The sequence below is a fragment of the Achroia grisella genome, unplaced genomic scaffold, assembly GCF_030625045.1.
Source record: "Achroia grisella isolate CSIRO2021 unplaced genomic scaffold, CSIRO_AGI_Agris_v1 utg3288, whole genome shotgun sequence".
Taxonomy (NCBI): domain Eukaryota; kingdom Metazoa; phylum Arthropoda; class Insecta; order Lepidoptera; family Pyralidae; genus Achroia; species Achroia grisella.
The window spans coordinates 169,357-241,445 of NW_026712800.1; the positions used below are offsets into that span (position 1 = coordinate 169,357).

General features: G+C 30.5%; 3 protein-coding genes across 3 annotated transcripts in view; 2 read left to right on the plus strand and 1 right to left on the minus strand.

Annotated features, from left to right (window-relative positions):
- The first annotated feature begins 22,941 nt into the window (after positions 1-22,941).
- Positions 22,942-34,782, plus strand: LOC131843752 (facilitated trehalose transporter Tret1-like). Its single transcript, XM_059192482.1, is given in 14 exon segments — positions 22,942-23,017; positions 23,779-23,934; positions 24,492-24,690; positions 24,782-24,972; positions 25,610-25,989; positions 26,088-26,199; positions 26,533-26,793; positions 27,946-28,038; positions 30,378-30,510; positions 31,348-31,563; positions 32,973-33,163; positions 33,483-33,868; positions 34,076-34,187; positions 34,511-34,782. Coding segments are annotated over 14 exon segments (2,745 nt in total). The 5' UTR covers positions 22,942-22,974.
- A 5,478-nt stretch (positions 34,783-40,260) lies between these two features.
- Positions 40,261-41,322, minus strand: LOC131843750 (uncharacterized). The gene has a single exon (XM_059192479.1). It carries the CDS (start codon positions 41,184-41,186, stop codon positions 40,410-40,412), a length of 777 nt encoding a protein of 258 aa, XP_059048462.1. The 5' UTR covers positions 41,187-41,322; the 3' UTR covers positions 40,261-40,409.
- A 29,120-nt stretch (positions 41,323-70,442) lies between these two features.
- LOC131843749 (lysyl oxidase homolog 2) overlaps positions 70,443-72,089 on the plus strand; it is a 12,841-nt gene continuing 11,194 nt past the window's right edge. Inside the window, exons 1-2 of the mRNA XM_059192478.1 lie at positions 70,443-70,614; positions 71,114-71,254. Of these exons, the coding sequence (XP_059048461.1) occupies positions 70,443-70,614; positions 71,114-71,254 (313 nt within the window). The remainder of the gene's footprint in view (positions 70,615-71,113; positions 71,255-72,089) is intronic.

Below are 72,089 nucleotides of genomic sequence, written 5' to 3' on the forward strand. Positions count from 1 at the left end.
GGGTATTATATATATAAACCTTCTTCAAGAACCACACTATCTATTTAAAAAAACTGCTTCAAAATCCGTTGCGTAGTTTTAAAGATTTACATACATAGATTTACATTTAGAATACATAGGGACATACAGTGACATGTTTCATACTATGTAATGATGATGATGTACTTACAAAAAAACGTATTTTAGTGTTTATTATCTTCTAGTACCCTAACACAAGCTCTGCTTAGCTTGATGCATGTTAGTGCTATGTGGATTGTCCAGTATTATTATTACTATATCCTTATTTTTCCGAAATCTGTTAAAACAGTATGGTTACTACACTGTGATTTATTATTACAACTCTCACGATATTCCCAGTTTGATTTACAGCGACATCGATGCGAAATTCTTCCATTTATTAAGTGCCACCTGTCACGAGAGTTTTTGATTAAATCGTTTTGTGAATGAACAAAAGCTCATTTCGCTACGATTCGGATTAGGTTTTACGCTATATTTTATATCTATTCTTATACACACACAGGGCCGGATTAAGGCAAAATACGCACCTGATTAGGGGCCCCATACGTGCCCAATAGAATGTCAATATCTATATTTCATTATTGATTTGTTTCGACGTATGTTATGACTTCATGAAATACTTCAAACAACAATACCATCTACTATCATATAGTAGAATGGATAATATACAATACGAGTATTTTAAATATTATAATAGCTGAAATTCCCAGTATTTTTTAAATTTATAAATACAAACTAGATTCGTCTTTTCAATATTGTTATTTTTTTAATCAAGTAGAGGCCCAGAATAGCCTCGGAATCCCTACAATTTTAATCCGGCCCTGTAAACACATATCACATTTGAACGTGCATTGTTATACTCTTGTTCTATTTGCTTGTTTTCATTAATTTATCAATCCAGCTGACAGGTGTAAAATCGTATTTTTAACCGATTTCAAAAAGAAATTTCACAATTTTTAAATATGAAATTTTGTTATTTGTCTGTATGTTTGTTACTTTTCACGACTGAACAACTGATCTTAATGTTTGATCTCAATTTTATCAATAATAAAATTAATAGGTTTTTAATATTAATAATTTTATGATAATTTCACTGTATGTAAAGGTAATCACAGATATATTTTACACTGACAGTGAGGCTCAATTTTTATCACAAAATGCAGAGGAAATCACTGGTAATAGCTAGTATATATTTATATCTGTAATGTTTACAAGGTACATGTAAATTTCAAAAGGAATTACATCAGTCGATATGTCTACTATGTATATTCGACTAAAATCGACTCGATGGATACTCGACAGTACATATAAACATCGTAATGATTCAATTCAGATTTTATTATATTTCACATTATACAGGGCTGTACCTTTCTCCATTGAGATCTGCGTGGGTCGGAATGTATCTGTATCATGAATCCCAAGAGATCCATCCATGTGAATATCATCAAGTAACAGAAATAATGTTATTTTCCCAATATAGGACATGTTCATGTGTAAATTGCTTTGGTAATGTTACGGTTTAATTGAACATTTATTTCAGTACTACTTAAGCCTGCGACTTTGTATAACTTTTAACATATTGAAATTTTTGTACCTAAACACTAGCGCCATCTGCCCTTCTCTATACCAACTTACTCTGTTCCGTTTTTAATGGATAATGTGCTCCGTGCTCTTTTTCTTACTACGACACATGTTACATCTTTCTTTAATAAGTTCTATTAGTGTATTGTTCTTTTCTGTTATAAAATACATCTTTATCTTTACACGTTTGTGAGTATGGATCGACGTTTGTTATTCTTTACGCAAAAACTACTGAACAGATTTTGATGAAACAGTAATTAATATAGCTTATACAACAGAATAAATAAAAAATATATCAGCTATAAATTTCACGCGGGTGAAATGAAACATAATATTAAGGTGAGCTCACCACCAAACATTAGTGAAGTTCGCATTCAAATTCCTTAAGCTGTTTCTTAGATTAACACACACACAAACAGTAAATAAATATTACGGGCACTATTACGTTGATAGTTGATCTTATATACCTTCTATATACATATATTGATGAGTTACTATTGCTTTTTTATATCAGTAGATATATACGATCGGAAGGGAACACCATAACTAGGACATAATTATCGAAGTTACGATACTGTCATTTCTAATAAGCAATATGTATCGTAATATTATGTTATCTGTGGTAATATATTCATCCATTTTTATATTTTGTAGAAGTTGAACAGATCGGCTTTGAGAGAAAACGAAGTGCAAAGAATGATATTACAAAAACAAAAGCTATAAAGAAACAGACCGTAAATTTTTAAAATACAATAAAAATACATAAATGTACTATCAAAAAAGTTGCCTTCGGCAACAAAAGTGATGATAAATAGATCATATTTTATAACTATCCGTACAGTCCATTTCGGCTAGCTACTTTAGTTGAGAAGAACTGTCAAAAAGCTCAACTGGTAAATTTATTTTAGTTTATATTTACCAAATACAACACTCATAGCCAGTACTCCTATATAGAAAACTGGTTATTACGTGTAACTTCGTCTATTTTTTTAAGACAATATATAGACAAGCTACTAAATATTTTGGCTTAAATAAGTCCATCGTGATACAATCAGCCTTCACGCAAAATTTCATTAAAATCAGTTCAACGAAAAAACAAACAGACAGACATACTTTCAAATTTTTAATATTAGTATGGATAATACAAAAAATAAACAAATTCTTCGATATAGGAGTCGTTTATTAAATTTTTCATTTTCTATCTAAGATCTTAAAATATTTGTTACATGAATAAGAGTCAGGATTATTATCGGCAAAGAAAAATGGCTATCTCCAACCTAAAGACTGTTTATTTTGTCGGCAAAAGGGTGTGGTAATATCGCTCGGAAAGCTTTGAAAATGATATGTTTTTACTCGACTGTCAAATAAAGGAGGGTAATATTTATTGGGTAACGCGATTTCAACGACTCCATAGTTTCATGTAAAGTACCTTTCGAATAGATTTGTTTTGTATCGATATTCCTTTTATTCTTCCCTAATCTACTCGTACTCGTTTATCTTCAAGATGTTTCAGCCAATTTCAATAGCGAGGATATTAATAAATGAAACTTATATTTGTAAATTAGTAATACAACTAGAAGCTCTGTACTGTACCAAAATAAATATTATTATTAAACAACCTTTCATGTATTTTTTTAATAATTTCTATCAAATAAAAGGGATTATCTGAAAGATTATTTTATTAATTTAACTAGTTTCTTAACAGTTGAATGAATAAATTTCTCCATAACGTTTGTGCGTGTTATTATGTAGTGTGTGGAACAAACACACAAATCACTAAATGTAGGTCATTTATAAATGTTTACTCTATTCCCCAAACCAATTAATTATGAGAATATCAGTAATGATTAATAGATTACATTGTTGCTATAACGTAATACTAAAGAAATTCAATTTATATTTATATAAAAGTAGAATCATATTTCTAATAAGATTACAGTTTTACATGAAAAACATTAAGGATATCATTCAGTCAATTTTTTGGTCTAAAACGTTTAAAATAATAAGTAAAGTATACTCTTTAATGTACCATAACTAGCTGCCAGACCTGCCTTCGCACAGGTTATGTGTGTTATATACATATTTAAAACCAAATTATGAATTACTCTATTTATTGCTGATAACTGCACTAAAATCCTTTGCATAGTTTAAAAGGTCTAAGCTTCACTATATACTATCTAAAGATAAAACACTAGCCGATTCCGCACTACCCACGTGAAATACGCTTACATCACTTGGATGTGAATTTTAATATCGGTCAAGTATTTTAGGGTAGTATAAAATGGCATAATTATAATCATTTCTGGTTTGAGGTTACCTGGTTCTTATTCAGATGCTCTTTCTGCAGCTCACAAACACGTACCAAGGTTTAAGTTGGATAAGCGAATAATAAAACACACACCTATAGACTTCAGAACACTGAATTTTAGAACATACCTAAATGTACGTACTTAAGATTAGGGATCACTCCAGTGCATCGTTTCTACTTTAATTCTCTTTCTGCAGCTCATAAATACCTACCTACCTACAATTTCCAAGTAGAATAAATGCAAACGAAGACATACAAATATTCTATGTTGCATGTAATGTAATACTATTACAATGCAAAATTTAATTTCAAGGAGATACTCGTAATGAGCAACAAGTTTAGGTTTATAAATAATGTTATGCAACAGACAGTACTCGAAAAAACACACAACAGGAACTAATATAAAAGGACAATGCGGAATTACAAACAAAAATATTTTATTTTACGTTTTATTTATAGTGCTTTAACTCATATATTACAAATTTTAGGAAATCATCTTATATTATTATATCTGAACTTATAACATTAAAGTATAATGTTTTTAATATAATTGGAATAGCAAACATGTAGACTATCCACCTAATAGTAAGCGGTAATCCTCGTTTATATACCTAAACAGCACAACTTCCGTTGTTCTGTCACTTTATCATATGATACTCGTGATACTCATCTCCCTAAACCTGTTTGTCGAACTGACAGTAAGACTGAGCCAAAACTTTGTTGAATTGAACTCGGCCAAATATTGGTATAGTTACAAACATTTGTATAGCTACAAAAATTTTACAGGTCCAAAAGTTTTTACAGGTCTATTTAATACAGTATTGTATGAAACATATGAAATGTTGAACACTTTTTATTCAAAGCGCATCAATCTATTTCAAAGTACCAGTCAGTAAATTCAGCGTAAACGCTTTTTAAAGCAACGAAGTATCTTTTTCATTTTATTTCCTCCAAAATCCAAGCCGTCGAATTGATGGCCATTCTACTTGAGTTACGACTATGGCCATTGTGGTTCGCTTTGTATTAAATAATAATTTATGGAAATACTCTATCTATGCAATGTTGGCGGTGGTCGGCTTGAGTTTTAATTTCCCTGAATCTTTGACCTAATTAGTAAAATATGATGCTTAGTATTATTTTTTGTTTGACTTGATATGATTATATTTGTATAAAAACAATTTAACATTAGAACATTTCATCATCATCATCAGCCCACTGCAGTCCTCTCCCAAGGCATGCCACTGGGCACAATCTTCAGCACTCCTAATAACGATATTTTTTATTTTGTGATGCCAAAAAAGACTTCATATTTTACTAACGTGAACATATATGATTAATTATTTATTTAGGTACCTTTCCCAATTACAATTACCTTATCCTTTGTTTCGAATTTAGACTAAAATATTGATTATTATAGTATATTACAGTATATTGGGTTTGCTGTATAGCCTAATACTTATCTGTGGTAATATGTAACATTGTTAGAAGTTTCTTACAGTTACTTTGATAACCACCTACGAGTTATATACATATATAATTATTACTCGTTTCTGCTCATGTTTATATGTGATGGTTCCAACTCTTCGTAATCTGATATTTTATCTCAATTTCTCTCTCACTAAAAATAATGGAAATTAACACAATTTTTAAAAAAAATCTACAATTTGCTCAATAAAAACAGTATAAAAATTTGATATCAAACGCGTGAAATTTGGTATGCAACCACATAGGAGGAAATCCTATCGATACGAGTAATAAAATGTTAATTATTACAATAAACATATCGAGTCTGCTTTCATGAAATATTCATGTAATATTCGTACAAAAATAATGCCTACAATATAAGGAACTAACATTTAGTAGTTAATCGTAAAAGTATTATATTTTTTTTAACTACGCTTGTTGTATAAGAATATTTGTCTGAATTAAATATAATATTTTTTTTATAACATTGATAACCTTTTGCGTGTTCGGTTTTCAATTCTTTATGAGTAGGTAGTTGTTGACCTATCTTGTTACGGCTACCGGGTCATTGATTACATAAGCATAGATAGGTATACAAATAACAGCAAGTAAGTATATCCTGGGATCAGAGGAAGGTCGTCATTGACAGTGACATATAGGCAAATAAACAAGAACGGACACCGTGATAGATTGATAGTGTTTTATAACATGTCCACCTACAATATCCCAGAGTAATCAGTAATATCCTACTAATAGATGTTACAGGCTAGATTCGAAAGAAATACACATTTGAATCATATACTACAGTAACCGACAATACCGGAGATGCCTTGTATAGTGGTCAAACTAATATGTCGCGGGAAAATTTATAGAGTACCTGAATAGACTTGTGGCTGAAATCGAAACTTCACTCGAACAAGTTTTGGTTTGAGGAAGAAAGAATATTGTTCAATTCAACCCAACAAAAGTCTCAATTTATCGTATCTCCTCAGTTTCAAGAAACTCATTTTACATATGAAGCCAAAACTCGAGATCCTTGGCGTAGATATATCTAGATATATTGGAGGACAAGATTAAAACAGCCTCTTATAAGTTAGATGTACTCAATAGAGTGAGATGGTATTTCACGGCAGCCCATCGCTTGCAATTATTCAAGGAACGGATCTGGCCGATAAACAGTAACTGATCTCGGGACAAGAGTATCACAATATCGGCTGCTGAATTCTACGATCGCACTACTCGCCAGAAACTAAAATATCACCCTAATAATGTGGCGGTCCGCACCGGCGTTTTTCCAGAAACTCTTTGCCATGCATGTCCATATCGTGGAATCAATTTCCAGCTATGGTATTTTCGAACTGATATGATATTGAAACTTTCAAGCATAGTACTTCTAAAAAGACCGGCAATGTACTTGAAATTCCTCTAATGTTACGGATGGTTATGGGCGACGATAATCATTCAGAATCAGGTGAGCCGCAAGCTCGTTTGTCTTCTACTTTGATAAAGTTCTGCTTTTTTATCCATATAGTAAGTGCCATGCTTGAAAAAAATTCGTGTTCATAAAAGAGCGACGGCGAGCGCAGCGTAATTAGCGTCATCTTTCACACTTTTCTTATATTATATGCCTCTATATATAAAAAACACACTGAAATTTAAAAGTCTAGCACTTTTATAATAACTATATTATAAAAGTGCTAGACTTTTAAATTATATAGCCAGTAAAATACTAATTTTACTGGCTCAACGTTATATTATTTAATATTTTATATATAATAAAAAAGTTCATTGGTTTTATTAAATTTCATTAATATATTTTTAATATTTTTTTTACAATAGGGTTTCAATATGTAATCATTTTATTCACAGTCAACTCGGTTTTCTTTTCTTTTCTTGATGCACGAAGACGACTTTGTATAAAGTCTGCCATAGTCATTATAAAAATCAATCTTTCACTTGATCACTTAACATATTCAGCAGTAATTTAGTATTATAATGTACTAATAAATTTAGCATGTTACAAATAAATCAATCATTATGTCGTGTCATTATGTGTTACTGAATCTATTTTTAGTAATTCCATAAGTAGGTATCTCTAGCTGATTAATGATCGAGCTGCCAGAATTAGGTAAATTAAAAGACTGTAAGGGTAACATTTTTATACTTCAAAAATATTTACTTCTATACATCACTCTCTTCCTGGCCCTATTCAAAGAAAATAATATTTTGTTATTGTTCATTATAATGAGAATGAAACTGAATTATTGAACATCAATTTGTAAATTTTTTTTTTATATGGAAAGTTTTTGCTTATGTTGAAAATAGGAAATAAAAATTATACAGACAATATCACGGGTAGCAATAGTAATAATAAGAATAATAACCCTAGACAATCCATATAGCGCCATCTAGCCTCAAACTAATCAGAGCTACTATCAGATCAATACAAACAAACATATTCGTGAATGCAAATATTTGCATTGTGTGAGGAATAGAACCCGCGGACATCGGATTTAAGGCGGTGTGCTAAACCATCGAGGGCGTCACTCAAACTATATAAAATGATATTCAAAATAATTTTATTAAGTACGTAGATACTGACATTTTTTTCTTTCGGCAAATGAAATACTTTTTTCAGCAACCCATATTACGGCTGAGTATCTACAGAAAATGCTAGCAGTTTTCCCGGTTGCACACTGAAACGAGATCTCAGTGCAAAATAGCTTAATAGCCACCCCTTGATGCCCGTTGCCTCAATAAAACGAGCGGTAATGTTTTTTTTTTATATATATAGAAGTTAAATTGTATTCACTTACACAGATCTGCTAAAAATATTAAACGAAAATGGATACTTACTGTACTAACGTTATATATTTATAACGTTGTAACTTCTTATTAGAAGTATGTCTGTTTTTGTTTAACTTTAACACGGATGAACAGGTTTTAGACAGGAAAAATAGATTGTATCAAATGCGAATGTAGACACTTTTATTTTAAAAGAGCAAACAATGTCACGGGTTACAGATAATCTCATTCAATCTCTTTATTTATTGCTACAATAGTAATATTAAGAAATTACTACTTACATATTATCAAATGGACTTTTGCTTGTTTCAATCCAGTCACGCATTCCAATTACATAAAAAAGTGAAATCTCATACACACAAATCTACCAAAATCTACTAAAGGACATATGATACTATTTAATAAAGTAACATATTCTTTTACCGTCACAGTACATCACGAAATATGAAAACTTTTCTTAGAACTTCACGATTCACGAACAATCCGTATTTGTTATTCAACCTATAAAAAACTCTTTTATTGAATATAAAATACGTCATTTCTTCATAAAAAAAACTATTCCAAGTCTCCGTTACGTAAAGTCAAATATAGTATTACCAAGTATGGTAATCTCTGTCGAAATAAAATATATTTTACTTTCAAATCAGATGTTTTCTGGTTACAGAGACAAAAATTGTGAAAAAAATCTTATAAATGAAGATCATTGATAAAAATTCTCCGAAGACAATGGCTGTATAGGCCGAGTCCTTTTGCCTTGAAACGGGAAAAACCGAGCCAAAAAAAAATTATATTCATTATTTGAATTAGAAACGTAGTTGATTAAGGTCAAATGATGTCACTTATTGAGGAAGTTTTTAGATATTTGCTAAATAATAATACATGTAAAATAATTTATAATTTATAAAGTGTATAACATCGTCTCTAATTTCAGGCGACTTGTTAAAACTAATGGAAATGTGCTGTTATAGTTCGAAGGAATAATTTCTTTCTAATAAAAAGAAAACTATTTTTAAAGCAACGTTGTTGTGTATATTATTTTACATGAAATCATCTACCATCCAAATACTATTTTTTTTTAAGTAAAATAGTATAGACGTTTCGTATTAGAACTATTCACAAAATTAACTATTTCATCAGTAAAGCCAGTGATTTTCTCAGTTAAACTTTGTTATATATGTACAACTTATAAGTATGCTATGAAAACAACTTCCTAATTTCTTCAACCTGAAACCTTAACACACAGACAGAAAGGTACCTCGTTACAGTGTTGTTCTATGTAATTATAATGTAGATAAAGTTTACCACGTAAACACCTCTATATATATATATATATATATATATATATATATATATATATAAATAATATATATATATAAATAATATGTATATTAATATATAATATATAATACTATATATGGATAGTCGTATACATGTATGTAGATGTTCTGCAAATGTTTAGAAATATTTACTGAAATGGTTAGGTTACCGCCAATTTAATAAGGAAATCGTTTCCTAGAATCGTAGTAAAACCCCAGACACATTGTAGTAGTATGACTACTATTATCTTATTTATGCGACCGGAATAGCAAATAACATGATGGCATAGTGGTAAGTGACATCACTCATATAAAATTTAACTCTTCTCTATATATCTTAATCATATTATAAACACGAAAGTTTGTAATTATGGATGTTTGTTACTCTTTCACTTCAGAACTACTGAACGGATTTTGATGAAATTTTAAATAATATAGCTTATACACCACCAAACCACCAAAATTCATTCTCGTAGATCCTTTCGGCCTTTTACCCACGTCATCATTTCTTATTACTATCCCCACCCGTCCAGTTTGGCAAGCTATTTCATCTGAGAAGAACTGGTAACACACTCAAATGCTATACTTTTTTTATTAGCTAAGTGTTCGGTGTTTTAACTTGCAGATGGTAAGCATATATCATTAGCGCTATTAAATAAAAGAATAAAGTTTGTTTGAATAAAATTGGTTCCTTTTTTGGTACAAATAAACATGTTTCCATTACTGCAATTGCATTTATAATATTTTAGGTTAATTTCTTTTTAAAACATGACATAATTGAATAGACTTTTTAATATGCATTTTGGTATTGCTAGTGTTAAAAAAATTTCGTGTGTACATTCCTTTACTAACCCGATCCTCGTGTTTATTGTTCGAAGGCTAATATCATATAAGTGTACAGTATATATCGTAATTACATCGTGTCAAATACCGCTTTCATGTTTACTATATCGATTTAATACAAGTATGAAGAAACAATTACAAAGTTTACTCACGGTATATTATCAAAATCGCTCGTAAAGTTTGTGGTTCAAGTTAAACAATAGATCGGCCCTGACCGTTTAATGAGTACAAAGAGATACTTTTTAAATATTTTCTACTAATATTATAACTATAAAGGTTTATTTGCTTAGGTTATTGTATACGTAGTACTTACTAGCTGAAACGCGCAACTTCGTCTATGTCACACTTTCCTCGTTTTAGCAACATTTTTCATTGCAGCTCGGCTTCTATTGAACAGAGCGTAATGTTACATACATATATTATATATTAACATTCCTCAAATGGACTATGTGAGTCTAATAGAATTTTCCTAAATCGATTTAGTAGATCCAGAAATGCTTAAACGGCTAGACTTGAATAATTTAAATCCTAGATCAAAATATAAAATACTTTTATCCGATTGTACGGGAGAAGCACGATAACTATTAAGTAGATTCCAGTTATATATATTTTATTATAAATTTTCAATGGAAAATTTTTAATTTAATAGGCACTTAATTATAAATTTCGAACAAGAAACATATATATAGTTTTATAGTCAGCCATAATGATGTTTACAACGAAAGACAACTATACTAGGTACTAAACTACATGCTCCAAATTATATTATTTTATTCATTGTAATCTGTTTTTCTAATAAATAAATACTCAACGATATCAATGACACTTTTGGCAATTTTTTCCCAAATTCATATACCATAGATAAAATTCTGACAAACTCTACACGTGTTATATGTATTACTGAGCACAAAATTAAATTTGGTTGGAAAATTTTATGAAATCTTTCGCACCAAAAGCCGCCTAGATTGGAATAGCCGTCATGTGAAATAATCTCTTAAAGGTGTTCGAGTATGATAATTTTCAGAGTAATTTATTATGTACTGATATTAACTGCTTTCTTAGAAAAACTGTGCCGAAGTTTTGTGTATAACTTTATTTATTTACTAATATTATCTTGTTAATTTTGGCTGTGAAACGTTGTCCAACAAATACGACTATCCAATCATTTGGGCCAAATATATTTATTAAAAAATAATAAATGGTATCTATTATTTTTATTATTATCTGGTATTCTATTATAATTCATAATATTAAAAAATTACATTATAATATCTAAACATTAATAATTTTATGACTAACAAGCTTTTGCCCGCGGCTTCGCTCGCATTAATGTATCCCCTTAGGGGTGGATATTATCTTTCTTAGGGGATGGCTACGTCATAGTAGCTTTATGCATGCAAAGTCTCAGCCCGATCGGTTTAAAATTGACAAAATTTCATACAAATTTTCATCCCCTATTTTATCCCCTTAGGGGTAGAATTAATCAAAATCCTTTCTTAGCGAATGCCTAAGTCATAACATCTACCTGAATGCCAAATTTCAGCCCGATCCGTCCAGTGGTTTGGGCTGTGCGTTGATAGATCACTATGTCAGTCAGTCACCTTTGAGTTATATATATTTAGATAGATAATTATTATTGTTCAGAATTTTTAATGTAATTGATTTAAGCTTGTATTACTCAATGCATGTGTACAAACATGCAATTTTATAAATATTTATAACACAAATAATATCTGTAAACATATTTTGACGTTATTTTGATTATTATTAATGGATATCTTCTCTATAAAAGGAATCGTTTGAACATGACTAGACTAGCATTTTCAAGGCGAATGCCTTGCGCTTACTACCAGCGTAAAACTGGGGAAAACAACGGAAAATGTGTTGTCTTTGGAACATCTATTTTTGAGGAAACACAATAAACATATACACCTATATCGCTAGGCTACATTATATTGCAGCATATACGCAATACATACCATCAGGAAAACATTATAGTTATTGTTCCCTAATTATTATAATAAACATTGTTAACGTAATGTTAAAAAAACGTCTGAACGCTTGTGTTATTGATTTTAAATTAAAACCTCGTTTTATTATTTCAGATAAGTTATTAGCGGTGACAGCAATGGCAAGCAATGCTATTGCTACTACCGCTACATGTGTCATATATACCTAGGTAGGTATTAGTGGAAACCGTGGAATCACAATGTTACAGTACAGATTACCATGTTTGAAATTGTACATTTAACCTAAACCTTATGCATATTTAATATCCATAACCACAAAATATTCAATATCACTGGAATACGTAATTGCAGTATTATTAAATCAAATTATTTACAAGTCGACGTCAATTTTAGGCATTTCGGTTTATTCTGTCTGGTAGCTACCCCAGAAAATAGGGTTCCATTAATTTGAATGCTGTTCAAACAATTCTGTTCAGCAATTTGAGTGTAAAAGATACGAAGTTTGGAAAGGGCTTATTATTTTGGGTTCAGGTAGAATGATTCTATTAATATGTAAAAATAATTATACCTGTATTCGGGCCACGAAAAAACCTACTTTAACTTTAACCATAGGTTAACAATTTGTACATAGACAAGTAGAATGGAAATAAACCGATTACATCTTGAACAAATTCTATTCAGTTTTAAGGGACGCAAAAATACCCTTGAATGTAGAACCCCATGGAATACCATAATCAATCAAACCAGCTTGTTTTTCAATTTATGACGTTCGAAAAACACTTCGTTGACGTGATAAATTACAAAAAAAACATTGTATTTTACCACATATTTATTATAGGTATCTTAGTGTAGTATAGAATAGAATTTTCATTATTAAAATTAACTTACATTGAAGCACTTTTGAATAGTAATCTACCGCTCATTCGGAAAACTGTCTCATCACAACAACATAATTGAGATATGAGATTTATTATATATCCTATTGTGCTCTCGCATTAATGTTATATATGACATTAATTTAGATAACATATTTCCTCTCAGTTGGTAGTAATTGAATAAAACCTTCATTGCAAAAATGATAAAACCTCTCGTATAAAATTTTTGTTGGCATGTTAAAAGCTACGACAATGGGCTTTATTTGATGATGCTACAATAGGAATCCGACGTGGCGAGGCCAGTACCTATCCAGTGACGTCACAATACAGTATCGTTATTTTTGTAAGCCTGGAGTGTCGTTAGGTATCTATTGTGATATTTTATATTCTTTTCTTCACCTCATCAGGCTCGAATATCCATCCATACCAATATTATAAATGGGATTTGTGTCTGCTGTTTGCTTCTATCATGACTAAGTGGCTGAAAATAATCTAATAAAATTTGTCTTAAACATAGATACATAGCACCGCGAGACTGTACATGGGCTATCTTTTATCTTAAAAAAACAGACGAAGCCGCTAGTAATATTTTTTGACGTGAAATATGCATTTATTTTATTACTTTATATGACTTATTTGAGCATTTTTATGACCTCACTACTATATGTAGTGATTTGTTAAAGTTACTTTCATTGACATATTTGTGGAACGCAAGGGTAGTCTATTTTTATGATAAACTGTCAAAGCTTTACGTTTTCTCTAAATGCACAAAGGATTATCAAAGACGTAGGATTGTTTGATGGGAAAATGTACAAAAGGATTTGTGTTTTATATATTCTTTTAGATGTATAGAAAACGTTAGTAATCACATTTATATATATTTTTCAAATTCCTGACTGGAGATTATACTGTGAATTATAAAACCTTTAATTGGTAAATTTATACAATACATATTCAATACTTTTACGAATGTCACAATAAATATATGTATATGTACAATAATAATAATGCAGGATAATTCACATAGCGCTGTTATAGTCCCAAGCTAAACAGACTTTGCGTTGTGGGTACTAAACAACTGATAGAAGTACAGTTTTCTAAATACATACATGACATATATGTTTTATAACGTCCAGAACAACACAAATGATCATAACCATAAATAGAAATGTTACTACCGAACCTGTGATAAAAATAACGTGGTGTTAAAGCACTAGACTACAATATGAACCCTATAGACTGTTGGTAATCTTATAATTATTATAGCTTAACTTAACGTAAACAAAATTTTATTCGAAAAAACTTATCATCGGCAGTTCGACTATTTGATAATACTTAAATTGCCTTGTTAAATTAACTACCTGCCTACCTAATTAGGAAGTTGCTTATTCAACACAAATTGCATTGTATAAAACTTTACTACTTGGATAACTTTGACTTTTGCTTTAATCTGCCGTGAAAGTGGCCAACAAATGAAAGTTAGCGACCTCCCATCATTCTGAGTTTTAAACTTTGAAGCTAAATTGCTGGAATTTCTATTTCTATTGTAGGTTCAAAAGTTATTTAAGTGATAGAGTTTGTTTTACTAAATGCTGAGGAAAAAGTTTATGATGAAGTCAAGTTTTTAAATACAGCGTAAAGTATAAAAATCACTTACGCGTAATATTATAAATGTGTCTGTATATCGGTTATGTTTAACGCCTAAACAATAAAAAAAATATAAATTTTAGTGTAGAGATAGAGATTTTGATGAATGCAAAATCATAAGCTATACTTGCCGTAACTAACAGTTTCTACATGTAGTCAATCTTTTAAATAAGAGACAAGTAAATTCTCATAAGAATACAGAAAACACTATCCAAATTAGTAATTCTACGCAGACGAAATCACGAGCGTTATCACTAGCTATATTGAAATACCTCATCATAATCAAATAGATCTTATTACTGTCTGAGAAAAAAGTAAAGAACTGGCGCGTGTGCATGAGTCGAATATGAATTTGCAAGACTTTGTACGATGTACCTACGATAAAACAAAGTGATTTATGTAAAGGGCCGATCAAGCGACTTAATCGAGCACGCACATTCTGCCACTTGTAACACAAAGGCGAAGAAGCCCAGTCTTTGTTTTGCAAGTAGGCGAAATACATTTGCTTGATCAAGCCGCTTGACCGTCTGCAGATGATAAGAATAGAGATTCTCTTAACCTTGACACTTTCGGCGTTAGTTCTCAGCTTATAAGGGACGTGAGGGAATAGATAAGTGGTACCCGAATCCATCGACAATTATATCGATCGCTTTTACATTCATGGGCAAAACCAAGAGTACACTATATGGAGTGATTATGTGGATAGACGGCATTTCATACGATATGTCTATTTTTATACTGACCAGATAATTTAATCTCCTGGATTTTCATTAAGGTAAACATGCTCCATTGAAATGATTCCAAATAATAATAAAATATTAGTTTTTACCACACCATTATGTGTGTAGATAATGCCCTTCTATTTCATTTCAAATTGAAAAAAAAGTCATTAGTGAATTTTTAAATGGTAAAAGTAATTACAATAATATGACACTACATTTTGTATGTAATTCACTATTATTAATATTTAGTTTTCAAATTCCAATCCTTTATTGCAATATATGTTGTAATAATATTAGATCGAGTTGAATGATAATTTAGGGCATCTATACATATTACACATCATTTCTCTGTCTTCTAAATAGGTACTTCAAATTATGTTATTATATCTATAGGAAGTTATATTGCTTTTCTGTTGGAATATCGATGACCTAAATAAATGTTCTGATTACTGTTAAGTGTACGTATTCAGTAGACATATGCCGCTTACCGCCTTATTTATTTACCAAAATTGGTAAAACTTATGAGAATTGCTCCATCAGTAGACCGTATTTACGAGTCGTTATCACGCAATGAATATTAGATTCCGATATTATTATAGACGTTTCAAATTATCATACATAATTGCTGTCAAATGATTCACCCGAGCAATTTTGGTAATGTCGTTAACAAAGAACGAAATTTTGTATTATGAGTAGTCTATAGACTTCAGTAATCCGTTAGTAATTTATAAAATATAAAATCAATATTTTTTGATATTATTGGAATGAAAAATAAGAGTATAAATACATGAACAGCACTACGGACATCATGTTACCAAGTTATGCTCGTGATACCAATCGTGTGTTGAAATTCCGGAGGATTTAGATATGTTTCCTCTTATTCTGTATCTGTATTTTCATTGACTTAACTAAAAATACTAGTGGCCGCCTAGTGGCCATAATTAGCCATTTAAATTGTCGTTTGAACATTATTAAGGTTCTATTGTCAAAGCAGACACTAGCAGTCGTACAGACAATTAACAAAAGAGTATATATATGCGTGTTTGTCAAATGTACATGTACATGGTAGTGAGTGTAATGCTTTTTATTGATTTAATGTATTTTTATGCATAATTAAAAAAAATTACTACACAATTTCATACTCCGACGTCAGTTCAATTTTAGTAAAAAAAAGTACAAAGATTTTCTTCACGTATTAATATGTAGATTTCAACTTTCTACTTATTAACTTACATCCACAAAAATATAATTCTGAATATGTTTCTAATGAAAAAGTATGATAAATATTGAATATATTATATGTTACACCAATCCAATATAGGGATGTCAAAGTATTGAAAACCTTCACTCATCATGTAAACTGTTATGTTATTAAATATTCGTTTTCTCCATAACTTTGCTTGAAATCACTTCGCCTAAAAGTTCAAAAGTAAGTAAACTGTGCTTAAAACAAAAGCGAAAAGCGTTATGTTTCTGTAACTCGGATAATTTAATAACTCTAATATCGAGTTAACAATACAAAAATATTAGTAGATTATTTTAATATCAGTGTATGTATGTGTAGTGTATAATATTAATACCTATGTGTATGTTAACTGTTACGCGAGACTTTGTCTGCCGTTGCTGAGACAATTTCGTCCTTGTGATACAATATACCGTTTTGTCAAATTTTATTAAGATCTATTTCGTCATTAACTGTTTTCCCGTTAAATTGGAAGACTATCAGACAGACAATTTTTTGCATTTATTATATTATGAGCAGTACATTGCACCGGTATATTCTTTCTTAGATAGTTTAAGAGGTATTTTCTTTATTGGATTCCTACACAGTTATCTTTTTATTCTGCTTTAACAGTAATAAAATAGTAATAGTAAGTAGTAAATAAGAATATCACTATATTATTATGACGACTATTTTGCTTTCCGCATATAACTTGGACCGGTGGATGGTAAAATGTGAAGCGGTAGCTTCGTTAGAAGAACAAAAAGTTTGAACGTCTGTAATGAGCCACGAGTTCGCATAACCTAACTCTTTGGAGTAATAATTAGAAAATTGTTTTGTTGAAATATTTAAAGTATTACGTTCATTTCTTTTAACTTGTCTTCTATACTTAGTGACTAGTCAAAACAGGCGACTTCGTCTGCTTTTTTATAGATAATAATAACCAATTTTTTCATTACGGTTTAAGAAATAGACATTGGTTTGTACAATGTCCTGATGTCGATAAACTAGGAACCAATTCCTGTAATTTAAATTCAAGTATACGCAATTGACTATAAATATATCAAATTAAATATAGACAATAATATCTTCTGAGAATTTTAATTAAAATTATTTTTCCTTTGGATTTTATATAAAAATATCAGCATTTATTATACCTTCATATTTTTCATGAGATACTATTAGATGAGGCATGCAAGGTAATTTACGGCCCACGTGGATAGGTCTTAAAATAAACAATCTCTTTTGTAATGAAATTACAATTACAAAAATTAATTTCACTTACAAAAGACGTTGTGTTAGCTATTTTTGTGCCTTTTATAGCTTGTGTACACATTATTGTTGACAGTTTAAATAGCATTAAAAGTTAACGGAGGCAATTTGTCGAGATTATTAACGCGCCGTACCTCACCTTGGTGAAATAATATTTACGCGGTTTTAATGAAAAATGTGAATTTAACGGTGAATAATCACCTGCTACGATATTTAGGAGCATAACAAATTGTTCTATTGTTTTATATTTGTCAAGCAATAACGGATCTATTTGCCCTCAATTGATGGTAGAGTTTTGTATGATTCTGCAAAGCGATATCGATAGCACGTCAATTTATTTCGTTGGTAGAATTATATGTACACATTAGTATTATGGTTTATGACAATACAGGCAATAAATTACTGTACCTATTTCTTGACATTTATACTAACATTATATATATAGTATATTCGAAAGTGTATTTATATATCTTAAAAAAATATGATTTGAAGATTACTATCTTTTATTCAAGAAATTACCGATGAAGTTCTAGGTATCAACCGCTAGTAATTTATAATATTTAGTTTCAATCACTTCTCAATTTTGTTTGCTTTTCAATAATCGACTAAAAGGTATATTTTTTGTGTTACGCATTACATATATATTTTACTAGCTTTTGTAATAACTCTTCCTATACATTTTTAGGATGATTTCATTCTTCTATTTTAATTGTAAAATGTTATTAATATACAACTCTTTAGTTTTTAACTTGTTTAATTCAATAGAATAGTTGCTTGTAAAAAATTAAATTTTTAGTGCTTAACTTCTATCTCTATTGAGTCATTGGATTTCTTTTGACGATGTATATGTTTCAATGCACACCCCTGATTTCTTGGGATATCGTTCCCTACAGTTTGATATGTTCAAGCAGTATTTAAATATTTGAAGGCGGAAAACTTTCAGCAACATTCTGATGTTTATCTGTGAATCGAATCACTCATTTAAATACACACTTCCATATTTACAATAATCTTGGACTGGATCATCTGCCAACAGCTTGAGCAAAGCCATCTACTTTCAAACTAAGTGAGCTGCATTTATTTTTATAAATATATATATATATATATATATATATATAGTTTTTTTTAAATAAACTATTAATTATTTATATAAAATATGTTCTGATTATTTCTACGGTAATTGATGTGTATATAATATCCCAAAACTTATAATTACTACTCAATTAAGGTAGTTATAATACTAATAAAATATAAAATATACACGATATCTTCCTAACAGTTGAGCTCCCAATTATAGAAATATTATTAATATATGAAAATCGTATTCGAATCATTATTAAGAAAGTTTTTCAATCACTTTATAATTAGTGGAATGTAATTTTCATATTTTAATAACTTTCACAATTAGCAAAATTGGCAACTGTCTAATTATAACTAATTTTGTCATCAATTCTCTGAAGAATAAAAAATAATAATATTGGTAAAATTGTGTGTTGATTCCTCTAGAAAATTTAAATGGTCATTATCTTTTAAATTAATAGAATATCTATATAATAGAATTATCATTAAATTTAAATGGTAGTTTTTTTAGAGGAAGAATTTGTAGAGAGTCGTATGTAACTCAGTGTCAACTATTTTTATGAAGTAGCATGCCGTACAAACTGATTAGTGGAATATGGTATGATAACACAGTTCATCTTGGCATTGCATGTATACATCTACAGTTATATTTGTCACATTATATTATAACTTATAAATATATATATAAATATACAACGTGAACAAGTGAACGTGACAAATGCTGTACATTTATATATATATAAATATATGTACCCATATAGGTATATAGGTATATATACATATATATTACCACTTACCATCAAAACACGCTTATAATCACTTCAGCTTATTTACTGAATACAAGTTTCCTCTGTCGCTACGTACGTACGTAGTACAGTTTTAAGCCACCTGCTCACATTAACTTACTTGTAAATGTCATTCTGCCAGTTAAAGTTTTATAGAGTTCTGCACTATATGTTTATATCGACATTATTCAACAAAAGTTTTCTTGTCAAACAACAATAACGTTTTGATTACTCATTTTACTTTGTTAAGCTATAATCTAACATAATAGAAGCACTTTGATGTCTTGACTCGTAAAAAAGAAATTGTTTTTTTTTTAATATACGTACGTCCTTGTTGTCGTTTAAGTAGTTTATTATGCTATAAAACTGTATTCACTATATACTACTACATATCATCGTACCTAGTTATCACATTATTTAGATTGTAGTTCAATGTCTTCCTAATGTATTTAATATCGTAGTATTAAAAAAAGGGTTCCGTGAACAGAGTGAAATAAATATGCTCTTTTTATCGCAGTCAACTTGTTTGGTGCCCAGATAAGTAACAATTTTTCTTTATGATCTATATGGTACATTATCAAGACAGTTGGTTAAACCAGAACAATGTTTAGAAATGTAAATGCTTAATAGGTAAAAAATAAATCGACAGATAGCGTATATTGAAACTTATCCAATGAAATGAAGAGATGTAAAGTGTTGGGTTTTACCAGGACATTGGAAATTATTAATACTTCCGTATGAAACAACAGTCATGAAGGTATACTATTTATTATTTTTATTGTTTTGAATACAATGTATCATAACATAACATAATAATCATATAACATATTGTATTCAAACATTAAAGTTGAAACTCATTTAGCGAACTGATAAGATGGATGTTTAAAGTTTCAAACCGTACATGAAACCTAGATCTCAAAACTAAGTTTAGTAGTTCTGTTTACCAGGACTTGACGCTTATTGATTACTCTACAATCTATACCGGACATCCTTGTTTCGGATTCTGTCACACACGTCAATAAAGCCTTTTTACTAAACTTCATTTACTTGGTCGGAATTTTTGGCAGGAGGAAATTTGGATTTCCTTTTACTTGATATGTCAGCTGCTTGTTGTGATATTGAATAGATCTTTAATTTAAATTTACTGCACCGGTTTTTTATATGTTCTATTGTGTATTTAAAAAAGAATAGTATTGATTACTATTGTATATATACCATTCAGACTTTTTAATTTTAAAATTGTTTATTATGTAAACTAGTAATTTACAGATTCAACCGAGAAATTAATGGTATACTTATACTTTTTATTTCATACAAAATCATAGTAAAATTATCACAACATATTGTGACAGCATAATATTTATTAACTTAACTAGTCTATTTATAGTTTTATTATTTTATAGCTACTAACTATATATTTAATCATTAAATTACTGTATCACAATGGTAAGCACATTGCTTTGTACTAAAATGAGACTTCCGGCTTCCATATTCAGTGAGCTTATCCCCCGATTGATCTTCTAACGATTTAAATTCTCTAAGGTACAGTGCTGACTCACATTACCGATATTATGAGCGATGACAGGGAAAATTTTCCATTCGTAATTTACAAATACCGGTATTTTTACGATATTGGTATCAGTTAAAATCATTGTATAGCCATTATTTGTATCGTCAATAGAGATAAGAGTAATAAATGAGTAACTACAGTGAATATACAAGTATTAGCTAATTATAATAGATATGCTATATAATCTTATCTATTGTTCAGTATTTTGTGATTCACTTTGTACCGAATATACTCGTGAAGTCAAAGTTAACAACAAATCCATTTAAAAGACGTGCTTATTTCTTCTAAATGCTATTTATTTCTGGATACTAAGTTTGTAATTATATTCATTGTAATATAGAGGTTGCCTCTAAGTATGATTTTGGCTAACCTTTTTTTATAGCACAGGTGATAAACGAGCTTGCGGCTCACCTGATAGTGATTACCGTCGCCCATGAGCACCCGCAACACGAGGAGAATTGCAAGTGCGATACTAGCCTTTTAAGAAGGAACAAGCTCTTTTCTTGAAGTTTTCAACCTGATTGTGATTACCACCCATAATCACCAGGGAGACACGAGGAGCACTTATAATACCAGGTGTGTTGCCAGGTTCTTGGGAAGGACAGGATTACGGTACGGGTACGGGAAGAAATCAAGGAGTGGGAAAGCGATCATACTGTATAATTATGCACAACTAGGTGATTAATGTGATGAGTGTGAGGTGGTGAGGTGGGTAATGTGATTCCATTATAAAAATGTATTAATTAACTATTTTTAATTAAATAAAATTTCTCACGTAACTATATTCTACAGTGTAAGTACACATTCGTGGTTTCATCTACATATATTGTGTAACTATAATAAGAATAATTGCTTCATTAGTGTTTCTTCATTGTTCATTACTTCATATAGTATTTTTAATCAATACAAAGTAAATAAAGAAATATTTTATCGAATTATCAGAGATTGCACTATTTCTGTTTTGAACAATATCCATTACTGTTTTCCGGTACCACATTAATGGACGATTTCCGAGCTCTGCATAAACCTAGGAGATTTAGTAGTGCTCATTTGTCAAATTGTTATGATGCAAAATTATCTAATGGGTTTTTTTAATAATTATCATCGTGTTTTCATAATCAAACATAGTGATGTTATATTTTAAGCGTGTCGTAAATTAACATTCGATGTTACTATCTAATCTTAATAAAATAATGATAAAACGTATTAACACTTTAAATATTAAAACAAAATATATATACAAATTGACAATAAAAAGAGGAGTTTGTGTTTTAAGAGTTTTATTCAATTTATTTTAAATAATACGTAGTTTACGTTAAATACTAAATTTAATACAATTATTAACTAGTTTAGATTAAAAAATATATTTATCTCTAGATAGATGTTATATTGAAGGAAATGAACCAACGTAATAATAAATCGTTTCATATTTATTATCGTATATTATATAATTGGTCTGGGGAAATATATTTCAAGTGAGTTTTTTTAGTGAGACAATGGATGAATATTTACAAAAACAGTTGATTATTGCACTGTGTGGTAAGTTTGTTTAAATTATACTAGATTAATATCGTTAAAATAATTTTAAGAAACAAAAACGAAGAAAACTCCGACGAAGAAATAAGTCTTTGTTTTATGAAATGTAGCATTTATGTAGATATAATACTTTTTTATCGTTCTCTATAATTAAATACTGCCAATCAAACCCGGAGAATTCCTTGCCATAACTTTCACCTGTTGTGACTTTGTATTTTCTTTCTTCCTTTCTTTTAAATATTTAATAAAAACTATTGCATATTGTGACTATTAAGTCCATAATTTTATTTTACATTTATATATTTTATAAGATATATGTATATTTTCTTAACTAAATATTGAAATCACAGTAAATAGTAAAAAATCTACTCACTACTTTTTTACAGAAATGATTAGCATTTTTGTAACTTATTCTTATAATTAAATATTTAGTAGAATCTCATTATTCACTCATTGCAATATGTATGTGTTCAGACGGATATAATGCGTTCCACTTCAGCATTCTACACATATAGTAGTACCAAATTTTATACATATATATCATATACATCCAATTTTATTTTAAATTACTTATAGTTATGTATTTTCTAATTAAATAAAAGTGAAAGTTTGTTTATTTGTTTGTTATTTCCTACCGATAATATTGATTTTAAAATTTGGAATCCATTTAGGATTTGTGATAGAGCCAGATATAGGCTTTATTTTGCAGGCCCTTTTTTATAAATACAGACAGATTTTTTTATAATAAATAAGTTAAATTTTAGTGTACCTGGGTCAACTATTGGTTGGATACGCATTGGGATGGACGGCACCAATAATACCAAAACTGGAGAATCCGGACGAAAGTCCACTTCCTGGTCCTGTAACAAAGGGCCAACTATCTTGGATTGGATCTCTGTTATACCTTGGCTGTATAATAGGTATGATATTTTTTACTTTTTTATATCATGATAATATTAAATACTTTATTTAAATATTTAGCACAATTTTATATCAGAAATATTATCTTTAAAACAAAAAAAACAAAACAAATTATACAACTTAAATCATAAAGTTCTTATGATAATACTATCAAATAATACTGGTTGCCTATTACTGTGAATATCTATAACAAATATAATATCCACAAATTGAGCTGTTCCTTTAATATTAGTCAAATTATGTAACATAATTTATATGATTTTATACATTTCTCATTGTTATTTTGAATTATACACATATATAAACGAATATACATCGAGTGCTTTCTAGTAGTACCGGTGACTGTGTATGTAAAAGAAGATTAAGAAATCGGGTAGACATATTTGTTCTTAATAATTGTTCACATGAAGGATGTCCATGGGGATTCTCCAGTCGACCCGTAATCAGAACCGCAGCATTTGTAATAACGTAGAAATATCAGAACCCTTGAACGATATTATATTATAATTGTATATATAGCGTTTATATAATTTGTACATTATTTTGCATGTTACAGGTCCTCATGTATCAAGTTATCTGTCAAATAGGAGAGGCCGTAAACCATGCTTCGTCATTGCTGGTGTTCTGATTATATTTTCGTTCATCCTCTTAGCAACTGCTACAAATCTGGCAATGATCTACGCTGGGAGAGTTGCCGTTGGTTTGGGAACTGGAATTATTGCGGTTTTGAATCTAGTTTATATTGGTGAAATAGCGTGAGTAACATAAGTTTTAATTTTATTTTTTAGACCGATTAAGTATCGATATGAATAGTTTTATGGAAATTTAATCGTTTTTAATTTAAAGGTCAACAAATGTAAGAGGAATATTGTTAACTGGGACTGGTATATTTTCAACACTTGGGACTCTGTTAATATATTCAGTTGGACCTTACGTTTCTTATGCATCCACTTCCTACATAGGACTATCTTTAACTATTTTATATATAATTGGATTATATTTCATACCTGAGACACCATTATTTTATGTTATGCAAGGTACTTTTTTTATCTAAATTCAATTTTACCTCAATATTAAATTTATGTATATATATGTATATTACAAAATTCATTCAATATTCTCCTAAGAGTAATATTTACGATCAATCAAGTAGATTTTGTACAAAAACGTCTGCATCTAACTCTGTCTCAAACATTTCCGACAGCCGTAAAGTAACTTTATAAAATGTTTTCGTTAGAGGTTGAGATAAAGCAGTGAAACTACAAGGTGTTACAAAGAGGCATCTTAACCTTCGGAATGGCTACGTAGGCCATCACACGATGACGTAATGTTTATGATGCTATTCATGTGTATAGGTAACTGTTGCTTTAAGACGACCAGGATGGTCTTTCAGCTTATATGTCGTTCCAGTTGCTTAAAAAACCATAACAGCCAAGTGACATGCGAAATAGTTTTATCATCAGTTTTCCTTTTCCTGCTGTGACATGATTTATTCACCTAATATAAATTCTTACTACTATATCCAATTATTGTATATATATATGCAATTTTAACGACACTGCCCTTGATTAATGTTAAGCTATTGTTGAATGTTACCTATCAAAGAATTTCATATTTAGGAATCGTATACTGGTTTATATATGTATTAAGAACAACATTTTTATTTCATTTTAGGTCAGAGTAAAGAAGCTGAAGCTACATTAATAGCACTAGGAAGAACAGATGAATTAGATGATATATTAAATGTCGAAATTGAAAACCATGGCAAAAGTACTTGGAAGTTAAAAGAACTTATCACTGAAAGAAGCAATAAAAATGCTTTAATAATAACATTGACTTTAAGTATACTACAGCAAATGAGCGGAGTTATAGTTGTAGTATTTTTTGCCACAACCATATTTGAGCTGGCTGATTCCTCTGTAGAACCAAATATAGCTACTATTATAATAGGAATCACTCAGTTAGTGTCTAGCTGCATAGCTCCATTTCTTGTGGAAAAAGGTGGGAGAAAACTTTTGTTACTCTGCTCGACAACCATATGTGCTTTTAGTTTGGTAAGTACCATCAAGACAAATTAAATTGTGTTCATCAGAAATCCCACCTGTAGAAGAAATTTTAGATAATATTTCGACAATGTTTTTTTTTCTTGTAGGCGGCGTTGGGGGTTTACTTTTTAATTTTTTCATACGATAATCCAAACATTGATAAAATTGCGTGGTTGCCGCTAATGACACTTGTGATATTCTTTTTGTCTTACGATTTTGGTAAGTATTTCATTTTAATGTTCACAGTATTTTTTCATTACTTTACTTATTTGCCCGAGTCTTTTCGTTATATACGAGTAACTGTTAATATACAAATTTAATAAATGCAGGGAAATATTTAATTTTAATATTTTATTTGTAAGTTTCTATTTGTTATCGAATGTCTCATTATATAATAAATTAGACAAAATACAAATGTAATCGCCAAGATCTGTATCTGAGTAAATCTAGAAAGTTTCTGTTTACTGAATTAATTCAACCAAGAACAAAGACAACTATCGATAACATTAATGTAAAGAATGTATAGAATATTAATCATTAATGCCTTTTTAGGTTTTGGAATTATTCCCGGAACATACGTAGGAGAGATGTTCCAACCACAAATGAGAAGTACCGGATCTGCAGTAACAATTACTTCGGCTTGGCTAATTGGCTTTGGAGTGTCTAGCGCATTTGGGTACATGATTACAGGATTAGGAGGTCATATTACCTTTTGGATTTACTCCGCCGCTTGTGCTGTAGCAACATTGTTCACGATATTTTTTGTTCCGGAAACTAAGGGAAAAAGTTTGTCAGAAATACAGGAAATGTTAAGTTGATATTTTTAGTTACTCGAAAATGTAATAATGTCAATAAATTTTTGTCTTCATTATATTTTTCATAAACATCAGAAAAGTATACAAATGTAGTAAATTATTATTCATGTAACAATATAATTCTGATAACCTTCCTGATAAAATATCTCATGGCCATTCACTAAAAGTAAGAGTACACTTTAATATTTTTGATAATCTGAATTCAGATCTAACATATTTATAATTAGATTAATTTTATTAATAAGAATATTCAACGTAATAAAGATTAGTTTTTTTATAATTGTTGTTTATTTGTAATTCTTTCAATAACACATAATACTAGTAATTTCCTAATCAAAGTGCATACTAAAGGCTGGGGTTAGAATAGAAATAGAATATTTGTGGCCTAGTGCTGCCTCTTTTTAGACTAATATTTAAATTCACGATAATTCAAATCTTCTTGACCAAAACAATTCATGTTGTCAATTTAAATTTGTGACTGACTCCCCGGATAATCCATATTGATACACGTATTGTACGTATGTTAAATAGTTACAAGTTTCTTGTTAAGTTTCAATTTTAGATAATCATATTTTATATATTACAAATCAATTAAGATATTTTGGAGGTATAAAATGTACAGTTTCTTTTTCTATGCGTAGTTTGTTATGTTCTCATAATTGCCACTGTTTCTATTATTAAATACTTCTGATTTTTAATTAATAGTCTGGCACTACTTATTAATTGCCCCTTCCAAGGAGTAAATGTATAGCAATCACCATCTCTCTTATAAAAGCGACTATAAAAATACACGTACTGGGTAAGAAGTAAGCCAGGAGTAAATATTTATACAGTGTTATAGATGTAACAAATAAAAATTAACAATTCATTGTGAATTGAAACAACAATTCAATGTAATAAAAAAAATTATATAAGAAATGTAGAAAAAACAACTCTTATATAATTTTTTTATTACATTTGCCTGTATATTATAATAATGCTAACTTTAATCTAACACAATTAAATATATTACCGGCTTAGTTAATTATAGGTATAATTTCATCGTTACACATGAAAAAATAATATTTTTTTTACAAGATAGTATGAAATTTATCTTTCTAATGTGATCTTGAGATTTAGTCATATTTTTGTGATCAGAGTATGTATTGAGTTGTTATTATTAAGCAGTTTAAAATTGTGTATATTATAATAACATTCAAAATAGAGAAATATGTGAAGAAACAATTTGGAATAGCCATTGGCAGTATGTATCATAGATATGTTAATTTATTTGAAATCTTTTTTCGATCTTTGACTTTGGGTACTATATTGTAAAGTTTTTATTACCCTTTAAGTGTTTATACGTAAGATATAAACACACAAAAACGGACAAATCGAACAGACAGAAAAAATAAAGTACCATATTTTTCGGATATCATTCATTTAATTATATATATAACCTAAACCTGTATATCTAAGAGACGAATAAAAATCGAATTATTTTCTCGTGCTTGCGTTCGAAGTGCCTCAAAAATTAATCTAAGAAATTTATCAGAGAATAGAATCCAATGTGTTAAATTTGTATTGTCAAATTTTTATTTATTAAAATTATAACTCATTGTATGTACATAGATAATATATTTAAAAAACTATTATTAGGGACTCTATCAGTGTAATAGTATCCAAAATAAAGATTGTTATAATATATGTCTACTAATCTGTACGCGTATCTAGTGTGCTAACAGTTTTTCCTAATGTTTCAGTATGACCGAAAATTAAGTGTTTGTTTTATTCTAATCAATTAGACACTAAAAGTTATAAATTATTTGTTATAGTTCTGTTTTATATGTGTACTCGTATAGGTAAAAGGAATACAATAGAAAGAGACTTGGATATACGGAGATATATATTGGGAAACTATTGACAAGCCAGAATTTTGAAGTATAAAATAACTATAAATTTAAATACAAATTAGAATAAAAAGATATATTTCCGATTAGCCAGATATAAGACTATATGTTATTCCAAATATCACGAAATCGCTAACTAAACCGTTTAAAAAAATGTGAAGTCACATCAAGCTTTTATATAAATAAAACGCGTTTCCCGTTGGACTCGTCCCAAGAATGTCATCTAATTTCAATAATTAAATTACAAACGTTTTTAACGTAGGCGTAAAAGGCGTAAATATTTGATTTGTATCTATGTACATCTATTTACAATTACAACGTTAATCTAATTATCTCTAATTTGACGCTCTCGGTGGGCTAACGGTTTAGCACGCCGCGCCGCTTTACTTCCGATGGGTTCGATTACTCGCACAGTGCAAATATTTGTATTCATAAATATGATTGTTTGTATCCGTCTGAGTATTTGCTATGTATATTATGTATATATTTTGAAAAGAGATGTCTAAGTATTTATATCAGTTGTCTAGTACCCATAACACAAGCTCTGTCTACCGTGTGACTAGATGGCGCTGTGTTAATTATACAGGGTTATTTATGTATTTAGGTATACTTCGTACAAAGTCATCTGTGCCTCTAGGTCATCTATTTGTATTTTTAAGTGGTAGTAGTTGACTACTGAAGTCTACTGCTGGACAAAGACCTCTCGCAAGGTACACAAATTTGTTGAGTTATGTCGGTTAGTTCTTTATACTTGATCCCTCAAAGAATTTTAGGCATAGATTTTTTAGGTAGCTGAGTAAGTTTACGTTGGTAGACCAGTTTTATCGTATGTTTTTCGTCACAGTATGTTGTGTAGGACGCTTTGTAAATATATATAACTTATATACATACAATAAATTCATAACAAATTTATATAATCTGTCTAAAATCTATATCTCTATCCTTACTTATTAAAAAGTCTTAACATACAATTTTATACAAATATCTTAATTTAATATCAAATTTTGTTAATATATGTTGTATTAAGCTATCAGCGTATCAAATTCACTGTTATTTATGACATTAATATTAAGCTGTCAACAGGCGAACCTTATGCTTGCATTAATTATACGTTAATACATTAATTATATAGAAGAATTTATGTTAATTATCTATATTTTTTTATAATATAATATTTTTTTTTTATATTACGACGTTGACAAACGTATATGTCAAATCCGATAGAAAATGATTACCGAAGCTTATGGACGTCTGTAACACCAAAGGTGCCAAGTGCCGTTGCCGACTCTTTAGAAACCATAATATATTCTTCTTGAAAAACCCCATGCTATAATCTCTAGAGAAAACCTCGGCAGGTAGTTCATTCCACAATCAAAGTGTACGCGGGAGGAGGTTCTTCTGAAACCGCACTGGCCATTCCGACGCCACTTAGAATAAAGCGTATGGAGATGAATTCCCTGTTGATGGCAAGCGGTGCGATGGTAAAAGCCAGCCACATACATAATGTCAGATAATTTGTCAGAACGCAGTCAATGTTTATTCGGTAGAACACAAAAAGCGATGCGCAGTCTCGTCTCAAGCTAAGTGGTTCGATATTGCTTATGAGATGGTTGCTATTTTCGTCTGTCTCTTAATGCCTTTGACTTTTCTAATTTGGGATAACAGGCGTGAAGGTATTTTTGTCTGTTTACAGTGTATATAGGGCCTTTACTTAATGGATATGCCACAGGATGGACGGCACCCATGGTACCAATACTAGTAGACCCAGAACAGTCTCCGCTAACAGAAACACTTTCAGCAATGCAAATATCCTGGTTGGGTCCATAGTATACTTAGGATTCATTGGTATGTATTCTATAATATTCATTATCTTCGAAGGATGGAGATGACTATTCTATAATTGGCGATTACAAAAATTCTATTTATTTGCTCTTTTCACTAACTTTTGCTTATAAATTAGTTCTTTTTATACTGAAATCAAAGTTAATTAATGGATTTATATAATATATGCAACTATGAGCATGTCTGAGACCACAAATATTGAGTGCTAATACCTGACCACCACTCTTAAAACTATTACGACGTAAAGAAGGTCTTAATATAGTAAAACTATTGTAATCTTCGCTATCTATTAGTGATTAAATTCCGACCGTTATTAAATCTACTCTCATACACGTGTTTCGCTTCTGAACGAGGCATCATTATGCAATGAATAGAGCTCGGATATAGCTTGGAAGCCTAGTGTCGATTGTTCAGCGTCGTAGTCTGTTCGGTGAATAATCAACATAGTAATGGTAGCAGAAAAATAACAAACTAATACAATGCCATTAAATAAGTAAAGTGACTTCCGCAAATTACACCTAATTCAATAAAATATACGAAATCAAGGTCCTAATGTTAATTTTAATACTAGTAGTGTATAGGAATTGCATAAATATTTATATATATAATAATTATAGACAAATATATTATACATGCCTCATATGTTTTTCTTACATAATCTAATGTTAAATTATTAAATTAAAGGTGTATTGACTATATTTAGGTTTAAAAATAAGATACACCTTATTCTATTAAGAGAAACTGGACTAAAATTCAGAAGTGTATATAATCATAAAATAATTTAATCTTAAGTTTTATAATATGTCTATTATGTATTTAAGTGTATACGATTATTTTTAGCTGCAGTTATAATTGGTTATTTAGAAAAACATAATAGGTAGAAGATTATGTTTGATGGGGAATACAATATTCACAATATTATCCTATGCTTTACTGATATCCCCAAATATATCTATGTTATTTGTGGCGCGGATTTTTCATTCTATCTATACAAGCATCAATATGTTTCTCACTTTGGTGTATATTGGTGAAATAGCGTAAGTATACAACATACAGATTTATAGATAAAAATAAATTACATTTTACGTAACTGCACTAGCTAATACTGCAAGTAAAAGAAAACGAATATCATATGTATTATATATTTTCAATAGAGCAATATAACTATCGTAACCTTAACCACTTTGATTTACCTATTTTTATCTCCAAGCAGTTTGCATTGTAAGATGTTCTCATCGAGTAGTATCACTATTAAACGTGATGAAATTGTTCGTATTTTTTTATTTTTTTTCCTTCTTAAACTTCTTCAGGAAATGCAACAATTAAAATTTTATTTTTAACATCCGAGTATATCGTATTATAATGCTCATGATACTGTTAATAAGCAATTGGTAACGACTTATCATTTTCCATCAGATAGATTATTATTTTGTTTGTAAATACATTTTATTATCTGATTTGATTCTTATGAATTCAGATTACAAGTTTATAAGCTGAGACATTAAAATTAGATCATTCATCTGAAAATTTATGTTATGTTTTATTTAAAGTTTATGTTAATTGTACTTACTTTTTAAATATCGATATTTAACAAGTCAACTAATTCAACAGCAAGTGACTGTAGTAATTTAGAAGTAAATAAGAAATTATTTGAAACTGAGAGTGATTTTAAAAACTTGCGTTTATATCAAATAAATAGATATTGTGAGATTTCTTATTATAATTTAAGTTTCATATCAAAGGCAAGTGGCGAGTCATGGCGTAATTTTATCCGGGTTAGGGGTAGAATACGTATAACCAGCCGACTCCTGTCCCGGATGAAATTAATTTTGTTAAACCGCGTCTGCTAAGACTCAATTTATATCCTTTCGACAGCAAATTAGAAAATTGCCAAATATATTTTAAAGCATATTTCTATCTATTCATAATCTTACTAATATTATAACGAAACGCGAAAATTTGTGAGTACGTATGGATCACACAAAAACTAGTGAACGGCTTTTAATGAAACTTTACTTTAATATTGCTTGTACATCAGTATAACAATCGCCTATAATTTAAATTTTATGTAAATTGGGTGAAATATAATGTGATAAATATCAAGTAAAACGATGTAGATGTAGGAAAAATTGGGCAGGTAAACTAGTATTATAATAAACTGCTGTACGTTGGAATTAGGCAAATACAATGAATGAATATTTGAATATATTGTGATATCACAAGTAGAATAATTTATACATAATAGAATAAGGTAATTGTCATTGTAATTTCTGATGTGTTTAGCTTTACTTTTGATGGTCACGGATTCGATTGCGCATGGTGCGAATATTTGTATTCAGGAATGTGACTGTTTGTATCACACGATTATAATATTAGTAAGATTATAATTGTAGATAAATTTATAGTATCCTTTATAATCTATCAATTATTCTTTAATGTTTTTCAGTTCACCAAACTTAAGAGGAACATTATTAACAATGACAGGAGTATGCCAAAATTTGGGATGTATATTAATATATTCGGTGGGGCCGTATATACCTTATAGAACAGTGCAATATCCAGCTATTATGTTAGCCATCATATACACAATTATCGTATTTCTAGTACCAGAATCTCCGGTATACTATTTAATAAAAGGTAAGTTATATTAAGGCGCTATGGTATTATTAATAATAATAATTAGATTTGTTAACATAGAAGAAAGAGCCCTTTTACAATATAACATCCCTACAATCTCTTTTCAAATTAGTACTATCCTTACTGTATTATCTAATGACATCCGTTATTACAACGGTAATTTACAAAAGTGATAGAATCTAAACATTAATTTTAAATATAAAGCTTCTGCGTTCAGCAAAATTCAATCTATTAGAAATTGACATTCATATCAATCTATAAGGTATGATGGTCTCCAAAACATTATCTGTTCTCCTGTAAATATACCAATGTTTTTCAGGGAATGAAAAGTCCGTAGTTGCTACCCTCCATAATCTTGGAAGAGATGAAGATGTCAGTCGATTAGCAAACTTTACTGAAGAGTTTAAGGCGTCTCATTCGTCCAGACTTTCATTGCGAGAATTATTCACAGTTAAAAGCAATAGGAGAGCCCTATTCATAATGGTAGTATTAATGTCCTTTCAGTTTAGCAGCGGTATAGTATCTATGATGTTCTTTGCTACTACCATTTTCAATTTGGCAGAATCTTCAATAGACTCAAATGTATCCACAATTATTATAGGAGTTATTTCCACTGTGGGGTCAATAGTTTCTCCAATGTTTGTTGATAATTATGGGAGAAGGATTTTATTATTATTGTCAACAATTGGATGTAGCTTATGTATGGTAAGTTTTGTTGTTTTATGGTTAATATCAATCCTAATAATATCCTTATCACTATACAAAGCTGATGTCATCTTAATTTGGGCAAACAGTTTCCTTTTATTGTAAATTTTTAGTTCATTATTCTAATACGTATTCTTTTTATATAAAATACTTGTAGCAATAGCTAATATCATTGTATTACATATGTCATGTTTTTTACTGTTTCAGGTATCCTTGGGAATTTACTTCTATATGGATCAATTAGACCAAACATCAGTTAGCTCTCTTAAATGGTTACCTTTATTTTTGACAATAATTTTATTCTTTATTTTTGGTATAGGTAAGTATTATTTATGTACTTATATCTTTTCAAATTAATATATTACTGCAAACCAGCACGAAAGTACTACTACGTTTTGAGCATAAGCTGAAATAAAAACATTAGTTTCTGAATTTAAAGAGATTTTTTCGTTTGTAATATATATTTTTTTCTTACTACTCTTTAGATTTATTGATTGATGATTAGATTCTATTGACTCTTCTATTTTTCAAAGAGAAATATTTTATCTACGTTAAAAATTGAAAATAATGTTGTTGTATATATTAATATAACTTCTATTATATTAATATATGCAAGATATGTCTAATTAAATATTTTTTCAGGTTTTTCCACAATTCCAAATACATTACTTGGGGAAATGTTTGGACCCAATGTCCGCACTATTGGATCTTCAGTGAGCATCTGTATTAGTGGCATTGCTGGCTTTATATCTACTAACTTCAGTTTTGGATATTTACTGGTTAACTATGGAATACACTCGACTTTTTGGTTTTTTACAGTTTTAAATATATTAGCTTTTATATTCACATGGTTCTTTGTACCAGAAACTAAAGGACTCAGCTTAAGAGAAATTGAGGAATTGTTAGCTAATTAGAGTATATATATATAGTATAGAAAATTTCCTTTAAAATCAAGTAATTATATTACGAAAGAAATCAATTAAGCGTTCATTTATGAATGCCGGTCTAAGATAATTTATTGTATATAGAGGAAGGAAAGAAAAAGGAATATGTACAAAGTGGTCGATATATTTTCTATAAATATATCACCGAATTGTGTTTCATTTTATTGTTTTATTTCATTTTATTGTTTTATATTTATACTACCTATTCTTTACTGACTTTATGGATACATTACAATATATCTACAATACTCATAATATTCGAATACTTTATCTGTGTAACTAAATCTAGTTCAGTTCATTTTCAATTACACTAGATATTTTTACATAAGTCTGGAGATTATTAAGCCTGACATAAGCACTATATGTCATTACTTACACAGTTTATTTAATTACTTGCCTACGTTTTAGACTGCGAATAGATAATTGATTAGGCAACCTGATATATTTTACGAATATTGGGATAAATTTGTATACATTCCTCTATTCAAAAAACTTACAATGATATTTTAACCTATTTAGAATAAGGTGATATTTTCGGATATGTAGATTCAATAACATTCGGAAACAGATCACAAATAAGGAAAGTCATAACAATTCTAGTAGTGGTGGTTAAACCTCCACATTGAATATTTGTGGTGTCATACATATTTATAATAGCGGAATGGAGAAATACAAATGCAATACCTTTTATTAAATTATATAATTATCGCCTGTTTTCGTTTATATTTAAAGACAATTACAGGTTGTTAATTCTATACTATTATTGATTACACGAAGGTCAAGTCTCAACAGTTAAGGTTATTTGGGAGCACGATCCATAAAATTACAAAGTTTAATTAAATACTGGACCTGGTGAAGCGAATAGCTTTAGATAGTTTCAATATAAATTCTATATGTTATGTGAATCTGATGTTATGTTTATTAAGGTTAGATATAATAAACCAACCTTAATAGTTTCATAATTCTGTGGCATGTTTACAGTATCTTTAAATTGCTAACATTAAATTATAACCTTTTTTAATATTAATAAAGAAAATGTTTTGTTTGTAAAATGAATAAACTAAAAAAAATACTAATTACTATTTAATATTTTTTTATACATTATTAAATAGTAAAAAATTTTTTAAGCTTCAAAATTATTAATGTAGCATGCCATTATTACTAATTTTATCTATTCTCCTACACATTTCAAGATTTAGTAGCGTAGTTGGAAACCAAAATTTCTTAAAAAATTGTACCAGAGTGGAATTTTCAGTAGAAATAATTTAGGAATAGAAAATTTCCTCAAGTTGAACTGGATTTTAGATTTTCATTCATACGAATACATCCGTCCATTGTCTAATTATGTTTATGATATCATCTTGATGACCAGGCATTTGCTATGACAATTAGGTTCTATTATTATCTACTTCATAAAAGTTTATGTAGATCATATATCTGTAATGTATTTTGATGTGTATAAAATCTTGAAGCAAAGTTTGATTGGCAATCAGAGTTGCACAATACGGGCATTACACCATGTTTGCGAGGAAAGTTTTAGTACCTATTTACAGGAGGTATTCTGATAAACGGGAATGAGAGAGAACCCTTATGAAGCATCAAAATATCAATATATTATACAGATTTAAAAAAATGGTCCAGTGTTCAATCTGGCGGACGCAAAATAAAGTAGGGGAGCGAGGGGCTTGTTGTAACAATTTTTAAAAATAATGATATATCTTGAGTTGTATTGATTAAATTACCACTAACTAAACTTTGACGGATACTTTAATTATTCTTCTAGTAAACCAAAGCGAAAAAAAATCAAATCTACAGGTAACTCTTTCACAAATAATTTTTTATTCAAAAAAGGGAATTGTTACAATTTACCCCCTGGTTGGGGTTTGTTGTAACATCTAATAGGGCAAGTAGTAACAACAATAAAAAATAAAAATATGATACCTTTAATCATTTAATTATATCACATCTTGAATGATTTTATAATAATTAACTGAAGCATACATTTTATATAATCAACAAACTAAAGATTTAAGTTTTTAACTATTTATATTATATCGTACTTGTGTACTCCTCTAGGTAGGTACTTATATCAATATGGCACTTAAAAATCACAGTAAATTAAATTATAAACATCCAGATTAAGTCTCGTAATTATCTCATAGTTCTAACTTACATCTTAGAATAATCAGCCTTGCAATGAGTCTCTTTATTAAAGAATTTAGTCTTCGTCTGAATTATAGTTGATACAAACAAAAGAAATAGTATTTTCTGTGACACATCCTACATGTGCCCACATCTTACATACAATACATTCAACCCAATTATCTTTTGAATGACTATATGCTTCCTCGCAAATAAGACAATGCCTCAGATTCTGAATCTGAACTTAGAATCCTTTTTTTAACTCTTTTTATTTCATCTTTATTTTTTGCTGATTTTTTACCTTTTCCTTTCCCCTTTTGCTTTCCCTTACCCTTATCATCTTTTGTTTGCTTTTTCTTTATCTAAAAATAATAGCAGTAACTTACAGCAATTTGAGGGCAAGTTGTAACATGTTACAACAAACCCCACGATTTTGTTACAACTAGCCCCAAGGTATAATTTTCAATATTTATCATTAAAACTATTAAATCAACTTAGTAATCTCAAAAACTGTTACACGACATCATAAATAGTTATATTTAAGCATCAAACAAAATACAAAAATCTCCAATTAGTTGAAAATTGTAAAGCTAACCAAATATTTCGGAAGTAAAATTATACGTTATGCGACAACAAAGCTCTTGCACATACTCACTCACTGCGCCGCCTGGCAGGACACTGGCTATGATGAAACGGTGTGGCGCGTTACAATTGGAAGATTAAGTAAAAAAAATTCGTGTATAAAGTTAAAATTCCTATTTAAAAAAATCTGTTACTACTTACCCCTGTTACAACAAGCCCCGCGCTCCCCTACTTGTATATTAATTTGTATAGTATTTCTGAAACTCAGATAAGAAAAACTAAACGACTACTAAATCTATAAAACATTCAAATAGGTACAGGAATATAACCATCTCATCATGATAATTGGCGATTACTGATGTACATGCAGTTATGTAAAAAACCCTTTTAGTTTTCTATTGCCCATAACCATCATGCTGTCACGACCGTCCATAAATCTTGAACGTCCATAGTAATATCATACGATAAATTACAAAAGCAACCAATGTAACTTCCTACACAAAGCTGTTCCATAAATAAATCCTTCAAGTGTTTATCTAGAATCTTTTTTATTCATTTAATTACTTGCACAAATATAATATAATTATAGACATAAAGCTTAGGCAATCAGTAATAATTGAATGTAATATTATACGTTACGTTCTGTATCATAACTTTAGATATACAACGCTCTATACTTTATAAATTTACATACTCAACATCCTTTCTTTCCTTAAATTATCATTATCATTTATGATTTTTAAAACATAACAATTAATCCTCCAGAATGGTAACATATGAGTAGTGTCACATGATAACGTTACATCCGTATTGCTATAGGCAACGGTTTCACTTCCCATCAGATGGGTTGCCAGCTTGTTTCTCATTCCAATTACATTAAAAAAAATGTTTATAGATAAACATAATTTAATATCCAATACCAGAATACAGCCGCAGATAAACAGATGTCAACGTCAATAGTGACCAATTTCACGCAGCGCTGCATAACGGTGTTAGTTAACAAATGTTGGGGACATAGAGACGTTACTGCCTACTTTCATAATAATAAACTGCCTATTACATATAGAAGACACTAGATGTTACCCGCATATTCGTCTAAACAAATCCTAATCTAATCGAAGAATATAATAATAGTAATCTCAAGACAATTCACACAGGGCGATCTAGACCTAAGCTAAGCAAGCTAGACCTTGTGCTACGGTTACTAGATGATTGATACAAGTACATTTTTTTTTCGTAAATATTATTTTTTTCGTAGAAAACAACCAGACCGATATAAACAATCATACTCATGAATACAAATATTTGTGCTGTGCGAGGAATCAAACCCACGGCCATCAGAAGTAAGGGGGTGTGCTAAACTACTAGACCATCGAGGCCGTCAATCCTATTGAAGATAACCTAATTTTCTGATAATTATTTTCATTATACAATATATATTTATATCACATTTTATTAAGATAAATGCAGGTAGTTTTTATAACATAATTAATTGGATAACAAAGTAATGCCTTGATATAATAGGATTTCATTTTAGATACGGTGTTCTAAAACCACACCCGTACACTGCGACGCTATCAACTTCATCTTACTATACATAAATACGTGACCAAATCTCTGATCCAACATTTAATCAAAGAATCAATACTGTAAACAGATGTGGCCTTCTTTTAAGACTGACTATCACACCAAACACCAAATGGTTGTTGTTTGGCATGATAGCTACTCTTAAAGGCTTAAAAATAATGTAAAACAAAATGTGACAAATTAATAAAGTAGGCATTGTATAATTACCTACATTCGGTTTCGAATATACCTTTGTTTTAAATATTAAAACAAAATTATTATAAATTATTAGCTTAAAAGTGACTTTGAAGCTGTTATTGTATGTAAGAGAAGGAGGAGTAGGGGGATGGGAAAAATAAACTTTCATATAACAGGTACGTATAACTATGAAGTAGAGAATTAATCTGTGCAAGAGCATAACTTTTTAGTAAAACTTATAAAAATATACCTTTGTTACACAAAATAGGCTGAATACTAATGTACTCTAAATAATATTTTGCTTTGCTCTACATACGTAATTCTCTCCAGGCATATCTTCATTTCAGGGACTGGAATGTTACCTTAGATAACAATCTAAGGTCTATCTAAATACGGTAAATCGCTTTAATCTCTCGCTCTATATTCTATATTTACATTACCAACACATATGTCGACTACATCACGAATTACGACCGAGCACGGCACAAACATTTGTATTCATGAGTATGATTGTTTGTATCGGTCTGGGTGTTTTCTATGTATAATATGTATGTATTTACAAAAAAAAAATATATATGTATTTGTATCAGTTATCTAGTACCCATAACACAAGCTTTAGCTAGCTTAACTTGGTTCTAGATGGCACTGTGTGAATTGTCCTAAGATTGTTATTATTATGTTATTATGTTATTATATGTCGATTACATCACGAATTAAGGGGAAGGGGATTGTTAGTAATGAGACTAGTGAAGCTCAGATCGACCTTCACGTAGTCCCATCAGGAATCCATTGTGATTAATAGATTGGATATGCATCACTATACGCTGATGTAAACTCTATATAAATAAACACGCCTCTTCTCATTTTCTACTGGTGCTCCGTCAGCGTTTACCGTCAGCGCAAGACGACGCGACGTACTATTTCATTGTTGTCAATTTAAAAAGAAGTGATAAATATATATTGAAAGCAGAAACTGATTAAATAGTTTATTATAGATAAAAGCAATCTAATATTATAGATTTTAATGGTTTACTCATATAGTATTAATGTATAGATAAAAATCAAGATGATAACAGACAATATTGCAATTTTATATGTTACCAGACTTATTATCGCCTCCTACCCCTGCCAGGGTTACCTGGACAGTAACATGGCTTGGGGCACATGGACTTTGGCCCTTTCTGCGGACAGTTTGTATGACCACATCCTCCTTCTCCTTCGATGTCTGCACCTTGTTTTAAAGTTATCATCATTTCATTGATTTGATTAGTCAATTGACCAACAGTGTTACAAAGCCGTTCTACTGCTATTAGCGTTGGTACCCCTGCCATATTAACATTAGCTTTCCTCCTCATGTCACCAGCAGGAATCTCTGTAGATGATGAGTAACCTGACGGACATATTTTGCAACTTGTGCAATCATCTGAAGAAGATGACATTAGCTGCATAGCACAGGCTGCTCCCACTGGAGGTTTTGTAGAGTTAGGAACTTGTGAATTACTATGTTCTTTGCAAGAGTTTCCACACTGGCTCAAAGGGCAAGGAGGCGTCGCTGAAGTCTGATTCATTTTATTGGGAGCTCCTTTATTTACCGGGCACTTCGTATTTTCACATTGGGGTGGCCTATTAGCTGGACATTGCAGATTCGTACAACTATACGGTTCGTTAGTCATGTATTCCTTCGGCAGTGTCGTTTTACAATCGGGGCATGGGCAAGTTACTGTAATAATACCCGCTTTTATATCTTTTATTTTACCAGGTGTGTAGTTCAAGCAACTATAATGTACCCAGCTCTCGCAGGCACCATGACATTGCAATCCATTCTTTTGAGAAACAGGCCCCAAACATATTTTACATGGGTTTTTGATTTTGCTACATTTTGACATTGTGTTGATTTCTTGACTATCTGAGTGTATATAACATGATTAGATCGATATTGTTATATGCTGTTTGGATAAATTATTATTTACGTAGGCATGTTGAATTTTTGACATATATTGTGGCAGATGACAATACATTCTTATTCTTACAGTTGCTTGTGATCTTTGAAAAGTTTCGTAATAGAAGTTTCATTGTGGTCTTATAATATGACTTTTTTTTATAATATATTTCCATTATTAATTTGTAGGTTATATAACATAAAAGTCACAAATTACATACATTTCAATACAGTTTTATAGTAAGAAAACATTACGTTTTCAAAATCAGGTTGAGGTTTTTTCTTCATAGTTGAGGAGTGTAGGTAGTTAGTATTTATTTAAAGTGATAGTAATGACTATTTGTTTGTGAACATGTACAAATTGTTCATTTGCAAAATTATAAGATATGTATTATACAATATTATACATACATATATTTTTTTTTATAACACAGTAATGCCAATCAAGCAATATCTGATGGTAATGGTTAATGGTTAAAAGTTAAGTTAACAGATGTTATGGACGGCAGAAACACCAGGGATATCACCTGCGTATTATGAACACTTAATGTACCATACTTGAAAAACCCCTATTCGAAAATCGTGAGAATCTTAACCGATCTTCATGTCAAAATTTCATTAAGATCTGTCAAATAACAAAGAAACAGACAGATAACTTTGCATTTAATATACTAGTATAGATTATACGGTAAGTAAAAATATTTACAATTGACAATAACGTCACAGTGATAAAGTACCTACAGTGTTTACATATCATTGTTCATGTAAGACAGACACAATCTATCATATGAGCTATCAATTTTATGTATTTTTAACATATACGAGTATACGTATTTAGTAGACTAAATACATAAAACAAAGACAGTAATATGGATCTTAGATAGGATTGGTTTTAAAGTAATTTCGTGGAGACACCATTACTCTCTGTAATGTAAGAAGGTAATACTCTATTTGGTTTGAAGACTATGTTGATCTTTTTCATTAAGTTCAGAGAAGCAATAAACTTTTTTTCAATATATTACAAAATAAGCACATGTACAGCGATACGACAACAATAAAATGCTTTGTAACACATTTTTCACCTGCTTCACTTTAGACATATTTACATGCTGTTTTTAAACTAAAATACTGTTGATAATAAGTCTTATTCTCTATGTCATAAAGTTCGTATTTTATTGGGAAACAGTGAGCAAAAGCAAATGGATGGTAAAAATGTTGTTTTTGTCTTAAGTAACACACAGATCTTAAGTTTGATTCTTCGGTTTAAAAACAGTTTCATACAGTATTAGCCTGTTTTCTTTTGCTTAATTGTACTCAGAATCATTATCATTTTATGACAATTATTATTATTCCATACTAAATTTCGGTTTGGAAGAGAGCAACCAAAGTCGTTTTTTTTTAATATAATATATTTATTTAATCAAAGGATGTACCATTGTCATTTATGCGCTTTTGCCATCTCATATCATCATCATTGATCCTTTACTAAAAAAGCCATTCGGGCGGCAATAAATAAAATATTTGAAGGCGCTTTGAACTGCCCCTTGAATTTTTTCTCTTGCAAGAAGTTATCTAAATTTCGAAAACAATGGTAATCTGTTGGAGCAAGATCCGGGGAGTACGGTGGATGAATATTTTCCCATTTTACTCCCTGATAATGTAGCTTTCTGTAGGCGTAAATATTTTTAAAATCCTTTAAATATTTCTTTTATTTTATTTATTAAAAATAAAAAGAAATCTCTTTATATTATTGATTACATCTTTATTAGTATTATTAGGCAAAACAACAATTAGGTGATTCCAGGGGTTTCTAAGTAGCATTATTGAAATCGAGGAGAGAAAATGTTGCCATTTTAGTTCGAATTTAAATAAATTTATATCAGTATGCAATTAATATGGATGTTTTTTTATTCGTAAGAAATTCGTAAGAAGAACCTTTAAGTTTCGACAAATAATTACAAATTTACAAAACTAGCCACATGTGAATCTAAGGCCAACCGGCCAATATACGAAATAAATAAAAAAACCAAACATATCCGTTTAATAAAAAGAAGTCATTAATACTGATTTCGTGTCTATTCCTTAATATTATAGCATTAGCTCCAAATGTGCTTGGAATATGTTTTTAAAAATGTTCTTAAAAAACCATTACCTATTCCAATAATACAAAGACTTTAGTCTCGGATTCATCGCAAATAGAAAGTTGTATTTGTACTCTCAGTGTAGATATTGCCAATGAAGTATTTGAGAAACGCTCAAATTACTGAAAGAAAATACCTGCGGCTGTAAAGTCGTTTTGAAAAGATTACTTAATAAAGGACTGTATATATACGATATCGATTTAAATCTTTTCCAATATAAATATTAGTCATCGGCATTTTTTTATATTATAGAAAGCGATCACAAACTCAAATAAAGTATCTAGGTATATCTAGATGTAATTGAATGAACCTAATATAAGGGTGTCATATTTTTTATAATTTGTATATAAAGTAAATTAAATACTAAAAACATTAATTAAAAACAGTAACAGTAATAACCCAAAAAAAAATTCTTTCATTACTCCAGATATTCATAAAAAAAACAATGTTGACAACTAAAAATAGGAGAAACATACAAAATATATAAATAGATGCCTTAGATTTGTTAAGCGCGTGACACTTTTATAAAGACTATGGTATTATAATTTACTCCTACAACTACATGTTTGTTATTCTATCTGTCTGTATGTCATATGTCAGACACATCAAAGTTTGTAAGCTCAGTGATTTGGAATGTTTCAATCCGACCACATATCTAGCTAGACGCAATCCACTCACAAATATCTCAACAATGTACTTACTAAATGGCACGAGAATAAAACTGCTGTCGACGGATATTCTCAAACTTCAAAACTATAAGTCTGATTACGATCTGCTATACTCTTGTAAATAGTTTTGGCGAACTCCGTCGTAGTTGTTATGATTGGACCCATCATAACACGACGATAAAATCTAGCAATACTTTTATATGTATCTCCAACACTGTTACATTCACACTGTAAAAGAAGCCTTTAAAAATTTGCGAATTGCATATGCTACAACGTAAAAATATATTTTAAATCACCGGTAATTCAATCTCTTGATAAATAAAACTAACAAAATTACCAAAAAAAAGTAGCTTCTATGGCGCATCCACATGATTGACAAACTTATGTTTATTTTAAATTCAAGGATGTCAACAGAATGTTTTACTGATTTGTATACCTTTACAACACCTTAGAGTCGACCCCATCCAGTGTCAGTTCAGTTATCACAAATTAAAGGTATTTTGAAGAACTGTGTATCTTTTGTTCATTAGATTGTCAGGGATCAGACTTACAATCTTCAGGTTAGATAAAAGAGAGAATTTTTAAAAGAAAACGCTTTAAGCATTCTGAAATATCACCAGGGAAATTCATGTACTAAATTAAATAAGTAAAACCAATCATGCACCAACAATAGAAATAAGCCAAATGATCTAACAGATATAAGCTCGATGGCCGTCATAACAACCTCTTTTCAACACACTGACTCGCAAGCGTGCAAATGACAATATTTGCTTACCAAAAACAAGGCAAATATTCGTGTTAGGAATGTGTGGTCAATACTAAGCTAGTGACTACAGTTTAATAGTTTAGCTAGTGAGCAAATGCGTAGAAGTAGCAACTACGCTAATTCGTACACCATATATGGAATAACTATTGTTATGAGCAAGCAGGTAAGCAGTCAACTTCGTCTTGTAGGTACGCGTGTCAGCCATCAAGCTGTGGCATACGCAACACTTAGATACTCGTTGCCACCAAGCAAGCCAAGCTTTTTTTCCGACAACTCTAATGCTGTTGTACAAGTAGAGATGGCACTCCAAATCCGCGGTAGGACTTATGGGGCGGCAGAAGGTAAACTCCCGCCTGACGGATATGACTTTAGTTTGAGGGTACCTTTAGGGGTTCGAGCGTCGGCTCAGGCCGTCGTAATTTCGATCCCCGTTTGAATTGGACGGGAGATCGATCGCGCACGTTGTATGTAGCAACCGCATTGACTCGAAATATAAGTTCAGTGTTAAAACAATCAGCTGTGCGACGCATAGATGTAACGCATGGGCTACGTTAAACCAAAAGGTTTCCGTTTTTCATTTTTACTTCGAAACCCCAAAAACTGCGTAATGGAAAAACTTTTTTCACAATTTGTGAAATAACAAACTAAAATCGTGTCGCTTGTAATTATGTATACATGACTGAAGGTTGACTTTGTTGTTCCTTTCTATTATTATTATAGAATATCGAATTATGTTTACTAAAACCCGTCAGACTACAACACGACCTGAATAGCTACTCTACATAATAACTGATATCTGAAAGTAAGAGTAAAAATAATTCCTTCATATAGGATATGTTTTGCTACATATACACGTAAAATTTTTATAACACTTCCCGTCCTATTCATTACAAAACAAGCAAATATATAAATTTATATCAAGTATATTTAACACCTTTGTGATAAAATTGGGTGAAATACAGTATAATTGGATATACTGAATTTCCTCAATTTTCGTCTCAATCCCTTATTCATCCGGTTTAATAATAACCTCCTCTTATATACATATATAATAAGTAAAGAAATGCGGACAAATACAGAACATATTAAGAATAATTATTGTAGGACGTCTATTATATTAGAATAAAGGCATTTTATTATAGAATAAATACAAGTATAAAGTATTAATTATAATATCCTAAATGTATGTTAAGATATATTTATAATCATATGATCCCAACGGTTATCTGGGTTAGAATTGTCAGAGTCACTGTTAAGTATATTCAGTTTGACCGTTTGACATCCCAAAATTCTACGGGGCATATTTTCTTCCAACATGGTGTGGGCTAGCCTACCGCCATCTCTAGGATTTATTTTGGTTTGTTATCACATCAAAATTAACGCAGATACATCGATATGTTTCCATCAGCGAGGATATAGTCGGAAACTTAAATAGGCACCAGTCACATTCGTCAGAGGACGTCAACATATACCCCATCTGGGAAGAATCCTAATCGTGAAGGTATAGTATCTTAATTTTATTACTACACAATTATTATTCCATGACATGAAAGAACGAGCTATCAATAAATTATACCAATTTAGTACTTATCAAAACGAGCGTTTCAATGTAATACCACTATCCATAATAATTTTATAAACATGAAAGTACATGACGTTACCTTTTTAAGACTGAACGGCTAACGGATGCTAATGAAATTTGGTGTGATGATTGAATATATTGAGAAGGTACATAAACTATGTTTTATTTAAAAAAAAAACCCGATGAAGTCACGTGTATATGTATAAATGGTCAGTCATCTGAACACAATAATGGTATGGTGTGTGTTTATGCATAGCTATAGATATAGAGAAGACAGGAGCGTACGTGTACCTATATCTACTCACCCGAGTCACACAAAACAATACATTGTGGTAATTGTTATCATTGTCTCCCCATTAATTGCTATGCCAACACCAAACTGTCGGATGAATATTCATCAGATGAATAAATCAACCGGTTCGGGTTGACTTGAATGTGTAAGTGGCTTCCCACTTAGTACATAGGTACAACCTTAGTAACACGTGTCACTGAAATTGTAATCTTAGAATAAAATACAGGTCAAAGTTGACAATTTCTGATTTTCATACAATAACATATGACTTCATATACAATATTTACTTCAAATGAGAAGAATTGGCAAGAAACCCAACTCGGATTATTCTTTTAAGATTTTAAGATAGCATTTTGAACTAAAGAAGAATCCGAGTAAATGATAAAAAATATATTTTCCGCCGATTTTAATTTTTACTTTTGTATTATATTTTATTAGATTACTTTTAAGTTTGCCTCTTTAACTTATATATGCGAAGAAGCATCTTATTCACCATGCCCATAGACTATTGACAATACCTCTACCTACCTCATGGGAGATAGTATGGTGGTTTTAAATTCTAAATTTTCTAAATTTTCTCAATGAATTGAGAATTTCTTCTTTTTGAAGGCGGTTTAAAAGCCTACGATTTGGTAACTAATATTAAAGGTCACACCAACCACATCGTCAAGAGGTATAATGCTTCATAACTAAGCGGAGCAATTTCAAGGGTCTACAACATATGGCTCACACGGACATACTGTTTTTCTGCGACTACCATTTACAAGTAAAAACTTGGGTTCTCACAGAAATAAAATAGAGCCAGATAAATTCTTTTTTTCCGTGTTTCGACTTTTGTTGGATAAGTGTCACCTATTTGTACCTATATGTAGATCGTGACTCGGTTTATATGGTATTATATTGAGTAATATATAATATGTTTCGATTTTACTTATATACTTACTGTAATTCGAATAGTGAGAGTGTATTAATTATTCATATAATATAGAATACATGTTATATTATATATACGCTAGAAATCGCGATATATTTATAGAATCATAAGAATAAAAAAATCTTGCTTACACAGGCTTATATTTCTGAGAGCGTCATAGTAGTTTACCATCTCGACTACCGTCGAAAGGTGGCGTGTGTGTTCAGATATACGAAACACCTAAAACTAATAGTTTCCGGTGATGGAAACACAGATAACAAACTAAACTAATATGAAAGAAGGCGGTTTAGTACATTGGATGTAAATATACCCAGTGAAATGTGGACATATCAAGTGTACCACGAAGTCACAATTGACAATGCTTCTAATGAACCAATATCAGATAACCGTCGTGATAGTACATTATTATTTATATATTCATATCCTATAAATGTATAATATTTATTTATTTCATTATACATAGGTACAACAAAAAATAACATTCTGATTTCTCCACTACAGAGGCAAAAATATAATAAATCAAAAACATTTAAAACGTACATATTATTAACAAGTATTTATTTCTGTACTATTTCTTTATTTCGATACCATTTCCTGATATATCAGCGTATTAGTACAGACTCGGCCTTAAGAAAAAGAAAAGGTTTTTGAAGATACCCCTGAGATCGGTAGACACCGGGTTCAGCGTGGGCGAGGCCAAAGGTGAAGATAGAATAAAGTATTCTCAAAAGAAGTTGATGTTCCCGATTTTTTTCGTTAGAGTAGGTATTACAAATGAAGAGGACATTATTCTCAATTCATACATTGAGGATGATTAATGATATCCTTTAGATTAATGTAGGACCAGCGGTCGCGACAGCTACATCTGTATGTATTTCTTAGCCAATATACTGAACTATTTGACTGCCCTGGTTTTGCATGCGTGTACTACTGTAGAAAATAAACTAAATCCTCAGATTCAACTGCTAAAATAATTGAAAACACTGAACAATTAAACGGAAATCTATTGTGCTGTCAATACCGACTTTTTAACCCAATCTTTTAAAGTTTTCAAACGATTATTGAATAATTTAAATTGATTGGTCCATTCTGAGTTTAGTATGTGCAAAATCACATACGAGTATAAATAGATAAACTATTTTTTTTACTTCCGACATAATTACAACGTGAATATTATATTTTTTACGCAAGTTGATTTTATTTTTAATGTCAACGACACTGTTTGCTTATAATTTCATTACATAGGGAAAGGATAAATTAAATTGTATACTATAAAGTTAGCAGCTAAGTGTCTTGTTTTTTCTTCGATCCTTGTCTTACTTCTGTAGCTTAAAAACAGCCAGGTCAATGGATGATTACCATATACGAATACAGGCGTTGGAACACTTTGAAACACGCTATCAAATCAAATCAAAATATCTTTATTCATGTATGTCTATTAGAGACTCTTACGATATGTGAAATCTACCGTCAGTTCGAAATGCTTTAGACATGAAAAGAACTGACAAAAAACTCAAATATTGTTTATGTATTCTTTTCAAATATTGTTTACAATAATACAAATTCATTTTTAAATTCAAATTTGGAAATATAGAGTACCCACCATCATATTACAATTTTGTCAAAAGCAAATAGTGGAATCAGTGTTCGTAACCCGAACAGACTTTTTATTGTTAAATTATTACTATATTACTGAGTCTAATGGGAAGTTTGCATGCGCGTGCTGAGCTACAACGTTAGGTTTTGTGTTTATGTCAGGCAACAGAGACTACTCGAAAAATAAATATATGTAGATTACCTACATTATTGAACATACATTACGAGTTGTGCCTGTGATTTCGTGGGCGTGTACATTTATAAATGTCATTCATAAACGATACCTAAATAATTCTTTCTTATTTTAATAATAATACGTACATAAATGATTGCATTAAACAGTAAATGAAACAATAAAAGTATTCACAAGATTCATTGTTTCATCACTTGTATTTTATAAAATACCTACACTTATAGATATACTTCTATAAGTCTGTATTTAGACCCATATATGTAGGTAAAGACTATGAAAAAACCATTCAACATATTTTGAAAAGAATTTATAGTCGTTTTTACGGTCAGACATACAGATAGTTTTGCCTCATCACGCTCTTTTTTATTTTGTTATATGTACAAAATATATTTTTGGAAAGTACACACTCTATACTCAGGAGGTAAAAACCATAAGCTCCTAAGAATATTCTTCAATTCTTGTTCCTGGTAGGCCTAGGCAGTAAGCAAGCATAATAGATTTATGCAGTGCTACAAGTCTCCTTAGCAAGGAGTAATAGCCAAATACCTTATTTAAAAAAAAGAATAGACAATAAAAATAAAGGAGATATAAATGAATATAATGATCAATCACCGTTATAAATCGTTGCCACATTATCTATCACGTCTCAATTTCCGAGCTGGCCGTTAATTAACTATGATATCCGATATCCTCGCATAGTGGAGTCGATACCTATGGCTTTTTAAGTCCGATGTCTGCCTTCGTAAAACTGAAATGCTTTGTTCTTTCGTGCTTCAGTGAATAAAACAGAATTTCATCATTGTAAATAGGTATATCGAAAGTTATAACGAAAATATTCTTTAGTCTTTCTATCCGACTGCGAAAAAAGAGGTTAACAAAGTATTCGATAAAACGTATATTGTCTGTATTGTCAATATCAAATCAACACGAATCAAATCAAAAATAACTTATTCATGTAGGACATTTTAGACGCTTATGATCAAACTTTTTCAACGTCAATTATTTTGTATAATATTTTTTCCCTACTAATACTAATAGCTTATAATTCATCTAATAGTAAATAGTAACCCTTGCCTATATACATAAACAGTACTAGGGACATCACGTCGTTATGTGATGCCCTCAAGACCGCTCATGCGTTGCCATTTCAGAGTATTAAAATGTCTCTTATCCTGTAACTTCACTGCCTACCCCTCAACCGAAAAATACCTCAAAGTTTGGGAATAAAGCTGCTCGATTATGATTTTTACGGACTTTGCAAAACGTAGTAAACATTCATTACATTAGTTAAATTGGATCAGATTAGACTAGTACGTACTTTAAATAACTAGCTCAATTTTACTTTTTAGGTACACTACTATTATTTTCGTCCGTAAGATAAATTAATGTTACGAAGTGTCAGTATTATGATAGTAGAAGGTTCAGATGAGGGTTAAAAACAATATCTAAAGAGAGGCGTAAAGTAAAAGTCCGAAAAGAAAGCAGTCAGGAATATTCATATTTTCCGTATATCACAGGGCTAGTCGACTCAATTCGGGTCAACTAATTTAGTACGGTTTGGAGTCTCGTAAAAAGTGCAGAGAAAAACATACGCCGCAATCTAGTACTTAATTTCATTATACCAATAGAGTATTATCTTATACTGTACAAAAAAGGCGATTACCCGCGTCACCGTCTGATATTTTGAGGTAAAAGATATTTCCTTTCTTGTGACACTTGTGATACATCAGTTTAGTCATGAAAATGTGACACATGCAATTAAATACACGCATTATTGCATAGTAAAATACGAGTTTATAATATATTTCTAACGAGTTTACCTGTACGGCACTAATAATTTTCCATTCGCATTAGAATTTTGAAATACTCTACTTTTCGCATCTTGAGATTCATTATAAATACGAGTAAAATCTATGTCTCAAATGACAGTTTTCTTAGACTTTGTATTCTTGCCTTGATGACTATCAAGGCACAGCATAGAATTGCCTTTCCCGACTGACTAGTCGGGAAAGGCAATTACCCTATTAATAATTCATTTAAAAATCTATTTCATTGCGAAAAATATGTATCAAACTAACGAACAGTATAATGGGCAATTATTGAAACAGATACATAATTATTTATATTATTTTCTACCATAAGCATAACCACAAATATTCAAATCGTAGCGCTTTCGATAACAGTGGTCGGGTGTCCGCATTAAATATTTGTGGTCTCACACATGCCGATGGTAGCAATAGTAGTAAATATTATAAATTCATTAGGTAATGAAATGGTCTTCCACAACATAACACCTAATTCGATAAAATAGGTACATAAATAACTATAAAACAAATATGTTTTTGAAAATGCTTCTATAGTAATACCTACCTATAGAAGTATTTTTTAAAACAAATAATAGTTAATACATGTGACATGAATATGTAATAAATTATACTATGATAGGAATATAGCCTAGCCATTTTAAAAAGCCATTTAAAATTTGTGAAAAATCGCGTATATAATACACACAAAAAGTACGATGTAATTTAGAACTTGGTCCTTTTTGACAGTTGAAAAAGACTGAACATTTATTAGATCCTAAAGCTTATCCGTAGTTAATTGGAGCTAACAATTGTATTAGGTTGCTATCCGGTCCTAAGACGGATAAACCGCTCAGTAAGTAATTACTCCATCATAACTTTGTATTTCAGTTCTTTCCTATTTATAGAAATACAATTGCAACAACAAATAAATAAATATTAATTATGCTCATATACAATTTACGGATACAGAGTTTGCACAAAGTCATCTACGTGGATAGCTCTCTTCCGTATTTCAAAAAAATATAATAAATCGAGATCGATGTTTTTATATTTTTTTTTGTTTCGTACATTATTAGTTCATATATTGGAATTATAAATTCTTATACTTATGCTGTGATTTCATATAACGAAAGTTTTTATTAGAGCCTATACATAATATTATATTGTACTTATTTTCATAAGTATAATGCTTCGTAAACTATCTTATGTATATGACATCTTAGTACTCGCAGATATAAGCATATCTCAAGACGAGTATCGTTAGTCCTGTTCATGTATATAGGCGATCGTTGTTACTTACTATTAGGTTATTTGCCATCCACATATTTTGCGAGTTACATTATAACACTCAGTATGTCCAAATGTCAAATTAGTCTTGTGTGAGCTACTTGTATCCATACAATCCTTGTAAGAAAATTTTATATTAATAACCAATAAATAACATTTGTATTATTAAACGGTTGCCCATCTTTCTTATGCACTGTTTATTGGCTTTATTGCATCACGTGCCATGCAGACGGTCCAATGCTATTTCTATTTACTGAACCTTTGGACAGTATCGTTCTCTTTAGTTCTAGTTGCAATAAATTGTAGTTTCAGATAGACCTTTCGACAGTAACCGAGTAAGCTCATGTTATTAGTTTGTAACCAAGTTTCAAGTCCATACATTATTGGCGATACACTTTATTCTATAACTATTATTTATTCGAATACCACAAGTATAAGGAAATAGTTAATAGAAGGCAAACAAGCTGATAGGAAATGAAACCTGATAGTAAGTGGCAAGTAACAATCGCCTGAACAACACCCTGATCACATCGTGTTGTTTGATCAATTTGTAGGTGAAGATATTTTTGATGTTGAAACCCTGTCTGTCCTAGTTTATCAAGAACTTATTGTTCTCAGCCACAAGATGTGCTATGAACGTTTCGTGAACTAAATATGTCGTCTTTCTAAAATACTTATTGAAAGCCTATTTTAGATTTTACAAAAGTGTATTTTTAAAATCTATGAAATAAACAGCGTTGTAGCAGACCTCTATGGCAAAGTCACCATGTCATTGTGATGACATTCAGATGATCATTGATATAACAAACATGACTTAGACGAAGTTCGTTTACTTTCTGATTTAGATAATAATATATATTACACTAGCTGTTCCCGCGACTTCGTCCGCGTGGAATTTAGCTTTATTTTTCTAGAATAAAAGTTTTTTTTTTAATAAAAGTAGCCTAAGTTACTCCTTATTACATCAACTACATGCCAAAAAAAGTTCCGTTAAAATCGGTCCTGCCATTTCCGACATTAGTCGGAACAAACAGACAGACAGATAAAAATTGTAAAAAAGGTTGTTTTGGTGTATGTAGATACCTTATTTATATTCATATCCATGTAGTAAAAATCGATTATTTCAATATTACAAACAGACACTCCAATTTTATTTATATGTATAGATTACATTGCATTATATATATTATACTTACAAATATGTTATATAATAATTGTTATTATATAACATATTTGTAAGCATAACATATATAATGTAATGTATTGTAATGTAATGCAATAAAAGAACTTAATACTTTAACTATAACAACGATGATCCTCTAAATACGTTTTCTTGCCAGGAAACTAAACTCTATGCACACTAATTTAACTGCCATGTCTTTACTTTAAAGCGGAACTCGTCATGTAAACAACTTGCTTGGCGATAGAATTATTAAAGACGAAATAGCGAAGTTAAAAGTTGATATAGCAAGTATGTCAAAGTATCTTGACGATCTCGGTGGTTTAGCTAAACGCACGCAACCCGTTTTACTTCCGATGGTCACGGGTTCGATTCCTGGCACAGTGCAAACATTTGTATTCATAACAATGATAGTTTGTATCGATCTGGGTGTTTTCTAAATATATGATGAATGTATTAAAAAAAAATTAGTATTTATATCAGTTGTCTAATACCATGACACAAGCTCCGCTTATCATGGGACTAGATGGCACCGTGTCCAGGGTTATTTATTTATTGTCTTTTAAGTAACAGCTCACAAAAACATTTCTATGCATTCTATGTGCCTATAAATAAAATAGAGTTTCCATTAAGTAAAAATGCAACACATTTTTTTTATCTTTAAAAGTAACTCATTAAAGTATAATAATATTTCGATTCCGTTACCTTCAAACAGATCTAAATTAATTACCGGCCCATCCTCCCTCGCAGAGAAAAACTTTTTCCATTCACAGTGGATTTTAACTTAGACAGCCCTCACGTCCGTCACCGAATTAATGTACTAGTTACAAAACACACGTGCCAATATCTTGCACTGGGACGCTGCTTTTTTTTCAACGACGATGACGATCAATAATCACGCTATACCTCTTCTGTCTAGTGTCCATGTAGTGTGTAAATCTTGAGCCGTACTTATAAAATGCATCTTTAGACGTGTAGCATTAAAACAAAACCATCTAAATTCTATTAAAAAAACTCAATACTAAAGCATTTCATAATGTTTACAGTAAAATGTAATCATAATTGATAAATAAAATATATGTAACATATATAAATATAGAACCATATGGACCCTGTTAGGGCACACAAACATAACAAAATTGTTATCATAATAAATTGTATAATTTAGTATTAATTATAAAACAGTCATTATTTGCTGAAAAAGTTATTGCCGTGCCGTTTAAAAATAACAACCAATATTATATATGCAAAAGTTTATCCTGTCTGATTGTTACCTTTTTACGGCTACAATAAATGTATTTATATAAATAAATTCCATCCCAAGGAGGAACATAGTCTATCTATCATCTTAACAAAGCAGACAAAATAGCAGGTTAACACTCTATATATTTTTTTGCAACAAATATGAAACATTTCGTTATGCTGACTGAAATGACGTGCACGTCTATAAAACATTATCATATCTTTTCAGTAGAAATATGTTCGAATTATCTCACTTTGGGTACGCTTAAAAAAGGTTTTCGTTGGACATCTTCTCGGCGTTAGAGAGATTAGGCCAGATTATGGATCGTGGAGGGAAATGTAAATGTTCGAAGCGATAATTTACGCAAACTTGCACGTTAGTCCAAAGTGCACATTTGCGTAAATAAATAAATAATATTTTAATTTTATTAATACGAAAGTGAGACTGTATATAATTTTTAGCTTTTCACAACTAAACTATTTAATGGATCTTATTAAAATTTAACGCGTAGATGGACTTGACTGTATTTAATTTTAATTCTATAGGAACGTACATCTTAATTTAATTAAAATTATCGTGTTAAAATCTGATGAAATTAATTAGCGTTCGTCAGTAACAAATAGAATTGTATTTTATTCTATAAAAGACTGATGGAATGACAAAAAAACTATTCAATACTGCTTATATTAATTTGAATAAACATTATATCTATTTCTATTTACTAAACTTCCTATTGTTCTGTTGAAAATGCATGTAAAACGTATTCAAGTCTATTCTATTCCTCTTTTCTTACAATATCACAATATATGATAACGAGAATATACAGTGTCATATAACTATAATTTATTAATATTATTCTTTAGAAACTTACCATATGTCGGCAAGGAATACTCACACCGCCTTACTTTTGATAGTCGTGGTTTCTATTTCTCCTACGGTACAAACATTTCTATTCATGAATATTATTGTTTGTATTGAAATGGGTGTTTTCTATGTATTAATAAAGAAAGATATTTAGGTAGGCATATCTTTCAGTTGTTTGAACCTTAACTTGAATCTAGATAGTGCTGTGTGAATTGTCCTGAATTATTGTTATGATTACATATGAATATCGGGTTACTCCTACTGACAGCCAATTTATTCACTAGTTATGTTATTTCTCACGTATTTTGTATCGAGTTGCAATTTATATAAGAAAATGTAATGTGTCACTAGCAGAAATAAGGATATCAGAAATAAAATACACCTTCCTTACCATTTTGTTTCGAAGTCAAATAGTGAATTTGAACCCTTATGATTTCGTCCTTACTATCTATCTAAATGTCTACTGTGTCACAGATAGCAAGTTGTTAAAAACATAAAAAACACTTCAATTAAATCGAGATATAGGGATATATGACAAATACAAGAATTCCTAATTCGTTTACCGAGGTATGCTTTTTACGTACTTGTATGCCTGTGTACCTCAGTCTCACCAATATCAGTTTCTAAGCATCTTACTTTGTAAGATGTTGGAGAGATTACGGTGGCAGAGAAATTAAAGGAAAAGAGGCATGACATCATTCCGTTGTGCCATTCAGGAACACGAAGGTTACTAATTAAAACCAGGTGGATCGTCAGCTTTATGCTATTCCAATTTAGAAATAGAAATCTTTATTCAAATAAACTTAATATAAGCACTTTTGAATAGTCAAGTTTTTTTATACTACGGCTCATTCGGAATGCAGACTCATCACAAGAAGAACGAGAAAGAAACTTCTGTGTTACTCTTTTAAATAAATATTGATTTAATTATATTTACATTAACAAGGATTAGGCATGCGACAGTCTACATAGAAACCGCTATGCACTGTTCAATCAGATAACATTGTCAGCGCTATCAATATTAAGTTAGATATTTTCTACAAAATTATTATTATCATTTATAAATTCCTAAATTTTATGATAAGCTTTTTACAAAGAAAATATTTTAAGGCATTTGAATCTTTTTTCTGGCAAATTAAGTACAGACTCTGGTTGACTGACTGCTTGTTGTAAAACCTTAGGCAATTTCCATAAAACAAATTACTAACTTTTGTCAAACGGCACTTAGGTAAGTTTATTGATATTACGTAAGCATTTATTAGTGTAATAACCTACTTTTTTAACATCTACGAAAATATCAATTTTCGTAGATGTATTGAAAAACAACGGTGAGGATGTTTGATTCTATACAACACTCACGCAAAGACTCTCTGGAACCCATGCCGTAAATGGAGCGGATGGCCCTCTTTTGCAAAAGAAATACTGTATGTATATCAGCTGCTTTGCCCCATAATAAAATACCGTATGACATAATGCTATGAAAATAGCTATTATACACATGTTTAGCCGTTGCCACGTCTGTTAATTGTCTAATTCTTTTTACCGCATAAGCAGCAGAACTAAGTCTATTCGCCAATTTGGAGATTTGGGCACCCCATTGCAGTTTGGAGTCTAATATGATACCAAGAAATACGGTATCATCAACAAAGTTAATAAGTTAAAAAAAGAACTTATAGATTGGGTGAAGGAAGTTGTTAGCAATGTGAACTAGTGCTAATGCAATGCACATTAGCCTGGTAATCCTAGTAGTTCTGCCTGAAAGCAAACTTAGTCAATTCGTAACTAACTTACCACGATGTCCTTATTGGTCTAACTTCATTCCTATCCTATCGTATTGCTTGTTACTCCACGAACGTATACCATTAATATATCAGAATTCACTATTCTATTGTCACATAAAATACAATTTATTTCTTATAATCTAATATTCTAATTCTTCTTTCTAAAAAAAAATAATTCAGAATTATAGAATCTCTATATAATCTATAACATAAATTTTTAAATACAAATAGTGTTAGAAATCATTTTTATTCAAATAAACGTCATATAAGCACTTTTGAATAGTCATATTCTTTTATCCTAACACTCATTCATTGAGCATGCGATAATGAACGTAGAATCCGCTACGCACTGAATCTTTGTACAATCAGATAATATTGTCAACACTATGAATTTTAAGTTAGAAGAAAATCGGTTGATGAAAATACGTCTATTCGGCTTCGGTGGTCTAGATGTTTTTCTACTACTACTTCCGATGGTCACGGATTCAATTCCTTGCACGGTACAAACTTTTGTATTCATTAGTATGATTGTTTGTATGGGTCTGGGAGTTTTCTAGGTATAATACATATATTTTTTCGTAAATACATAATTTACGAAAAAAATATATGTATGTATTTGTATCTGTTATATAGTATACATAATACAAGATTTAGCTAGCTTAACTTGGGAATAGATGGCGCTGTGTAATTTGTCCTGGGATTTTATTGTTATTATTATACAAATAGGTACATAATAATAGAATCTGTATAGATTACTAAATATAAGTACTTATTTTCAAAACACCTTTAATCGAAGCTGGGTAGATTCATTAGAGAAATGCTTTGTCATAATGTGTTAAATGTACTGTGAAGCTAAAAGCAAGTATTATATTCGGTTTTTATTCCCTGGACAAAGCCGGAGACATCACAATGTTACCTTGTGATTGATCACCCACCATAGGTCGAATGGGAAAGGGCTGTATCCAAGTGTCATAAAAATATTATGCTGTTTTTTGCTTAGAAATGAAAAAATCACGTAAGTTTTCGGTCGAACGCTAACTGCATGCTTAAGTATCTATTCTTTTGTTAACTCAGACTACATCTCTTTAGTATAGCATATAATTATTTTATGTGTATTTTTATATATAATGGTGACTTCATCTCCGTCATTATAATTTAGCCGATTTACCGAGTAATGGTAACAAACAAATATACGGTCAGACACATTTTCGCATTTATATTATTTATATTAAAATCACAATTAAAGTACAGTAACATACTATGTCAATTATAACAAAATATGGAAAACATATGAGGTGTTGTCAGTTCTGCAAACTAAGGTCATTCATCTTTTGTCGCTTCTGTCAGATTGCACCGGTTATATATTACCCTTCAGCCTGAAACAATAACGCGCATTTTCAGTTCACGACAGCATAGCGCAGATTCAATAATGGCTGTTTCGTGCATGTGGATATAAACGCGCGTAAATTAGTAATTACAGATTTGACATAATTGTAATTGTAAAATAAACATTGCATATATAATTGCTTCTTTAACCATACACAAAAAATGGTAAAACTAAGTAGGAAAACATAGCCAAAACACCTTATCGTTTAGCTTAGATAAAACACAGTCAGTCGTGTACTATAGAAAATTATACATACAAAGATACATATAACATTAAAATGAAAGAAGAATTCATTTACCTATATTTTTAAACTTGATGGTAAAAAGAGAGGAGATCTCTATTCTGTGCGAGTCTGTTCGATTTTTTGCTTTGTGTTCCAACGACAATGTCACGTAACATACTCGTACATACGTTCGGCAAACTAAACGAATTTCCATGATTTTTCTTTGGAATTCGATCCCGAACTATACAATATAGCTATTTTAATTTAGGATAGCGTTTAGACAATTTAAACACAAATGCCATAAAAATACAATAGGACTAAATAATTAATATTACAAGCAAAAAGTGATGAGAAATCAGTTCCAATGTAACTCTTAAAATGCCAGTAAAACAAGTTATTTGATATAAAAATATATGTCACAGCACATTGTAGTAATTTTGTTATAATACAGAAATAAAACTTAAAACGGCTAGCCCCAAGCGGTTTGCTTTTTAAACTGCGTTTCGGTTGAAGGGTGAGATTATAGAGTACAGAGGCATCGCACATTAGATGTCAATAATTTGATGCGTGTATGACCAATAATTTGGCATAGCACAGTGTGATGAACAGTATTCCCAAACATTAAATACTAATAAATAGAGAGATCAATCTTTATGTATAAATTCATAACAGTATCAATTAATCAAAATATTCAATTTAAATAAGTATTCCTATAGAGCAATATTTGTATAGTATAAAATTTTATACTTAATTAGTAAGATGGAGACTCGCTATACAAATATATGTACTTATACATTATTATATATATAATTATTAATTACCTGTTGTTCCGTATTCCGAACCTCCTTAGTCTAAGCAGGTTGTATCACCGGCTTGCTTACTGGAGCAAAGGGCGCTCGGTAATACTGGCCACATATAAAAACATGTGGCCACTTAAATTTAAAAAAAAAGACTAATAAAACAATTGAAAATAAGAACTGGAATTAAAAGGACGCTCCGTATTTTTATCTATATAAAACAAGATAATTAAGGAATTATTTAACACAATATAATTGTTTTTGATGAAAATATACACTCTAGAGTGCGTGGCCACTAAACAGTACTACACATCGGGACGTTCCTGAGCAAAGGTGAGTAAGTTTGGTGTTACATTGCTTACTTTGGGGTGTTCGGAGTGTGGAAGACGTTCTTCCAGGTCGAAATCGTATTTTTACTTCCTTTTCCATTAATTATTTTCTTTTCAATAAATACAGTCCACTCTCTCTTTTATATATTAATTTATAAGGATTCGTAATCCAACATTTTTTGGCCCAATCGAACCGGATGAAATACATCCTATTAGTTATAATATTCATTTATCCAGTAATTCGGATAATTATATATATTATATTATTTACATTTGTTGTGTTTTTCCTAAAATTATAGCATCGCATTCATGCAATAATAGCTGAAATTAGTTGCAAGGACGCATATTATATACCATTTTTTCATATAGGTAGTTAATATCAATAAAACAAATGACGACCAATGCTGAAATGGATTCTAAACAAAAGATTTTAAATTTTCGCAAGGAATATTTATATTCCAAATTACAAAAGGTTTATGATATGTCACAGTCTGTGACTAAAAGTAATTTTCAATTGTATTTAGCTGAATTTTCGGATTTAGATAATGTTAGAACACGTTTTGAAGAGACAATTATGGAAATATTACAACTCGAAATTCAGTTAAATCCTGATACTAAATACTCTACTAGGGAATTGGATTCATTTGATACATTATACTCTGCCTGTAGATCAGTAGTAGTGAAATATCGAACGTTAGAGAGTACCTCAACGAATAAACATTGTGATCAGGTTCAGCCGTCTTTGCCCAAACTAAAATTATTTGAGTTTGACAGCCAATTAGAAAACTCGACAACCTTTCATGATACTTTCTTATCATTGGTTCATGAACGTAATTTTGAAAATATTGATAAATTTCATTACTTGTTATCTTGTGTAAAAGGTCCAGCACTTAACATAATTAAGAAATTTCCTATCACTGCCAATAACTATCCACTTGCCTGGCAATGTTTAGTAGACAAGTATCAAGACCACAGAATATTAGTAGGTAGGTATTTAGATAAAATGATTAACTTCACTCCGATAGGAAAGAACTCTGCGGCAAACCTAAGTTCATTCATAGATACCTTCGATAATTCATGGAAAGCAATCGAAGCGTTAAAAGTGGATAATTTAAGTGATTATTTAATTTGTCATTTAGCGTTACGTGGATTAGATACAACCACTAGAAAATTATTTGAAGATAGTCGCGATCAAAAGATACTTCCGTCATTCACTGAATTAATGAGTTTCATAAACAATCAAATTAAGGTACTCGAACACACATTTCCTAATTCGTACTCCAGTCCCGTAGTACTGGAACGTAAACCCATAACAAAAAATCAAACTATATACAATAATTATAAACCGCTTTCTTCGTCGGAGAAGCAAGCTCTTACTACTTCATCAGTGTTGTCGAATAATAATATTAAATCGAATAATATTAATTCTAAATTTATTTGTTTTCATTGCAATCAAAATCATATGATTTATAGGTGTGAACAGTTTCGTAAACTGTCACCAGATGCCAGAATTGACCGTGTCAAGGCATTAAAGTTATGTACTAATTGTCTAAATGCAAATCATGATAATTTGTCTTGTAAAAGTGTAATGAATTGTGGTGTGTGTGCGTCACCACATCACTACTTATTACACAAGGATGCAGGACAAGTGTCGACCGTGTCGACGGCGTCCACTCCTTCTAATCTTGACTCTCCTTCGACTAGTTTAGAGTCACAGCAAGTGCTAGTCGCCGCTCGTTCCGTGAGCGAGTCGGAAGCTGGTGCACAAGTACTACAAAGTACTGATAATAAATATAACTACAGCGTCGTGTTAGGTACAGCGCGATTTCAGGTTAGGGATATGTATGGTGGAAGTCAGGACTGCCGTGCAGTGCTTGACTCTGGAGCACAGTGCTCTTTTATAACAACGGATTGTGCTCAACGTTTAGGTCTTCCGCATAAACAGTGTCCTTATTCGATATATGGACTTGGGGGTGAGTCCTTGAAGAATTACGGAATGGTCACATGTACATTTTCATCGCGAAGTGTACATGAGCCTTATTTTACAGTAGATATGGTTGTAGTTAGTAAAGTATCGACTGATATGCCTAATGTTTCGTTCCCGTCAACCGTGATTGACGAATATATTTTAGTTTAGCGGATCCGTTTTATTATAAACGTTCCCGTGTAGATATCTTACTTGGTAATGACATAGTGTCGGAACTTATTAAAGATAAACCTTTATTAATTAAACCTAATATTCCTCAAGTGATTGAAACAGTATTTGGTTTTATTGTTAGTGGCAAATTGTGGGCTACTGATACTGATAATATTTTGAATTTGCATTTATCTTCCTTAACTAATGAGGAAACGTTAGTAGACATGACCTTACGTAAATTTTCGAAAATAGAGTTAGTTCCCGTGGAACATAGAAAATGTCCTATTGATTTTATTAAGAATGGCAATAAATGCACTGTAACAGTTTTAGATCTATGTAGAGTTCCGATATCAGGCAGGTTCAATATTGCCTCAAATATCAAAGTGTATGTAAACAGAAAACTACCTGTATTAAAAATGTTAGCATTGATATATAATCCCGTGGGTTTTATATCGCCATATTTATTTATGGCTGAAGAAATGATGAAAAATCTATGGAAGTTAAGAATAGGATGGAATGAACAGATGCATACATGTACATATATGTAAACGTTGTCCAGATGTTAATAATGAATTATCGTGTTTATCTGACATTCTTATTGAACGACACCTGTTACTACCTAATCAAATAAAATATAAATTAGTGGGATTTTGCGAGGTATCTTCTCGGGATTATACCGCGTGTATTTATGCTGTAAGTCGAGATGATCAAGGGCGTGTTAAAGTACGAATAAGTCTAATGATGGCGAAATCTAAAGTGGCACCGATCAAGCCGTTGACTATTCCTCGTCTTCAGTTGATGGACGCCCTACAGCTATGTAAATTAATTAAATATATAAATAGTAACTTAAATCGTATAAATTTTACTAGTGTGTATGCTTTTACTGATTCGACAATCGTATTGTCGTGGCTGCAAATTCATAAATTAAAATTATTTGTTTGTAACCGTGTTACACAAATAAAAAAAACTATACCGCCACATTGTTGGAGATTTATCAACATTTCCTATAACATGGCTGACATTAGTTTTCGCGGCGCTATTCCGTCTCAGCTGGTAAACTATAGTACAAAATGGTTATCAGCTCCACATTGGTTTCGCGAAAATATTAGTAAATGATCTGTTACATTGTTCGTGAACATTGACAAGTCAAATTTATTCAAATTAAACCTAGATCTTAAAATTATACATCTTATCGGTACTAACTCTAATAAAGTAGCACAATATAAACTAGAATTCTTTATGGAAGAAAGTTTGTATTGTAACACAAAATCATACCGTACAGACATTGCTTTATTTGTATGCTTGTCGACAAAAGCAGTTAACCATGAAACTCTATCTTCTTTATCAGCGGAATATTTCTTTTCTATGTTAAATAATTATGTCTCTCGTAGAGGCTTATGTGCTGTTATTTATTCCGACAGTAGTACCAATTTTATAGCTGGTAGTAAATATTTAAATGAAATTCAGAAATTTGTATCTGACTGTCAAACTCAAAATAAACTAATAGAGAGCTGTTCTAATCGATCTTTAATTTGGAAGTTTAATTCGCCTAATGCAGTAAATATGAATGGATTAGCCGAAGCTGATATTAAATCAGTAAAATACCATTTTCTTAGAACTATAGGAGAAAAATCTTTAACGTTTGAGGAACTTTTCATAATATATTGTAAAATAGAGACTATATTAAAGTCTACGTCGCTATGTCCACTACCAGCGAATTATGATCCAGACGATTATAACGTTTTAACCGCGGGTTATTTTCTTAGAGATAAAAGTTTCGTTGTTAGGTCAGAGTATACTGTTGAGGATGTTCCAATTAACAGATTGTCACGTTGGCAATATATACAGAAACGTACGCAACTATTTAGGAAAAGATGGAAAGATTTAAATACTTTACAACGGGGAAAACGGTTCAAATCTAATGCTAATATTAAAATAGGAGAAATTATATTACTTAAAACCGATAACGTGTCTCCTTGCAACTGGTTAGCTCATATTGAATTACTTCGTCCTGGAGATGAGGGAATTATTAGATGTGTTACAATCCATACACAAAACCTCTTAAAAAGACCAGTTAATAATAAATTGAACCCCCTTACCTATATTAATTAATTTTCCATTTCTTTTTCCTTATTATTATTGTACAGTTCCCTTTGCATTACTTCTTTAGTTAATAAATTTTATTTTACCTTAATACTAACTTGAAACCGTCAATACGGTTTCGGCCGGGGGTATGTTCCGTATTCCGAACCTCCTTAGTCTAAGCAGGTTGTATCACCGGCTTGCTTACTGGAGCAAAGGGCGCTCGGTAATACTGGCCACATATAAAAACATGTGGCCACTTAAATTTCAAAAAAAGAATAATAAAACAATTGAAAATAAGAACTGGAATTAAAAGGACGCTCCGTATTTTTATCTATATAAAACAAGATAATTAAGGAATTATTTAACACAATATAATTGTTTTTGATGAAAATATACACTCTAGAGTGCGTGGCCACTAAACTGTACTACACATCGGGACGTTCCTGAGCAAAGGTGAGTAAGTTTGGTGTTACATTGCTTACTTTGGGGTGTTCGGAGTGTGGAAGACGTTCTTCCAGGTCGAAATCGTATTTTTACTTCCTTTTCCATTAATTATTTTCTTTTCAATAAATACAGTCCACTCTCTCTTTTATATATTAATTTATAAGGATTCGTAATCCAACACCTGTCTTATACGATATATATAACTCACATTTCGCGTGCAATATACCGTTATCCAACTACCAATTCGATCGAATGAAATGCCTTTGACCGTAAGCCCCCATCAATACCACAAACCCTTCCCCAATTTGTAATGAACCAGAATAAACGTACGACAGACCGCTGTAGAAACATTTTTCTTACCGTATTACGTGACACCTTTCTTGTTTTGTGCGTTCAGTTGGAATACGGAGTAGTGACGGTATTGAATGGTCACAAGGAGGCAACAACCTCGAACACATCATTGATTTTAACATTTTAGCTTTAATATTAAAGGTAGGCTTCTTATTACTATCCAATAGGTAATTTATTAGATATAAATCCTAACAACATTGAGTCCTAGACGATCACGTGGCCATCACAACGATATAATTTAACTATGTTTAAAGTTGTCTGCTCGGAAACCTTTGTCTCAACAATTTCTGCCAAGTAGCATGCTTCAAGTACAGTGTATTTTTAAGTTTGATAGGTGGATTGTAGGTGTGAAATTATGTACATAGTACAGAAGCTTGGCAAATTAGTCCTCAGTAATGGTACCTAAACTTAATTGAACCGTAAGCTAATGAACCCCATTGTCATAAATAATATGTCAATATTATATTACTGTATGTATAATACTTATAGAAATGTTACTAGTGGACTTGACAGGAGTCCTGTCCTGTCGAAAAAACAGCATAACGTACCAAGGCCAATTAAATTATATACACAAAATTTCATTATAATTTCTCCAGCCATATAAAAGTTAGATAACAAATGTAAGTATGGAATAATCACATATATGATATTAAAGTTTTAATACTTTATTCTGATACGGGCAGTATCAATATTGAAAAAAATATTGACATGTACAACAAATTCATCCTACATAAATAAATTATTTTGATTTTGAATTTTAAGCAGGTCTTTAAAAATCTTGTGCATCTAAAATGAAATAATCTCGTATTTACTGCATAATACTGTGATTAGTTTTTGTATACTTACAGATAATAAATAGCTTTTGTGACACAGAGGCAAGAAGTTTAGTAGAGACACGCTTTGTCTTCGTTATAAATGAAGGTACTTACGCCATCTATCTCTATGTTTATGTAACCCTCCCTACACTAAAAATAAATAATTACATACATTTGTTATAATATGAATTTATCTCTGTTTATATATAAATATATGTTATGTTAATATGTATAGTTTGGGCAGTGATTAAGATACTAATTCATTCAAGTTATAATTTTTGTAAATAAAAAAGGTCAAAGTTTATAATAGTATAGAAATAAAACAAAGTTTATAATAGGGTTCAGAGGAGTTTCACTTAGATTGTGTTATGACTGCCTGCCTAACCTGCCAAAGATTTCTGTAAACACTGCAGCATCAGGTTTTGAAGATGTATGTAAGAACCCTTCTTATTTGATATATATTGAGGATTTTTATTTGTAAGGTCAGCATCCGGCACTTGGCACCCTTGGTGTTTCTAGCATCCAAAGAGTACCACGACCATTTACCATGAGATTAGCAGCATACTTGTTGCCACTACGGTACGGAAAGGTAAGACACTTCTATTACACATTTTTTACCTAACTATAAGAGTAATCTACAATAGTACTTACTTGATATAAATTTCAAATTAATGCTTTTGATCACTGAGCAATATGACTCTTAATAGATAGGTAAAACAACAAATTAAAATATTTTAAACAAATGGAAATTTTATAATTCCTTTTTATTAAAAATGAATACATAATCTATAAATATATTTATTTCATTGTGATTCAAATCGAGGATAGGAGTTACGGTAAAATAATACATAAATCACACGTCAATTCGTTTGGTCAATACTATTGGGATTCTAAGAATACCTTCAATATGAAAAACCATATAAAATATTATTATTGTTGTTTTTCCATCTAAGGTAGTGTTCACACAGCGATATTTTTGCGTACTTATACTCTTTACAGAATAATAATTGTATATATTCCTAAAATATTATGGATATATATTAACAACGTAACTAATTGATGTCTGTACATAATCGGGATTTTATCAGGAACACATAATATGACTTTAAAGATTATTGTTCTTTGGGCTGTTTATCTCTGCGTTTCTAGGTGTTAATCTCAGAAAGAGCTTAATTGATTTCTATGAGGTTTTTACTAATGTAATGTACAAACAAAATAGTTATAAACTATTATTGTATATGCTTCAATTCTTGTCCCTGACGCGCCTAGGTAGCGAACTATAAAAATGTCATAGTGCTACTGGTTGACTTTAACACCGAGTAATAGCTCAAACCCCTTAATAAAAATGCATATAACTATACATTACATATAAATTGAATTCAATACAACAATACAAGCTACTTAGTATAACTGATATTACTAATCTTACTTCCCTAAGCCTATTAAGTAAACTAAACAGTATATTAGCGTAATCCCAGTCTGAAGCTATACCTAATCGTTTGCTATGTGTAACCTACTGGAGGCTTTATAGCGAGGCTCGTATAAATTCATTACCTACCAAGGGAGCAGGTAAATTTATGTTCGTGTAACACCTGCAATTATTTGTCCTGACCGCAGGAATCGTACCTGGGGTCCAACATTAATTATCATTACTCAATAACCTTGACTTGCTTTGGGATGTAAATATTTTCATTTATATATGTAAATACTACTATGTAAATAATTAATCTTAATAATATTATATTATAAATGCGAAAGTTTTTAAGTATGGATATTTGTTACTCTTTCATGTAAAAACTACTGAATGGATTTTTATGAAACTATATTATAGAAATTTATCGCGGGTGCAACCGCAGGCACAGCAGTCTTCTGTGATTTGAAAACTAATGTACACATTTTGAATCCATCTTACTATCTTACTGATATTTACATACTATGTATATGTAAATATGAGTAGGATTCAAAATGTATACATTAGTCTTCAAATTAAAGATTCTTTATATTCCGTGTGTATTTAACTTCAAGTATTATTCGAGTATATACTTTACATACTCTAATGCTGTTCTTACTTAGAAGATTGTTCGAGTATATATAAATGACATACATATAAATGAAGATTAAAATTTTACAATGGAGTTAAAATTGAATCCACACGAAAAATAAAAAAATATATCCTTATGTAGGACTAGGACATGGTAGGATAACAATCGATTCCTTGTTTTCTGAGCATTTTATAAAACTATGTTGTTGAAGCTACGCGGACCACAGTAGAAACGTTGTTTCATTGAAATTTCATTAATTTTCAATTGTACGTACCAAGACACAGCTATATCAAGGAAGTTAAGGAAAAGAGTTAGTCTAGTAGTTAGAGAGTCGTGTCGATAGAAGATAATGGGCGGTGACAAGAGCTCCACCGACAAGAGCACGGCTCTTAAATTATGCATTAGGTAGTATCATATCTGTACATCCTTTAAAACAGATCTCTAGTTACAGAAAAATATATTTGATACAAAAAAGTCAAGAAGATATTATTAAGTACGTGTATACAATTTTAAACTCTATTGGTTTTCCTTATAAGTGTTTATCTCTCTTTCAAGTAATAAATAGTTATAACTACAAACAAGTCAATCTGTATATTCTTGAATATATAGCGGAGTAATATTTAGGTCAAATAATGTGCCGCTTCGTAACAGTCGACATTGTTATTTTAAGGAGAAGCATCCGTTGTATATACAATTAATTCTGAATGTACTGTATATTAATGCATAGATTAGAAGTTTGTTTCAGTATAGTGTTGTTCTTTTTATGTCACTGGATTCAGAAACATATGACCCATGTAATGGTAGATTACCATTACCTTCGCTTAACATAAACTGCACTTCATTGTATGGTACAATAAACAATATAACTACGACTACCACTTTCTATGACGTGGGTTGTTTGTTATACTATGTAGACATATACACTATGAAATCTATTTTGAAGAATATAAACAAAAAATTCGAGATGGAAACTTCTTTTTGACGGTTACTAGAAAATAAATAGGTCACTCGATGGGTATCCACCTCTGAGTGTCAGTTATATTCCCCCTAATTGTAAAAGGAAAGTTTGGTAAACCCTACTAATAAACTTAATCTTCTAGTCTCATCTCATTAAAATCAAAGATACTTTGAGAATAATTTAACTAATCCTACAAGACGATGATGGAATAAATAAATAATGTAGACGAACCCACATAGAGCCATCTAGTATCAAAACTAAGCTAACCATGGGTACTAGATAACTGATAGATAATTTTAAATACATTTGTTTTATGAATGCGACATGTAGTGATCGTATTGTATAGAGATCGGACTCACGACCATTAGAAGTAATGCAATTTGTGCTAAATCATTTGGCTATCGTGGTCGGCATTAAGTAAATACAAAAAAATCTGAAATTGAAAAAAAATTGTAAAGTAATATTGTCTGTGAGGTAGTAGTGGATAATATCTGGATCTAATCAACCGATTTTGGAAATTCCAATTCCAAATAAAAAATTTCCAATAGAAACCCACGTTATTTTGTGTATGTCAAAGGCTATTAACCTGAAAATGAAAATACTTTTTCGTTGTTGTCAGAAATGTTTAAGAAAATGAGTACGGGTCAACTAGTTCTGGATAAATTAGTGTGATGTCTCTTACATATCACGGAGAAGGTTCTCCATTTTATCTGTACGTTTTATATCCACACACTTATTAAACTTCAAATAAAACATTATACAAAACTGTCTACGAACTTCAGTTGGTTCGATATTTGTATTTTCCGCTTTCAGCTTCTGTATAATAGAAACTTCTCCTTAAATCATTAACTATATCACCATGTGCATAAATCATCAATATACATCTTGACATTGAACTATCATATATCATAAACAGCCGACTAATTGATTACACTGAGACAATCATCATGTAGAACATGCCAGTTGTCTCGTAGGCGCTGTTATAAAATCATTTCGTTTCCGTATTTATATTTCCATGACGCTTTTAACGGTGTCTGCTACAGTTTTTTTGCATCCAACACGTTACAGCTTGAAATAAAACTAAAAATAATTCAAATTCTAACTAATAACATACATTAATGATTAATTAATTTCATTTTACATATAATTGAATATTTTTGCTTTTTGAATGTTTTTTTATTAAGTTAAAACAGAATACAATGAGCTTCTTACTAAGGAAAAAACAAATTTCATTTCTAGTTTTATAATAATGTCTGAAATAGTAAATATATAACATGTAAAATTAGATAGAAAAGGAAACATCATGAGATTTATTTTATTAGTGTGTGTAATGATAAAAACAGTTGGAGTGTTAAGCAAAGATCTGAGTGAAAGTGAACGGTCAATGAGAGCATCATTTGTTCAGAAACTGTTGAATAAACAAAAGTTCTTGGAAGGAAGAATTAAACTTATAGGAGGACCTACTAAATTGGAAGGTACAGTTCAGTTTCAAAAATGTCTTGTAAAACAATGAGTGAAATAAATAATTACAATTGGAGTATTTTAATAGTAGTATATCATGTCTAATAATTTATAAATATTATATATTTTTAATACGCTACATTTGTATAAATATACGCATAGAATTCTTAATCAATAGATGTCAGTGAATAATAAATTTGAACAAAGTTCGAGAGTATTAGTCAATAAGTGTATGGAAATAATTGTGTTAACATGTTTGAAAATAAAAATCCCAAAATAAATTTGGATAAAGAAAATAGAATGCGTACGGATACCGTGAGTACTGTGTGTGCATCGAGATTTTTCGACATTTTGATTTGACATCACTGTTATTCTAATCAATTTGTGAGCATGTTGAATAAAAGCTAAACTACCTTTCACTTAGACGTTAAGAAAAATAGTTTACTTTTTATTTACCATAAAATTATTCGTAATCTTATTTGCGCATTAAATAAAAAGAACAAATTGTTCTAGGCAATGTCTACATTTACCACGCCGGTCGTTGGGGTGCCGTTTGTGATGATTCCTGGGATAATGCTGCTGCTAATGTTGTCTGCCGTAGCTTCAACAAAACTGGAATAGCCACACATGGAGGACAGTATGGCGAAGCTATAAGTGCGTAATACTTATTATTCTCTAATTATTATAATTATGATAATCTTTTTTTTATAATTAACAGAGTTTAAATTTATATCTTTACCTATACATATCATATATGAAACCAACAAAGCAGCAGCACTGCGGGTATGTCCATATATTTATGCAGACTTGATTGACAATTTGCAGCTACGGCGCATATTATACGTATATATGGTATGAAGTCGTAATACTTATATACGTATCCGTATACTTACTCATGATCAAACGCGTAACATATAATAGAAGACATCATCTTAAATATTTCTCCTTTGTAAAAGTAAGAAATATCTTCTACTTTAGCCGGAAATATAAGATGTACCTTCCTAGGGAGTGGTGATATATGATTTCCAAACTCGAAGGTGGTGTATATTCTACTATGATATTCCCAGATGTTTTTTATATCCATGACTTCCCACTTTGTACCATAAATTCATTTCATATTGACAAACCGTGGCAGTATAGCGGTTTACCAAACTAGGTTACTTCATTGTAATCGCGTTTTCGATTTTCATATAAAACAAATATTTTGTGTAAGAGTATATATATAATCTATTTGTATTGGTACTCTTGTATATCTACATATAGATATTCTACAGAATATAAAATAAAAAAATATTTAAAAGCCTTTTTAGTTCTTGCTTTTGTACAAAGTTATACGGTATTATTACAAAAAATCTGTTAAAACTCGGACGAAACGTGGTCTAAATGGTCGTGGTTTAAACCATTCCTAATGTTAATACCTACTTGGAATAAACCTAACATTATTACGAATCCAGATCTAATAGAGGACTACTTAGTACTACAGTTAAAT

What these genes read in the sequence shown, in the direction of transcription:
- LOC131843750 (XM_059192479.1), bottom strand. Translation starts at nt 41,186, where the DNA reads ATGTCAAAATGTAGCAAAATCAAAAACCCATGTAAAATATGTTTGGGG.